Source organism: Piliocolobus tephrosceles, chromosome 3 (genome assembly GCF_002776525.5).
Source record: "Piliocolobus tephrosceles isolate RC106 chromosome 3, ASM277652v3, whole genome shotgun sequence".
NCBI classification, from domain to species: domain Eukaryota; kingdom Metazoa; phylum Chordata; class Mammalia; order Primates; family Cercopithecidae; genus Piliocolobus; species Piliocolobus tephrosceles.
The window spans coordinates 118,926,340-118,998,428 of NC_045436.1; the positions used below are offsets into that span (position 1 = coordinate 118,926,340).

The 72,089-nt window shown below is 39.1% G+C and overlaps 3 protein-coding genes and 1 non-coding gene across 10 annotated transcripts; 2 read left to right on the plus strand and 2 right to left on the minus strand.

The window, feature by feature from the left end:
• The first annotated feature begins 715 nt into the window (after positions 1-715).
• LOC111524943 lies at positions 716-817 on the plus strand. The gene has a single exon (XR_002725915.1). It is a non-coding gene; the product is annotated as a U6 spliceosomal RNA (small nuclear RNA).
• A 13,716-nt stretch (positions 818-14,533) lies between these two features.
• UTP3 (UTP3 small subunit processome component) lies at positions 14,534-16,575 on the minus strand. Its single transcript, XM_023190237.1, has one exon. The coding sequence runs from the start codon at positions 16,380-16,382 to the stop codon at positions 14,952-14,954; it is 1,431 nt and encodes a 476-aa protein (XP_023046005.1). The 5' UTR covers positions 16,383-16,575; the 3' UTR covers positions 14,534-14,951.
• Positions 16,576-17,253: 678 nt separating this feature from the next.
• JCHAIN (joining chain of multimeric IgA and IgM) lies at positions 17,254-48,583 on the plus strand. Of its 7 annotated transcripts, none has more exons than XM_023190225.1 (5): positions 17,254-17,272; positions 37,245-37,332; positions 41,532-41,655; positions 46,848-46,928; positions 47,588-48,583. In XM_023190225.1, the coding sequence occupies exons 2-5, from the start codon at positions 37,269-37,271 to the stop codon at positions 47,796-47,798; spliced, it is 480 nt and encodes a 159-aa protein (XP_023045993.1). In that variant the 5' UTR covers positions 17,254-17,272; positions 37,245-37,268; the 3' UTR covers positions 47,799-48,583. The 7 variants fall into 7 exon arrangements, with proteins under 7 accessions (XP_023045993.1, XP_023045992.1, XP_023045990.1 ...); XM_023190224.1 differs by having other exon boundaries at positions 17,266-17,284; XM_023190222.1 differs by lacking the exon at positions 17,254-17,272 and adding an exon at positions 17,869-17,887.
• Positions 48,584-54,150: 5,567 nt separating this feature from the next.
• On the minus strand, positions 54,151-63,341 carry ENAM (enamelin). The gene is made up of 2 exons (XM_023190228.1): positions 63,164-63,341; positions 54,151-58,952 (listed from the first exon to the last, which is right to left on the minus strand). The coding sequence occupies exon 2, from the start codon at positions 58,884-58,886 to the stop codon at positions 56,112-56,114; it is 2,775 nt and encodes a 924-aa protein (XP_023045996.1). The 5' UTR covers positions 58,887-58,952; positions 63,164-63,341; the 3' UTR covers positions 54,151-56,111.
• Positions 63,342-72,089: the final 8,748 nt, after the last annotated feature.

The window sequence follows — 72,089 nt, forward strand, 5'->3', positions numbered from 1 at the left end:
CTCTTCTCTGTTCAGCCCTTCCCTGTGTAGAGGAAGTTGTACTTCTTTGAAAGGAAAATTAAACATTTTTATTATTGTTGTTATTCTCTGTAAATCACTCTTGAAATTACTACTCTCAATTACCATGAGACTTGCAATACTACTTTTCGCTGAGTCTTTTCGAAGCATTTAAAAAGGAAACGTTTACAGGATAACTTCAACAGTCTTAGAAAATGTCTTAGCTTTTCGGTTTCTGGCATTTCCCTGACTTGTTGATCCCAGTCCTACTACCTACTTGAGTAAGTTATTTGTCCAGCTCTGTAAAATGATTATATTATTCATAGATACTGTGAGGGCTAAATAAGAAATTGAAATAAAGCCTTTAAAATACAACTTAACATTGGGGTAAATAATAATTGTTAAGGCCGGGCGCGGTGGCTCACGCCTGTAATCCCGGCACTTTGGGAGGCCGAGGTGGGTGGATCACGAGGTCAGCAGTTCGAGACCAGCCAGCCCGACATGGTGAAACCCGTCTCAACTTAAAATTTAAAAAATTAGCTGGGCGTGGTGGCGGGCGCCTGTAATCCCAGCTACTTGGGAGGCTGAGGCAGGAGAATCGCTTGAAACCGGAAGGAGGAGGTAGCAGTGAGCCGAGAATGTGCCACTGCACTCTGGGCAATAAGAGAAAAACTTCGTCTCAAAAATAAATAAGTAATAATAATAATTATTAGTAGTAATACTTCAGCAGCACATAAACTAAAATTGGAACGATACAGAAAAGGTTAACATTTCCCTGCACGAGGATGACCCGCAAATTTGTGAAGCGTTCCATATTAAAAAATAATTATTACTAGGGATATTTTATCATTTTGGCAAAATAGCATTTAAGTTACAATAATAAAACATACTGAGTTGGGGGGAAAAGCCTTTTCATTATATCTTTAGCATTTTTAAGGTGGTTTGGGCCTTAACTCTTGGTGCAGGTGAGAATCTCAATAGGAAGACATATTTGTCTTTTAGGAATTACTAACTGTATGATACCTTCATCAGAAAAACTGAAAGCATTTGACCTGGCAGTCCCATTAACGGTATATACCCAAAGGACTATAAATCATTCTACTATAAAGATACATACACACGTATGTTTATTGCAGCACTATTTACAATAGCAAAGACTTGGAACCAACCCAAATGCCCGTCAATGATAGACTGGATAAAGAAAATGTGTCACATATACACCTTGGAATTATGCAGCCATAAAAAAGAGTGAGTTGATGTCCTTTGCAGGTACATGGATGGCTGGAAGCCATCATTCTCAGCAAACTAACACAGGAACGGAAAAAGCAAACACCGCATGTTCTCACTCTTAAGTGGGAGTTGAACAATGAGAACACATGGACACAGGGAGGGGAACATCACACACCGGGGCCTGTTGGGAGGTGGGGTTAAGGGGAGGGGAAGCATTACAAGAAATACCTAATGTAGCTGATGGGTTAATGAGTGCAGCAAACCACCATGGAACATGTATACCTATGTAACAAACCTACACGTTCTGCACATGTATCCCAGAACTTAAAGTATAATTTAAAAAAAAGAAAAACTGAAAGATTGGATGTATTATATGGTTTTAACATTCACCCTTAACTGGATCCTTTATCTTGTTTTTACATGCAGAAATTCCAAAATAACATTATATTCTCATCAGGTTCCCTCACAGAGATGTTTTGCAATGTTTCGGTAAATAATTTGACAAGAATCTACACTTAACCACTGCAGGTAGAAGAAATGAGAGCAGAGTCCTCACAGATCATTCTTGAGAAAGGCCAATAATCAACCAAGGAAGTCACCAAGTTAAAATATGAAATATTATCTAGTCTGAATTGCCAGCTTTCTCCTTTCTTATTAGTCAAGATACGTACAGGTACAGAAACAATGACATGCTGTTAAATCATTCAGTGCATTGGATTTTTGTGCCTCTATTTTTAAAAAGAGTTCTATTTATGTTTTATGTAATTAATTAACTGGCAGTAAAATTAATACAGAAAATCAACTGAAATAAGAGTTCTTAAAATTGATAGACAAGGCTATTTATGAACTTTTTCTTTAAAGGTGGATGGTACTCCAAGTTCCTAGTTTCTTAATGCTTTTAGCTTTTGAATCAATAATATAATCACAGTTCTGCATTAGCTTTAGTGACATAAAGGGCTGATTCAGCTGCTATACACATTTTAAGGAAGCCAAGATTATAAAAACAAGCCTAAACATGTTGCTCCTTCTTGAGAATGCACAGAGTATCTTCCTATACTGTTTTAAAGTGACAACATCCAAGCACTATAATTAAGAATCAAGCTCTATTAATTTTCTTGTGAAATAAAGCAGGAGGTGCTTTTCAACTTTATCTGCATTTTATTTTTAGTTATCCATGTTTGGTTTTTCAAAAATCCCTTGGTGGGCCATGCGCGGTGGCTCACTCCTGTAAGACTGAGGCAGGAGAATCGCTTGAACCTGGGGAGGCGGAGGTTGCAGTGAGCTGAGATTGTGCCACTACGCTCCAGCTCGGGTGACAGTGCGAGACTCCATCTCAAAAAAGAAAAAAAAATCCTTTGGTGATCTTAAGGATACTTAAAAACATATTTAAAAACTTTTTAAAGATCAATGTTATGGACAAGAATATATTTTTAGTACAGTATAAGCTTCTTAAGAGCTGTGAATCAGGCCAGGTGTGGTGGCTGGCGCCTATAATCCCAGCATTTTGGGAGGCTAAGGTGGACAGATCACTTGAGGCCAGGAGTTCAAAACTAGCCTGGTCAACATGGTGAAACCCCATCTCCACTAAAAATACAACAATTAGCCGAGTGTGTTGGCACGCACCTGTAGTCCCAGCTACTCAGGAGGTTGAGGCAGGAGAATTGCTTGAACCCAGGAGGTGGAGGTTGCAGTGAGCTGAAATCGCACCACTGCACTCCAGCCTGGGCAACAGAGCGAGAAACCATTACAAAGAAAAAGGAAAAGAAAAGAAAAGAAAAGAAAAGAAGATACCACTTGAGAAGTGTTGATATTCTTTTTCAGTTTAGTATATAGATTTATTATGATTTTAAAATAATGGTTTTCTTGAGCTGTTTATTTTACATTGTATGGCACTTGGGAAATGTCATATTTGAAAACAATCAATTTAAGCCTTTGTGTTAAACTTATTTTAATAAATGTAGAAATGTATTGATACTAATTAATATAATGCCTTATTGTGAAAGCTCTGAGTCCATTGTTCTTCTGAATTACTACATTTTGATGACGGTAACTTAATTACTTATTTTTTCAAAACATTCATTATAAAAACACCTAGTTACAACACTGTAGTGTGGGAATAAAATAATGAAAATTTAAAATACACGTGTTTAAGGCTAGGTGCGGTGGCTCACACCTGTAATCCCAGCACTTTGGGAGGCTGAGGTGGATCACCTGAGGTCAGAAGTTCAAGACCAGCCTGGGTACATGGTGCAACTCCATCTCTACTAAAAATACAAAAAAATTAGCCTGTCATGGTGGCAGGTGCCTGTAATCCCAGCTACTCAGGAGGCTGAGGCAGGAGAATCACTTGAACCCAGGAGGCGGAGGTTGCAGTGAGCTGAGACTGTGCCACTGCACTCCAGCCTAGGCAACAGAGTGAGACTCCATCTCAAAAAAAAAAAAAAAAAATATATATATATATACACACACACACACACACACACATATATATACCTAGTCAATTTATATCTCCTCTCTATATTTATTATAGATACTCTTAAGAAGTAAAAACAATATATTTATCTACCTTGAGTGGGATGAAGAAAAAAATAAATAATATATTTAGGTCAATCCATGATAGTTTTCTTTGGGTGCAGACATATGGATACATTTTTCCGTTTTTCTACTTTTCTGTATTTGTAAGTAGTCTGTAATGGATGTGTTGCTTTTAAATAGAAAATAAAACACACTGAGGGGTTATTTTGATTCATAGTTTCATAATTATATATTTTTTATGAAGACCTAACAGCAAAGTTGTGTTCCTTGTATATACTGTGGAGAAATAGAGTTCAAGAGGAGCTGATCATATTTGTGTCTTTTTTGAGTGTTTATTATTATTATTTTAGAGATGGAGAGTTTCACTCTGTTGCCCAGGCGGCAGTTATACTCCTGGCTTCAAGCAATCCTCCCACCTCAGCCTCCAGAGTTAGTCAAGATATTCAAAAACAGTATTCAAGAACAATATTCAAATAGCCTAATCATTGATGGAAACTCTAGTCAAGTTCCTACTACAATTTCCTTTGCCAAAATTTGAGATTATTCTTACTATCAGATTTCTAATTAAAATAATGTCCTTGGACATAAATATGGACATAAATAGAAATATTTAGTTTGTAATAATATCATACTTATAGGTCAATTATTTCGAGTATTACGAATCAGAGAATTGAAGAAAGAAGACTTCTCCTAGTTCTGTATCACTGACAATACATTGTTTCCCAGGTCTAAAGAGACTCCAGAGACTCTTCAGCCTACAGCATAGCTGAGATTACACATGTGAGCCACCAGGCTCAGCTAGTGTTTATGGTAATAATGTTGCTGGCCTGGCGCAGTGACTCAGGCCTGTAATCCCAGAACTTTGGGAGGATTGAGGTGGGTGGATTGCTTGAGGTCAGGAGTTCAAGCCCAGCCTGGCCAACATGGTGAAATCCTGTCTCTACTAAAAATACAAAAATTAGCCAGGCGATGTGGCATGCTCATGTAGTCCCAGCTACTCGGGAGGCTGAGGCAGGAGAATTGCTTGAACCCGGGAGGCAGAGGTTGCAGTGAGCCAAGATCATGCTACTGCACTCCAGCCTGGGCAACAGAGTGAGACTCTGTCTCAAAAAAAAAAAAAAAAAAAAGGCCTGGCACAGTGGCTCATGCCTGTAATCCCAGCACTTTGGGAAGCCAAGGTGGGCAGATCGCCTGAGGTCAAGAGTTTGAGACTAGCCTGGCCAACACGGTGAAACCCCATCTCTACTAAAAATAAAAAAAAAAATTAGCCGTGCATGGTGGCACATGCCTGTAGTCCCAGATACTTGGGAGACTGAGGCAGGAGAATCACTTTAACCTAGGAGGCGAAGGTTGCAGTGAGCCAAGGTCACGCCACTGAACTCCAGCCTGGGCAACAGAGAGAGACTTCATCTGAAAATAATAATAATAATAATGTTGCTGAAGATTTCTATGAATGTATCCAGTAATTCTCATGCTCTTTCAGGTTCTTCAGGTTCTTCTTCTTCTTCTTTTTTTTTTTAGACAGAGCTTTGCTCTTGTTGACCAGGCTGGAGTGCAGTAGTACAATTTCGGCTCACCACAACCTCCGCCTCCTGGGTTCAAGCGATTCTCCTGCCTCAGCCTCCAGAGTAGCTGGGATTACAGGTGTGCACCACCATGCCTGGCTAATTTTTGTATTTTTAGTGGAGATGGGGTTTCATCATATTGGTCAGGCTGGTCTCGAACTCCTGACCTCAAATGATCCACCTGCCATGGCCTCCCAATTTTCTGGGATTACAGGTGTGAGTCACTGTGCCTGGCCTGTCCTCTGCTTTAAAGCTTCATCTTTTCTTGCCAGTATTATTGCAAAGGACTCCTCACTGGTTTTCCTGCCTCTAGTTTTAATCTATTCCAGTTGCCCTGCTCTACAGCAGTTAGAATGAGTAATTTACTTTTCTGAACATTCACCTAATTATGCTACATCATTTCTTAAAAACCTGGGTTCACTTCTTTGTGTCTGGTATACAATCTAAGTGCATTAACTACCTAGTGAGGTCTTTCACGATCTAACCCCTTCCTATCTTTCCAATATTATCCTCCTATCTTGTCTTACCCCTTGTTGCCTTTGGCTAAGCTTAACATGTCTGGCCTTATTCATATTGTGGTATCTACTCTACCTCTCCCAAACTCTAGTCAAACAAACCTGTGATATTTTCTCTGGTCTCCCCATGTAGAAAGGTACATACCATTTTTGAGGTCCCATAGCATCCTATTTAAGCAGTTAATTGCTTTAATTGTAATGAATTTATGCCTCTTCCCAAAGTTAGCATCATTTTTTCTTTTTCCAATGCTTGAAAGATTTATTTTTTGTACTATTTATTCCTTGTACTATTCCTAAGTAGTTCTCAGCCCCCCTCATTTTATTTTTTATTTTTTTGAGACACGGCCTCACTGTCCCCCAGGCTGGACTGTAGTGGCACAATCACGGCTCACTGCAGCCTTGACCTCCCAGGCTCAAGTGATCCTCCCACCTCAGCCTCACCAGTAGCTGGGACCACAGGCGCACGCAATCATACCCAGCTAATTTATGTAGTTTTAGTAGAGATAGAGTTTTGCCCTGTTGCCCAAGCTGGTCTCGAACTCCTGTGCTCAAGTGATTTGCCCACCTTGGCCTCCTAAAATTCTGAGATTACAGGCGTGAGCTACCACACCCAGCCTCATTTATTTGTAAGACTCTTCTTAAGATCACATCAAAATTATTTTTTTCTGTGACCATCGGGTATCTGAATAAAAGGAATTTAGAAAAACTGGACTGAATAAGAAGCTTAAGGAATAACTTATTTAGCTTACATTTATATTTCCCTTTTTATGTATGCTCAAGTGTGGTGTGAATAAAACTGTAAGTATGTCTAAAAGAGGTCATTTAATAAATGGGAAAAAATTTTAGGTGCTAATTAAATTCTGCCAGCTACTTAATTTGAATAATCCTCACCCCACCATGGCAAAATTGCCTATCATATATATTAAAACAAGCCATATAAAACAATGCACAACGGTAAAAGGTACAGCCCTTCTAGCATAAAGTTTTCTTTTTTTTTCAGACGGAGTCTCGCTCTGTCGCCAGGCTAGTGTGCAGTGGCACGATCTCGGCTCACTGCAACTTTCACCTCCCGGGTTCAAGTGATTTTCCTGCCTCAACCTCCTGAGTAGCTGGGATTACAGGAGTGCACCACCACACCCGGCTAATTTCTGTATTTTTAGTAGAGGCGGGGTTTCACTATGTTTGCCAGGATAGTCTTGATCTCCTGATTTCGTGATCTGCCCTCTTCGGCCTCCCAAAGTGCTGGGATTACAGGCGTGAGCCACCGCGCCCAGGCTAGCATAAAGTTTTCTAACTGAGGTCCATGGACTCCTGGCTTCAGGGAGTCTAGGAACCCACTGCCATATGCAAAATGTGATTAGGACTATGCTATGGTTCTGGGGTGGGGTGTGGGGAAGCCTACTGTTTTTAAGATTCTCAAGAAGTAGTCCCATGGTAATGCCACATCATATTTCACTCCTGTAATTAACTTCATTCGTATGCCTAATGTTATTAGCTGAGAAAAACCCAGAGCAATGTTTCCCAAAACGTATTCTGTAGACGATTTGGATCAGAATCATGTTGCATACCTGTTAAAATAGAGATGACTGGACCCAACACCAGGACAGTTGAATCAGAATCTGTGCAGGTAGGGCACGGGAATCTGTACTTGACACTTACTAACTGATCCCTGGAGATTCTGGTTTAAGAACCATTATGGTTGGCCGGGCGTGGTGACTCACGTCTGTAATCCCAGCACTTTGGGAGGCCGAGGCAGATCATGAGGTCAGGAAATCGAGATCATCCGGTGAAACCCTGTCTACTAAAAATACAAAAATCAGCTAGGCGTGGTGGCAGGCGCCTCTAGTCCCAGCCACTGAGGAGGCTGAGGCAGGAGAATCACTTGAACACAGGAGGCGGAGGTTGCAGTGAGCCGAGACTGGGCCACTGCACTCCAGCCTGGGCAACAGAGCGAGATTCCATCTCAAAAACAAAAACAAACAAACAAACAAAAGAACCATTATGGTAGAACCAAAGAAAAATTAACTCATTCAAGTGGAGTAAATTCGCTTTTTAAGACAGGGTCTCACTCTGTAGCCCAAGCTAGAGTGTAGTGGGGCCATCATGCCTCACTGCAGCCTCAACCTCCCCAGGCACAGGCGGTCCTCCCACCTCAGCCTCCCAAGAAGTTGGTACTACAGGCACGTGTGCTATCATGCCCAGCTAATTTTTTAAATGTTTTATGTTGCCCAGGTTGGCTTGAATATCTGGGTTCAAGCAGTTCTCTTATCTGAGCCTCTCAAAGTGCTGGGATTATAGGTTTGAGCTACCACACCTGGCTGTTTTTCTTTTCTTTCTTTTTTTTTTTTTGAGACGAGTTTTGCTCCTGTTGCCCAAGCTGGAGTGCAATGGCACGATCTTGGCTCACTGCAACCTCTGCCTCCCGGGTTCAAGCGATTCTCTTGCCTCAGCTTCCAGAGTAGCTAGGATTACAGGCATGTGCCACCATACCTGGCTAATTTTGTATTTTTAGTAAAGACAGGGTTTCTCCACGTTGGTCAGGCTGGTCTCAAACTCCCGATCTCAGATAAGTCACCCACCTCGGCCTCCCAAAGTGCTGGGATTACAGGCGTGAGCCACCGCACCCGGCCAGTTTTTTAAAACTGGATTAAAAAAAATAGTAACGAACATGAAGCACTTACTACCTGTCAAGTGTTCTAAACTGATGTTACATGATTACCTGTTTAAACTATTAACTATTATATATTATTCAATGTGAGGAAATTGGGGTACAGAGAGGTTAAGTAGACCAAAGACACATGGTATGTGGGTGAAACAGGGCTTTGAACTCAATCTGGCTCTGGAGGCCAAACTTTTCCCGACACTTCAATTTACTGCCTTTCTTTTCTTTTTTTGAGATGGTGTTTCCCTCTTGTTGCCCAGGCTGGCGTGCAATGGAGCAATCTCAGCTCACTGCAACCTTTGTCTCCCGGGTTTAAGCCATTCTCCTGCCTCAGCTTCTTCAGTAGCTGAGATTACAGGCATGCACCACCACATTCGGCTAATTTTGTATTTTTAGTAAAGACAGGGTTTCTCCATGTTGGTCAGGCTGGCCTCTAACTCCCGACCTCAGGTGATCCACCCACCTTGGCCTCCCAAAGTGCTGGGATTACAGGCATGAGCCACCACGCCCAGCCCTATTGGCTTTCTTAAAGCAGAACATTTTACTAGTTTCCTCCATGTCTTTTTGTTTTGCAGTTTAACAAATGTTGATTCTTGATACTTGCTGTCATTTAAAACTGCTTTGAAGCAAATGTAAAATCACTGTTTTTATTTTTTAAGAATAGCTGAAAGAATCAAAATATATCATCTAGAATACATAGCTAAAGTAACTACCAATTAAAAACTCAGCTATGAGAAACTGTATCTTAAACAAAATTTAAAAATACAGACTAATATTTGTTGATGGGGGGTATTAAGTTTCTATACTGTTTTTTTCTTTTTTATTGTTGAGACTGAGTCTTTCTCTGTTGCCCAGGCTGGAGTGCTCACTACAACCTCTGCCTCCCAGTTTCAAGTGATTCTCCTGCTTCAGCCTCCCGAGTAGCTGGGACTACAGGAGTGCACCACCATGCCTGGCTGATTTTGTTTGTTTGTTTGTTTCAGTAGAGATGGGGTTTTGCCATGTTGACCAGGCTGGTCTCGAACTCCTGACCTCAAGTGATCTGCCTGCCCCGGCCTCCTGCTGTGCTGGGATTACAGGCATGAGTCACTGCACTCTGCCTGTTTCTGTTTTTTAAACTTTCAAAGGCAAATTACAATTTTGTTTTTAAGAATAAAAAAACATAATCTGATTAGCTGAAGCAACTTTTTTTTTCAGTGTGATTTTTGTTGTTGTTGTTGTTTTGAGACAGAGTCTTGCTCTGTCACCCAGGCTGGAGTGCAGTGGTGCGATCTCAGCTCACCACCTCTGCCTCCCGGGTTCAAGTGATTCTCCTGCCTCAGTCTCCTGAGAAGCTGGGACTACAGGCATGGGCCATCACACGCGGCTAATTTTTGTATTTTTAGTTGAGATGGGGTTTCACCATGTTGGCCATGCTGGTCTCGAACTCCTGACCTTGTGATCCACCTGCCTCAGCCTCCCAAAGTGCTGGGATTACAGGCGTGAGCCACCGCACCCGGCTCAGTGTGATTTCAAATTCTAGTAAGAAACATGATTTTTTTGGGTAACATCTATAATTCAGTGTTCCTGTTCAATACCTGTTCATCATTGTGATCTCTGAGATGTAAAGCATATTAAGTTCCACTTTTCCTGAATTATTCTGGTAATGTTAACTTGTATAATTTAACATGTTAACTTAAAGTTCTTTTATTTCATAGCAACTCCATCCATTCCTCAGATATATTAAATACTTTGTGTAAGATATGTGAATAAAATTAATTATTCAAATTATGTAAGCTAGATTTTATCTTTTAGATCACAAAAAGTAATTTTCCAGTTTGCCAAAAGCTTTGACCATTAGGTAGTTCTTAGAGGTCTGAGAAGTGAATAAAATCTATTTCTACACAAAAATTAAAGTGGCATGTTGATCTTATTTGACTTCTTCATAGATAAGAATATAGGAAAGAAACTGTGGCTTAGAGAAATTGACTGGCCCAAAGCCAGTCAGCTGATTAGTGGCAGAGTAAGTGCATCACTAGCTATTTAGTGGATCACTAATTTGATGTTTTCTTCTACTTTAATTTTTAATATTTTGTATTTTTCATAGCTGCCTATAGTTTAATATACTGCCATAAAACTAACAGGTTGTTGTTGCTTTCCACTGATGCCTGCTACCAGTAATCTACTTTATTGGAACTCTTTTTTTTTTTTTTTGAGACGGAGTCTTGCTCTGCCGCCCAGGCTGGAGTGCAGTGGCCGGATCTCAGCTCACTGCAAGCTCCGCCTCCCGGGTTCACGCCATTCTCCTGTCTCAGCCTCCGGAGCAGCTGGGACTACAGGCGCCCGCCTCGTCGCCTGGCTAGTTTTTTGTATTTTCTATTAGAGACGGGGTTTCACCATATTAGCCAGGATGGTCTCGATCTCCTGACCTCGTGATCCGCCCGTCTCAGCCTCCCAAAGTGCTGGGATTACAGGCTTGAGCCACCGTGCCCGGCCTTTATTGGAACTCTTACCCATGAAGCTCTCCAGACTTCACAAAGTGAATTTTTACAAAAAAAGATGATCACATTGGTTAACAACTTATTCATGCACCAATGACAGTACCCAGCACATCTCAGTGCTCTTTAAATGTTTGTTAAATGTACACACAAATTTTGAAAGATGAGGCTGGGTGTAGTGGCTCTCGCCTGTAATCCCAGCACTTTGGGAGGCCAAGGTGGGCGGATCACCTGAGGTCAGGAGTCCAAGACCAGGCTGGCCAACATGGTGAAACCCCATCTCTACTAAAAATACAAAAATTACCTGGGTGTGGTGGTGTATACCTATAATCCCAGCTACTCTGGAGGCTGAGGTAGGAGAATCACTTGAACCTGGGAGGCGGAGGTTGCAGTGAGCCTAGATTATTCCATTGCACTCTAGCCTGGGTGACAGAGCAAGACTCTGTCACAAAAAAAAAACAGCCAGGTGCGGTGGCTCACACCTTTAATCCCAGCACTTTGGGAGGCTAGGACGGGTGGATCACTTAAGGTCGGGAGTTCAAGACCAGCCTAACCAACATGGAGAAACCCCGTTGCTAGCCTGTAATCCCAGCTACTCAGGAGGCTGAGGCAGGAGAATCGCTTGAACCTACAAAAACTAGCTGGGCATGGTGGCTTGCACCTGTAATCTCAGCTACCCGGAAGGCTGAGGCAGGACAATCACTTGAGACCAGGAGGCGGAGGTTGAGGTGAGCCAAGATTGTGCCACTGCACTCCGGCCTGGGAGACAGAGCAAAATTCCATCTCAAAAAATAAAAACAACAAATTTTTGAAAGATGTAAATATGATATCCAACAACTTATTTTCCTATTAACTCACATCAAGGTCATGTTTTATGTTTATAATATAGGATAGCACCATCTACATCCTAGCTACTCCAAAATGAATAATATTTATAAAGTATTGTGATGTCTCTAAAGGAATATATAACGTATTTTTTTCCACTTTTCTAAATGGAAGATTTTTCTTCCTTCAAAACATAATTCTTTTCTTACCAAATCCATCTGTCAATCTATTCTCTCTCCCTACCCCCATATAATCTCTGAGTATGGCAGGGATTTGATATAAAACACCAGATACTTTCTTTGAAAATTTTTAAAAATTTATTTTCTAGACTCTCACTATATTGCCCAGGCTGGCCTTGAAGTCCTGGGCTCAAGCAATCCTCTGCTTCAGCCTCCCGACAGCTGTGACTACAGGTACCTGCCATGCCCGGTTGAACACCAAAAACTTTTTTTTTTTTTTTGTGGCTAAGTCTTTTGGTCACCCAGGCTAGAGTGCAGTGGTGCAATCTCAGCTCACTGCAACTCTGCCTCCTGGGCTCAAGTGATTGTCCCGCCTCAGCCTCTCAGGTAACTGAGATTACAGGTGCATGCCACCACGCCCAGCTAGCTTTTGTATTTTAAGTAGAGACGGGGTTTCACCATGTTGGCTGGGCTGGTCTCGAACTCCTGACCTCAGGTGATCCACCTGCCTCAGCCTTCCAAAGTGCTGGGATTACAGGTGTGAGCCACCATGCCCAGCCCAAATACTTTCAACATCTAACTTCATGTCCTTTCTTTTTGCCCTGTCCTAGATTTTCTATAGCTCATGTGTTTATCCAATGCTACCCTTTCCTCCCTAAGATATTAATTTATCGTTTATAAGCCAACACTCAAAAGACACTGTGCTATGTGCTTTACATACATTAATTCACTTAATCCTCATAACTCTACAAAGTAGGTACTATCATCCCCATTTTAGATGAGAAAACTGAGTAACAGACAGATCAAGTAATTTGTCCAAATCCCAGGTATTAAGTGATGGATCTGGGTTAGAAATCCAGTACTCTGGCCAGGTGTGGTGGCTCAGGCTTGTAATCCCAGCACTTTGGGAGGCCGAGGCAGGTGGATCGCTTGAGGCCAGGAGTTCGACTGGTACTGTATTCCCAGCTACTCCGGAGGCTGAGGCAGGAGAACTGCTTGAACCTGGGAGGTTTAGGTTGCAGTGAGCTGAGATCACACCACTGCACTCAAGCCTGGGTGACAGAGTGAGACTCTGTTGCAAACAAAACAAAACAAAACAAACAACTCCCCCTACAAAAGACCCAACCCAGCAGTCTAACTACAGTCTGCTCTTAACCACTGACTTATGGCTTCTCTGAGGTAGGTATAATAATAGAGACTCACACAGATGAAGAAAATGAAACTCAGAGATCAATTAACTGAAAATTATCCTGTTAACTCCAAAACCTGTATTTTTTCTATTATATCAAAAATAAAAAGTATAGAATTGGGTTCTGAAGCCATAAAGGCTGGGTTGAAATCCTGGCTCTGCCACTTAATAGCTGTGTGACCTTGAGAAAGTTACTTCTTTTTGCCAGTTTCCTTATCTTCAAAATATGGATAACAGAATTTACCACATAAAAGTTATGAGAAATAAGCACAAAGTGCTCTGAAAAGTTACTTTAGTAAGCACTGTTATTTTTATTTCCAACCTACCTCTTTTATTTATAAGGAAACAAAATAATTTGTCCTGTGTGCTACTCTGAGGAAGCAGCTGTAAGCCAGAGGTTAAGAGAATGAATGCTCAAGTTAGTTTGGGTTCAGATTTCCAGAAGGTGTCCTTCAAAGGTCAACCTTCCAAAATTTCAGCATCCTCATCTGTAAGAGCACAGTATCACCTTGCAAAGTTATTGTGAAGATTAAATGAGGTGATGTACAACTAGCACATGGCAAGTGTTCAATAAATATTAACCATGCATCGTCTCTGCATCTCTAGCAGCTAGTACAATGTTTACTGAATATACAGTGACACAATGAGGAAATTATGGCTTTTTTGTGTGGGTTTCCTTCACTAGTCATTTTCTTCCCTGGCAACATCCTATTTTTACATTCACCACCTGGACATCTTCCCTCTACTTAAAAGAGCAGTGTGGCAGCAAAGAAAAATGGAACATTGAGCTGGGTGCGATGGCTCATGCCTGTAATCCCAGCACTTTGGGAGGCCAAGGCGGGCTGATCACTTGAGGTCAGGAGTTCAAGACCAGCCTAGCCAAAACCCTGTCTCAACTAGAGATACAAAAATTAGCTGGGCGTGGTGGTGAGCACCTGTAATCCCAGCTACTCAGGAGACTGAGGCAGGAGAATCACTTGAACCCGGGAGGTGGAGGTTGCAGTGAGCCGAGAGATCCTGCCATTGCACTCCAGCCTGGGCTACAGAGCAAGACTCAGTCTCAAAAAAGGAAAAGAAAAAAAAAAAAAGAAAAAAAAGAAAAATGGAACTTTGTTGCCACTTAGTTACTACTTACCTAGTAGTAATCCTATCAAATTTTTAGCAAATGGAGTGCAAGCACAAGCAGCAACTGCTGCAAATCACCAGTAAAGAAGGGGAAATGGGATTTTTACCTTATTTGCACATGAAGAACTATGAGAAAATATTGACAATTGATGTAATTAAGGCATATCTCTTCCTTTTTCTACTTTTAACCAAAGTTTCATTCCTATGCTTTTAAACCACACAGAACGTATGAAATCCATGTTAACATTAAGCCCATTTATTAACAAGTAGCCCAATAATTACAGTTAGGTAAATAAAATATTTCAGAACTATTTTATAGGCTGCCTTACAAATAACTGTCAAAGGTGCATTCTCTTTACGTGAAAAGTTACACATGTTCTGAGTTTAACACTGCACAATGAACTGTGAAATTTGCCTAAGCTAATACCCGTTTAACAGAATACTGAAAAACTTCATCTCTTTTCTCAAGCACCTTCATATTGCTCCCACAGTTCTTATAATCTTAATATAAATTGTCCAATAACCCAGACAAATTTCCCTGTGGACAAGAATTTTTAAAATTTAAAGTATTATATATTAATACAATCACTTTAGTTAAAAGTAAAAATTTATTGATCCAAAATTGCCAAAAACCTTATGCTAAGCAAAAACTTCATTTAAGCTTAATGCTCTTTTTAACTCCTGCACGAATGCCAGATAATTCACCACTATAACGTTGCTCTTCTTTACGAACTTCACGAACCTGGCCTCTTCTTCGAATTTTGGCTCTTCTGAACTTCTCCCTGTGTTTCACTCTGGGATTGCGGTCAATCTTCTTTCTCCTAGGATTAAGTCCCCTATTTTTAGCAATTTGATAGGTAATGGCTCTCTTTGCACTCTGATCTTCAACAGCCTGTTCTTCAGTGCTATTTTCTTCTTTCTTTCTCTTTAGCTTTTGCCTGTCTTCTATTTCTTTATAATACTTCAGTTTAGCTTCTTCATCAAAATCAGAATCATCAGAAACATCCCTAACAGCACAGGCAGCCGCAGAAGTCTTTGAAACAGACTTTGGTTTGGGTTTGGTGGATTTTGCTTTCGGAATCAGTTCTTTCTTTACAGCATCATCCTTAAGTGTCAACAGATGACGAATTTCTGAGGCCAGCTTCTGATCCACAACTGACAGCTTGTTGATCAAATTTCGGTAGGTAACAAGCCTTTCTATGACAGGATGTCCATGTGCTGGGACTCTCCTAGCTTTCAGGATCAAATAAAAACTGATGTTCGAACAATAATTCAAGTAGAGGTTGTACTTGGTCCTCAAATATTGGCTTCCTTTTCCAGGTGGAATGATCCCTTGTTCCACCAACTGTAACAATGGCTCCAGCTCATCCTTCACCTCTGTCAACTTGACTTTCAGGTCTTCTATCAGCTCCAAGAGTTCTGGTGATTCCTTTCGCACCATTTTCAGCTTCTCCTTCACTGAAACTTTAGCCAAATCCTTCACGACCCGTGTCTCAGCCTCATCTACCTGAGGCACTGGTTTTGCAAAGGCCTCAACCCAGGCGACACCAAAATCATCCTCTTGCAGCGCTTGGGCTAGGCGCCGCTGAATGATCTGTGCCTCCTCCTCCTCCTCTCTTTCCTTCTCCTCCGCCTCCTGTTGACCCTGCCGGCCTCGGGACTTGGAACCATAGTCTGTGTCATAGTAAAGTTTTTTCCTCTGACCCCACGACAAACTGGGATCCACAGAGGCCTCAGCATCACTCTGCACGGAGCTCCCACCATCATCATAGGCATTCTCCTCCTCCTCCTCCCCCGCAGTGCCCCCATCTTCGTCGTCCTCATCGTCCATATCTAGGGCTAGCACCTCCTCCTCCTCGCCATTCTCCTCGTCTCCACTCTGTACTTCATTCCAGCCCTTAGCTAAGGCGGCCCGGGATCGTGCCTCGTGGAAGTCATCTACCTGATCTTGGTAGTAGCTGGTGTCCCCTGGTGAGGGTGGCAATCCTAAATCATCTTCATTATCGTCGGTGAGCGTGGGACCTGCCTTGGCTCGCACAGCTGCCCACTTAGCTGCTCCGCGCCGCCGGGATCTCCCCACCATGGCTCACAATCTCAGGTTTTACAGTGACTCCGGACTTTCGGCCACCTCTGACTTCGGTGCAGGAATCAGACGCTCAGATAACTCGTGGCTTTAAACAGCCGCGCGCTCCCCTGCCACCAGAGTTTGCAGACTCGGGATCGGCTACCGGAATTGCTTTTACCTTCCGGCCCCCAGCATGCCCTCCGCGTGGCGTACGATTCAGAACTTCCGCTCTGTCCCTGAGGCGGGGTCACGTTGATACCAACTTCCTTTTCGCTGTGCCCTTTGACGCTAGTCGATTCCGGTGAATTAAAATATTTCCGTGTGGAAACGATAGGATAAGGAAGTTCCGTTCCACAGAACCCTTTCTGGGGCTCATGCGCTTATTCTGTAGTGCCTGGGCGTGGCTGGCGGACGGAACCTTGGCGGCACCTCCAGGCGAGGTCCAGACGGCCAATAGAGGGCGCTGCGCTTTACGCCCTGGAGAAGTCCCGGGGGCATTCCATTGAGTTTTAACTGCGTGTGTACCCGGCGTTTGCGACCGGCAGGCGTGTGCTAGTGTAGTTTTCCTGCTTCCTTGTTTTCTCTTTTCTGCTTATCAGGCTGGAATTAATCAGATGTTTTTCTCTCATACCCCCCCCACCCCGCGCCCACCACCACATTTCTGGGCACCACAGCCTCAGACAGCGCCGCTGGACTCCAGAATCCCGCGAGAGGTTTCCGGGCGAGAGCGCAGGCCGGACCTCCGGCTCGGGTTTACTCATCCCCATCGCCCTCTCCCTGCTGACAGAACTCGGGGACCCGCTCCATGGGGATCGATAAACCTAGATGACCCCGAGGCTGACGGTGGGAAGGCAGAGCTCCACTGCAGGGTCTGACTCTTCTCAAGGAGGCCTGCCCTGAATGTTAGGGTAATTCAGGGTGTAAGTTTTTAGGCATTACATATGCAAGGTTCGGGGTTAGTATTATGATACCTTTTAATGTAGGTAGTTGGAAGCTGAACTTTTGATGTGTTCCTAAAATTAATGGTGACATGGCTGGGCGCGGTGGATCACGCCCTTAATCCTAAGCACTTTGGGAGGCCGAGGTGGGTGGATCACTTGAGGTCAGGAGTGCAAAACCAGCCTAGCCAACATGGTGAAACCCAGTCTCTACTAAAAATACAAAAAAATTAGCGGGGCTTGGGGGCGGGTACCTGTAATCCCAGCTACTCGGGAGGCTGAGGCAGGAGAATCACTTGAACCTGGGAGGCGGAGGTGGCAGTGAGGCGATATCGCACCACTGCACTCTAGCCTGGGCGACAGACGGAGACTCTGTCTCAAAAAAATAAATAAAATAAAATTAATAGTGACAATTTGTTTTCTTTTTCTTTCTTTCTTTTTTTGAGATAGAGGCTCGCTCTGTTGCCAGGCTGGAGTGCAGTGGCGATCTCGGCTCACTGCCACCTCCGACCCCCTGGTTCAAGTGATTCTCCTCCCTCAGCCTCCGGAGTAGCTGGGATTACAGGCATACGCCATCACCCCCAGGTAATTTTTGTATTTTCAGTAGAGACGGGGTTTCACCATGTTGGCCAGGATGGTCTCGATCTCCTGACCTCTTGATCCGCCCGCCTCGGCCTCCCAAAGTGCCGGGATTACAGGCGTGAGCCACTGCATCCGGCCAAAGGTGACAATTTCTTTGCAGAAAGTATAGTGTCATTAGGTTAATAAAAAATAATGCAAAATTTTAGAAAAGTGATACTTTAAACATTTTCCAAGTGCCTAAAGGTGTCTGAAACATTTTGAAATTTTTACAAGATTTTAGAAAATAAAATTTAGAAAGATGTGGGCAAAAGTTATGTTCTGATGGTAAGCATGAATTCATTTCATAATGTAAATTTTAGTACATTTTGTCATTTAGCAGATATTAACTGCTTACTGTTTGTTGCAGAATGCCACATACAGTAGTGGATCCAAAGATGAATCAGCTAGTTAAGGACTTCATAATCAGGTAGAAAATAAGACACTCATACAGATTACCGGAATACAAGGCAGTGTATGATGTAAACCCAGTGCTGTAAGAGAATGGAGGGGTAAGAGATAACCTTTAGATTGATGTTTTGGGAATATTGCGTAAAGAATATGACATCTGTGCTAGGACTGTAGTTATTTCCTTGCTTTAAATTTTAAATTTTCATTATTTAAACATTAAGTTTTATTTAGACACATAAAACAAATACTAATTGTTCATTTTTATTGCAAATTATTTGAGAATTTAGTCAGGCTTCAAGACTAAAATGCATATTTTATTATGGATAAGTTAGAAAAATATTTTGGATATTTTAAATGGGAATGATCACATTAATATTATTTAGTTTATACTAAATATTAAATTTCCTATCAGAACAGAGTTGCAGTATTCAATGCATATTCAGAGAGTATTGTATTCTAACATTCTCAGATCCTTTGTTTTTAGAGACAGGTGCTTGCTACATTCCCCAGGCTGGATAAAACTCCTGGGCTTAAGTGATCTCCTGCCTCAGCCTCGTGAGTAGCTGGGACTAAAGGTGCAAGCTGCTTCACCCAGTTTTTCAGATCCTTTTGATAAAGAACAATTGATTCTCCTGCCTCAGCCTCCCACGTAGCTGAGATTACAAGCACCTGCCACCACACCTGGGTAATTTCTGTGTTTTTAGTAGAGATGGAGTTTCACCATGTTAGCCAGGCTGGTCTCAAACTCCTGACTTCAGGTGATCTGCCCACCTCAGCCTACCAAAGTGCTGGGATTACAGGTGTGGGCCATCGCGGCCAGCCAATTTGAATCTTTATTATGTCATTGCAATGTCTGACTCAGGAGTTAGCCAGCTACACTAATGAGAGCCAGCAGGTTTTTTTTTTTTTTTTTTTTTTTTAAATATTCTTTTTGCCTTACTCTAAGCCCTTTATGGGATTTTCTTACTATGGAAATTAGGGAGTCTGTGAATGACACATTAGGTGATGACATATTAGGATACTTCTTTCAGGGCATTTGTTCTGGGTGTTGGAGGTATTGTATGATCACATTAGCTTAAACTAATCTTTATTCCTGAACTACTGAAGCAATTATAATTAATAATAGCTAACACTGAGAGTGGTTATTATGTGCTAGATACCATTATAAGCTCTTGAAACCATTATAACCCTGTGAAAAGTTACTATAATAATCTGTAATTGGAGATGAGAAAATTAGGCACATATAGCTTAAGTGAGGTCATAAAGCTGGTAAGTGTTAGAACTAGATTTAAACCAGAACAGTCCGGCTTCAGAATCCATGCTGTGCTATAACTAAGTACTATACTATACTGGCTTTCAACTTTTCCTTTAATAGGTCTCCTTTTAGTCTCTGGTACATTTGATCTGGTACATCAATATCTTCCTAGAATATCATTTGTCACCCCATATCCTGGTTCAGAAATGTTCATTTCCTATCAAGATAGTAAAAACTTGTTTATTAACAGCATACATGGCTGTCCTGAAGTTTTACCCCAAAACAACCTTTCCAGCCATACCTTTCATTACTACAAAAACCTTCAATGCTAACCTAAGTACTCTACTATGCTTTATTCTCATTTGTAACTTTACTAATCTTCTGGGTGCTCAGAATTACCTGTATCAGAAATTTACAAATCATTGCAGATATCTTTTTGGTTAAGAAATTCTCATGTAAGCCCATCTGTAAGAGGACCTGTACCAGGCTATTTGAAAAGTTGTTTTTGGTAGCAGCGAGTTAGAGACAACCTGGATATCCATCACTGGAAGAGCGGATCAATAAAATGTTGTAGAAGAATAGCACGGAATTTAAGAGCATAGAGTGATCATATATTCTGGCTTGCCCTAGGATGACCCTGTTTAACCTGTTATCCCAGTGTAATTATTCATAGCACCTCCTTTCACTCTCATTATTAAGATGATAATTTTTTTTTGAGACAGAGTTTCACTCTTGTCACCCAGGCTGGAGTGCAATGGCACAATCTCAGCTCACTGCAACCTCTGCCTCCCAGATTCAAGCAATTCTCCTACCTCAGCCTCCCAAGTAGCTGGGGTTACAGGCACCTGACACCAAACCTGGTTAATTTTGGTATTTTTAGTAGAGACGGGGTTTCACCATGTTGGCCAGGCTGGTCTCGAACTCCTGACCTCAGATGATCTACCCGTCATCCTCCCAAAGTGCTGGGATTACAGGCTTGAGCCACCACGCTTGGCCAAGATGATACATTTTATAGACATTTAAACTATATAGTAATTGGAAGTAGATTATATATCCATATGGCAACATGAATGGATCTTTAAAACAATGTGTTAAGGGAAAAAAGTAAAAAATAGAATGTAATAAATAATATACTATTCACAAAAATTAAAAATGCAGGCACAATAATATAACAATACACATTTTGTAGGAATATAATCAAACAAAATAATATACATTAAACACAAAAGAATAGCTGCTTATGGAAAATGAAGAATGGGATAAGGGTTGAATATTAAAAGGAATAGAAGAGGACATTTCCACAGACCCATAATAAAGTGCCAGGAACTGAGGATTATAATGAACTGCACCTGAGATTTCATTAAAAAACAAATGAGCAAACATAAAAGGACTATATCAATTCATAACTTAAAATCCTGCAGAAGCTTCCCAATGTCTATAGCAGGGGTGTCCAATCTTTTAACTTCCCACTGTCTATAGCAGTGGCATCCCGTCTTTTAGCTTCCCAATTTCTATAGTGGGGTGTCTAATCTTTTAGGTTCCCAAATGTCTATAGCAGGAGTGTCTAATCTTTGGCTTCCCTGGGCCACACTGGAAGAATAATTGTATTGGGCCACACATAAAATATAGTAACACTAACAATAGGTCGCCAGGCACGGAAGCTCACACCTATAATCCCAGCACTTTGGGAGGCTGAGGTGGGCAGATCGCCCGAGGTCAGGAGTTCAAGAGCAGCCTGGCCAACGTGGCGAAACTCTGTCTCTACTAAAAATACAAAAATTAGCCAAGCGTGGTGGTGCACGCCTGTAATCCCAACTACTCAGGGAGCTAAGGCAGAAGAATCGCTTGAACCCGGGACGCAGAGGTTGCAGTGAGCCAAGATTGCGGCACTGCACCCCAGCCTCGGTGACAGAGCTAGACTCTATCTCAAAAAAAAAAAAAAAAAAAAAAAAAAAAAAAAAAAAAATTGCAAAAGAACTTACAATCTTTTAAGAAAGTTTACAAATTTGTGTTGGGGTGCGTTCAAAACTGTCCTGGGCTGCATATGGCCTGCAGACTGTGGGTTAGACAAGCTTGATCTACAGTATCAAATTCATATGCTTCATCGCCACAGTCCTGCATAGATCTCAAACTTCCTCTCTATCAGTTATGTGTAATTGTGCCTGATTTGTGTTGTTAGGTGGACAGTGACTTTTTCCTTTAGCGTCCATAGCCAAGTTCAGACTCAGCCTCCGAAGGTTATGGTTTCCTACATAGATACTAGATTATATAGTAATCTTTCTTGGCAAGAGTAGTAGCAGGTAGATAGTGTAACACTTTTGGGGTGTGAGAAGGCAGTGGAAATGCAGTCAGTCAGTCCAGGTATGTACATTTCTATACTCTGTCAGCACTTCAAAGCAGTAACCTTTAACAGCATTGTATCTTTTGAGCTTCCATAGTTATCAGCACAGGTCTTCACATTTAAAAGTAATTAACAAGGTGAAATATTTAATGTACAGCTTTCATGAACTTAATAGTTGAGGCTTGGCATGGTGGCTCACACCTGTAATCCCAGCACTTTGGGAGGCCAAGGTGGGCGGATTGTCTGAGGTCAGGAGTTTGAGACCAGCCTGGCTAACATGGTGAAACCCTATCTCTACTAAAAATGCAAAAATTAGTTGGGTGTGGTGGCGCATGCCTGTAGTCCCAGCTACTTGGGAGGCTGAGGCAGGAAAATTGCTTGAACCTGGGAGGCAGAGTTGCAGTGAGCTGAGATTGTGCCACTGCACTCCAGCCTGGGTGACAGAGCAAGACTCCATCACCAAAAATAAATAAATAAAGAAATAAAAGACAATAGTTGAATACATATTACTTTTTAAAAAAATTTTTATTATTATACTTCAAGTTCTAGGGTACATGTGCACAACGTGCAGGCTCATTACATGTGCCGTGCTGGCCCATTGCACCCATCAACCCGTCATTTACATTAGGTAGCTCTCCCAATGTTATGCTTCCCCCTACCCTCCACTGCACGACAGGCCCCGGTGTGTGATGTTCCCCATCCTGTGACCAAGTGTTCTCATTGTTCAGTTCCCACCTATGAGTGAGAACATGCAGTGTTTGGTTTTCTGACCTTGTGATAGTTTGCTGAGAATGATGGTTTCCAGCTTTATCCATGTCCTTGCAAAGGACATGAACTCATCCTTTTTTATGGCTGCATAGTATTCCATAGTGTATATGTGCCACATTTTCTTAATCCAGTCTGTCATTGATGGAATTTGGGTTGGTACCAAGTCTTTGCTATTGTGAATAGTGCTGAAATAAGCAGCGTATTACATTTTTTCCCAGCATCACCGACTAGGCTGGGATGACTGAAGTTATCAAAAGAAGTAGCTTTTCTTAAAAATGTGCACAAAGGTAGTAATAGTAAACATAATAATTTGATATAAGACTTAGAGTGGGAAAATGTATTCTTGGTGTTAATACCTATCAATATATTTAGGTAATTTAATATAACCTCAGAAACATGCTGAACTATTTTTGGACTCAAAAAAGAAAGAAAGATTATATTTAGTTATAAGAAAGAAAATGGATGAAGTTCAGTTGCCATCTGCTTTCATTTCATCTAGTTTCATCTGTCAGAAACCACTTACTCTGAAACAAGTATGTCATAGATTCTTTTTGCAAATAAGGTCTGTATCTATTTTAAGTCACAAAAGTCCTAAAAGTGACTTGGAAGTAAAATACAGAGCTTCTACTGAAATATGTGGTAAATATTTTAGCTTTTAAGCTTTAATTTAAAAGGACTTGGTTTGGTAGCCTTCATTACAAAATGAAGAATTCAGTGAAATTATGACACTGCTTTCCCTTCCAAACTCTAATTCAACTAAAAACCTGGCAATTACTTTCTAAAGATTATTTAATCACTTTTAATTTTTTCTTTGCATGAGAAAACTTGTAGATACAATAATTTTGATATTAAATATTGACCCAGTGATAATTATAGCTTTGGTGGTGAAGGTCTTTTGAAACACAGCCCATGTTAAAATTTTTTCTTTAGTCCTCCTCATTCTCTATAGAATCAAGTTCTTATCTCTAAGCGAATATTCAGGGCCTGCCTGTATCTGGCCCCAACTTATTTTTCCAGCTGCTTTCCCACTTTCATGAATTGTATGTTCTAGCCAAACTAGATACTCATTTTTTTTTCTCTTTTCTAGATTTTTATTCTCTTAATCTCTTAAGGGTTGTCTCATATTTCAATCCTTATATGGCCTTCAAGGCTCAGCTAAGATTGTGTCTTCTCTAGGCTGTCTTCTCTGATATACTTCCTTCTATTAACATCTAATAGTCCCTAACTCTTCCTTTCTTAGGGATTTCTAAATATTTTCTCCATTGTGTTAAGACTAGTTATGTGCTTGTCTTGGCCGGGCGTGATGGCTCATGCCTGTAATCCTAGCACTTTGGAGGCCAAGGCGGGTGGATTGTTGGAGGACAGGAGTTACAAAAATTAGCCTGGTGTGGTGATGCATGCCTGTGTCCTAGCTACTTGGGAGGCTGAAACAGGAGAATTGCTTGAACCTAAGAGGCAGAGGTTGCAGTGAGCCGAGATCATGCCACTGCTCTCCAGCCTGGGCAATAGAGCGAGACTCCATCTCAAAACAAAAAAAAGATTTAAGCAGGGGCCAAGAAATGGGAAGTTAAGTTTTGTATGTATTTGATTTGAGGTGTCTGTGAAGCCATTTAAGTGCCTAGATGTCTTCTAGACAGTTTGATATATGGATCTCTTTAGAGAAAGAAATTTTTGATATCTTTCAAATTCAGTTGAAACATGGGACCATATTTGATGTTTAACTAAAAGCAAATAAAATACGATTTTGGATTGTTCTGACTTAAGTAACTAGCACATGTGAACTAGTAGACCAAAAGTGTTACACTGTCCACCTGCTACTAGAGTTACAGGACTACCTATCTCCAGGTGTCAAATTAAAAAGGCTTGGATTGACTGGGCACAGTGACTCATGCCTGTAATCCCGGCACTTTGGGAGGCCGAGGGAGGCGCATTGTTTGAGACCAAGAATTCGAGACCAGCCTGGCCCACATGGTGAAACCCCATCTCTACTAAAAATATAAAAATTAGCTGGGTGTGGTGGCCCACACCTGTACTCCCACCTACTTGGGAGGCTGAGGCAGGAGAATCATTTGAACCCAGGAGGTCTCGGAAGTTGCAGTGAGCCAAGACTGCACCACTGCACTCTAGCCTGGGCAGCAGAGTGAGATTCTGTCTCAAACAAACAAACAAACAAAAACAACAACAACCAAAAAAAGTGAGCTCTGTTAAATTTTGATAAGGTATTAGAAATTATTTTAAATGACCTAAGAATTTAATAAGCTATTTGCGAATGTGATCTTGATCTATATATATTTTGGGTAGAGATATATTATTTATGCTATGAGCAAAAGGGAATCATTAGAGGGTTTTAAACAGGGAAGGATCGGAAGATTGACAGAAGGAAGTTAATGCAAGATAGTGATAGTCATCAAAGTAATGAGTTTTTGTGTCTAATCAGGGTCCTGGGAATATGGATATGAAAAGTAGGCAGATTAAGAGCTAAGCATTATGCTAAAGTAATTGTTTATGTGTTGTAACCATGTTCTAGCATGTTCCATGCTTTACACTTATCAATTTAATTCTCATCAATCTTGTGAAGTATGTACTACAGTCATGCCCATTTTATAGATGAAACAGAGAAAACACGATTTGATAACTTGTCAGAGTCCCATTTGCACCCAGGCTATAACTGACTCCAGAGGCCTTGCTCTTTTGTTCAGTAGGAAGAGTGAGTAGAAGTGTTTCTTTAGACACATCTTTATAGTTGCATCTGATATTTTAAAAATAACTGACTGGATATTCCTCACCACAGATTTATGCTTTCTCCTTATTAGGGAAAATGAACTTAGATGATGTGAACACTCTGAATAGAACACTCTGTTAGAACAAGAAAATTATATTTTTCTTACCTACTTTCCCAACTAAATCTTTAGAGTTCCCTTTTGGTGTTCTTTCATATCCTTTTTTTGGGTGCCATCTGATATTGCTCTTTATGAACACCTCTCTGCATCTGGAAAACATTAATATACAAAATTATACACATACGAAGAAAAGTGCCATAAAGTAATATGCCAGCTGAGTAAAATGGTATGCAAGATACAAGATGAATTTATTGGCAAAGAAGAAACAAAGTAAAGGAGTGAACAGAATGGAATGACATTTAGACCTACTTGAATTCGTTTGAAAGATTTTAGGATTTTTGATGAGGATGAGCAGGAAGGAAAGAGAAATAAATTTATGGGAAGGAAAATGATATAATAAAAAAGATTCTGAAACAGGAATTAGCAGATCATATACAGGAGAAGGAAAGCAGACATATTTGACTAGAGCAGAAGCCTCTCCCAGAAATCAGTTAGAAGTTTTCTTAAAGCAGAGAAGGACTAGACCACTGGAATGGATGAATCGAAGGGAGCGTATTCTTTTTGTTTGAGGGGTATCCTGGAAACCTTACTTATTATTGTGTCCCTAGACAGATTACCATGAAATCTAACCAGACTTTTTTCACATGAATTTTTGGAAGTAGGCCCTTTTTAAATTAGGACCTGCCCTGCAGGTGATATGGTGAAGGGAAATAGCTCTGTGTGATGGTCAAACCACTGACATGTAATATTTTAAACAGCAATTCTATGAAAAGCCACTGCAGGTGCAAGTTTATTTAAAAGCCAACCACAACACAGGTGCAATTCTCCTCATAAACATTTAACCACAGAAGACTACCCTAAAAGTCTATATGGAAAGCTGTTTGAAAAAAAGAAGTCAATTTTTTTGTTTGTATTTTTAAATTTTTAGTAAGAATTTGGAATGAAGTTTCTTCCTCATATTTTGAGATTTTTTAAAAAGTTCAGCTTTTGCCTTTTTTTTTTTTTTTTTTTTTTTGAGATGGAGTCTCACTCTGTCACCCAGGCTGGAGTGCAGTGGCATGATCTTGGCTCACTGCAACCTCTGTGTCCCAGGTTCAAGCAATTCTCCTACCTCAGCTCCTGAGTATCTGGGATTACAGGCATGCGCCATCATTCCCAGCTAATTTTTGTATTTTTAGCAGAGATGGGGTTTCACCATGTTGGCCAGGCTGGTTTTGAACTCCTGACCCCAAATGATCCGCTTGCCTTGGCCTCCCAAAGTGTGGGAATTACAGGTGTGAGCCACTGCACCCAGCTGACCGGCTTTTGCCTCCTGATACCTAAATATAAATGTTACATATACTGTACTTGGATAGAGATCAATATTTGAAGAAACTCTGCATATAAGAACAAAAATGTTTAGGGTTAAAAAATGCCAGTTAGTGTTATCAGACATTTAATGAGGTAGGAAGTCACAGAGATTAGGAAGGAGGGTACAAAGGGTATCAAAGTTGAGTAAAAATGCTCCGTTTGGCTTTTAATCATTTAATGCATATATAATATCAGAAAAAAAAAATCATTCAGTGTATATCTCTGCAAAAATAAGCTAAAGTTTGTTTTTTTTTTTTTTTGAGACAGAGTCTTGCTTTGTTGCCCAGACGAGTGCAGCGGTGTGGCCTGGGTCACTGTAGCCTCCTCCTTCTGGGTTCAAGCGATTCTCCTGCCTCAGCTTCCCAAGTAGCTGGGACTACAGATGTACTTCACCACACCTGGCTAATTTTTGTATTTTTAGTAGAGCTGGGGTTTTACTACGTTGGTCAGGCTGGTCTCAAACTTCTGACCTCAGGTGATCCATCAGCCTCAGCCTCCCGAAGTTCTGGAATTACAGGCGTGAGCCGCCTTGTTCAGCCAGCTAAAGCATTTTTGTTAGACAAAATCATTTTTTATTATTTAATTTAAGTTATGGATTTACTTATTTAAGTTATGGATTTCTAAGTCTTTTATTGTATATATTTACAGGTTACAATGTGATGTTTTGATGTATGCATACCTTGTGAAATGATTAAGTCTAATGTTTCAATTCCCCCACCCCCAAAAAATGCCAATTAGAAGAAATTTCTCCATATAGATGTGAAAAAATAGTATTAATGGCTCTTGGTATTTTGAGAGGTAAAATGGACTGGAAGTTAAGAGGCTTAGGCTCTCTACCTTTAGCTTTAGAATGACTAAGATTGATTCTGAAGTTCAAAATAGATTCTAAGCTTATACAATTGAAATGGGGGGAAAGGCTGGGAATGGTGGCTCACGCCTGTAACCCCAGCACTTTGGGAGGCCAAGGCGGGTAGATCACTTGAGGTCAGGAGTTTGAGACGAGCCTGACCAACATGGCGAAACCCCATCTCTACTGAAAAAGACGAAAATTAGCCAGGCGTAGTGGTTTACGCCTGTAGTTCCAGCTACTGAGGAGGCTGAGGCAGGAGAGTGCTTGAACCCAGGAGGCGGAGGTTGCGATGAGCCGAGATCATGTCACTGCACTCCATCTTGGGTGACAGAGCGAGACTCTATCTCAAAAGGAAAAAAGAAATGGGGGGAAAAAGTTAATCTTATAAAGTGCATGGTGTTGTTTATCTACTAGGATTCTTCCCCTCACTCTGCTGCAGCTACAAGTGCCTTCCTTCCTGCTCCTCATCCTGTGTGGGCCAAGCTCTTTCTTATTTTGTGTTTTTTACTTGCTGTTTCCTCTCTTGGAATAATGTTTGCCTGACTCTAGGTCAGGCAGAATGTCCCTTCCAAACACTGCAAATATAGTTGCAATTGCTTCTGTACTCCTTAATATTATTAAACATATTTTAAAACTTTTATTTATAATGATTCTGGATAAGTCATGTCTGCTCTTGTGAATTTGGACAGAGAGTGCCCTACAGGAGTTTTAGGAAGTTCAGAGCAACCCAGCAAAGATCTTGGTAGGAGGACCGATTGTCAGATCAAGGGCTATACCTCAGTTTTGTCATAGTAAAACAACCAGGCTGGGCGCAGTGGCTCTCACCTGTAATCCCAGCACTTTGGGAGGCTGAGGCCGGCGGATCACTTGAGGTCAGGAGTTCAAGATCAGTCTGGCCAACATGGTAAAGCCCCGTCTCTACCGAAAATACAAAAATTAGCCAGGCGTGTTGGCACATGTCTGTAGTCCCAGCTACTTGTGGGGCTGAGGCACAAGAATTGCCTGAACCTGGGGGCTGAGGTCGCAGTGAGCCGAGGTTGTGCCACTGCACTCCAGCCTGGGGGACAGAAAGAGACTCCATCTCATAAAAAACAAAAAACAAACAAAAAAAAAACCTCTTTCTCGTTGTCTTTCGTTAGTAACTTTATGCATGACTTGTGAAATTCTAGGATATTTGGGGACTTTTAGTTTTGTGGTATTAAATTAATAGCAGTTATATATTCATGATAAGTATATATACACACACACACGATAAGTTTTCCACTCTGAATGCTTTGTCTTGCTTCACTTCTCTTGCAGATGATTTTTGCTGTTAGCTTCTCTTGGCAGCAGATCTTTCCTCCAGTGCTAATAGAATCTTCCCTCAGTTTATTTCTCTGGGTTGATTCAAAAGTTACTTTTGTATTGTTCAGTGTCTCAAACATATAGAAGTTAGAGAGATGGTATATACGGAGAAGATTTAAAGGCTGTGCTTTTGATGGCCCTTTAACATATTTTAGAAGCTATGTTTTAGGGAAATAAATATCTCCATTTCCTCCCTGTATTCCTTGCAAGTGTGTCATTTAATTCTGGGTTTCTGGGGTTGTTTTATATACCTGGTTGTAAAAGTAGTCATGGAGTTCCTCTGTAATAGACTTTGTAAATTTGTCAGATATAAAATGCTTATCTCAAGTATACATTTTACAGTATTATTTTAAAATTGTTTCTTTTTGTGCCCTCTGAAATAAATAGATTCTGGAATATATCCGTGAGAGTGCTAAGGAAATGAAAGATGATACTTTTTAGGGAAATCCAGGACTGATGATGCTCTTTCAATTCACTTAACACTTACAATAACACTAAAGATTCTGTCAGATATATTTAGGGTATCACACACACACAAAAGATTTCTTTTTTCTAGCACATTTGGGAACACTGATAAGTTATTTCTAAATCTAAAAGATTTTGGGGTCACTTGGAATTTACAGATTGACATTTATAGGTTTCGTGTAGACTTCATATTTTTCCTCCTAATTTTTAGAGCTGATTAAGCAATATTGTTTATTCGTAAAATTTATTTTTCATATAAAGTTCAAGGACAAATGGGAAATGTGAATTATTACACTAAATGTAGAAATTAATCCATTAAAAGGAAAATCAAGAGATTTCAGCTGCATCTTAGATTTAAGGCCAAGAAGGCTATTAAAAAATATCATTGTCTCTTTTAAGAGTTTAAGTGGCAAAATGCCAGGCTACTATCAAGACTCCTTTTATATTAGGGAAGGCTTTCCAGGGGAGAAATGAGATGATATTAAAATAGAGAACAAAGGAGAGATTGGCCTTTTATGATAAGTATTCACGTACCTTATGGATGAAACCCAGACTTTGAGTCTGTGTGATAGTACAGATGTATGAGTTAACTTGAGATGAACTGCTGTACCCAAAATGTGCTTATTAATGGACTGGTACTGATGGAGATAGGACTTTAGATGTATGCTGCAAAAGTCTGTCCCATTAAACATTTTAGATGTATGCTGCAAAAGCACTATCCCATTAAACATTTTTCTTAATGACTTCAATAAGGATCTCATGGCATGTGTCAAGTTTGCAGATACTGTAAAGCTGAGAGAAATAACTAATGTGCTAGGTTTCTGAATCTGGATTAAAAAAGAGTCTAAGACATTGTAATGTTGGTCTGAGTTTAGCAAGATAAAACTTAGGGACCAATGCTAAATCTCATGCCCAAATCCTAACTTGTTTAAATATCAAATATGGGAAAGTCATTACTTTATAGAAACACTTATTTTTTTTTAAAATGAGATTGTATACTTTAATTGAAGCCAATAGTGTAACATAGCTGCCAAAAAAGAGATATTATCATCTTAAGTGGCATTTATTGAAAAATGTTAAGTTCGGCTATTGTTTGTACTGGCCAGATGACACTTGACTATTGAATATGTATCTAGATACTACTCTTTAAATAGGACATTGACAATATGGAGCCTATCTACAAAAGAGACTAATATTGTTAGAAGACAGAAACTCAGAGGCAGTTTTCAACTCCTTGTAAAAACGTTCTCCATTCATCCTTCATTCAATCAATATACTTGAGGCAATCCTGCGCTTGTTCTTGGAAACAGAAGTAAGCAACAAGACAGTGCCGCTCTTAAGGAGCTTTTATTCTAACGAGGAGGAGACAGTTACAACTAAGTAAACTAAAGAATTTCAAACTAATAAAAACTATGAAGAAAATAAAACAGGGCAATATGATAGTGATTGGTGATTGGTCAGGATGATTATCAGCCAGAAAAGTTCTCTCTGAGGCAATGACATTGGAGTTGAGACTTGGTAGTAAGGGGTCAGCCATGCAAGGCTATGGAAACTGTTGCAGGCAGGGGGACTAAGACAATACGAAGGCCTTGAGCAGAGTAGCTGGAGAGTGTTGAGTGGAAGGGGGAGTTGCAGAAAATCAGGAAGGCTAATGACTCTGAATTTATTCTAAGTGTAATGAGAAGCCACTGGAGGGTTTTAAATCAGATATGATCTAATTTACCTTTTGAAAAGATCATTTTTCATGGTAAGTGGACAACGAATTGTGGCAGGTAAGAAGACTAGAGAAGAGTTTGGAACAGTGAACAGTTTAATGAGTTATAACATGAAACCATATTTTTGTCCAATTATTGCCTCTCAGTTACTGTAATTTAATTTTTCTTTGCCTTTTGGACAATGTTTTGGGAAGATTCTATAATTTAAAAATATTTTTCATTATTAAAAAATCTAGTTTATTTGCTGTGATTGTAAAATTGCTACAAATATTAACCCTCATTTTTTAAAAGTCTAGTTCAGTCTAAAAGCTTGTATCTCAAACTCACTCTTAATTTCAAGTGTGCAATGCTAAACAAGATGGAATTAACAGTGGAGATTTTCCCTGCCATTTGAACCAGCTAGAAAAAAATGACAAAATTTAAGAAACACTGGTTTTCTTTTTATTATTATTATTATACTTTAAGTTCTACGGTACATGTGCACAACATGCAGGTTTGTTACATATGTATACATGTGCCTTGTTGGTGTGCTGCACCCATTAACTCGTCATTTACATTAGGTACATTTCCTAATGCTATCCCTCCCCCTTCCCCCCACCCCATGACAGGCCGTGGTCTGTGATGTTCCCCATCCTGTGTCCAAGTGTTCTCATTGTTCAGTTCCCACCTATGAGTGAGAAAATGCAGAAGAAACACTGGTTTTCAAGACATTAGGCAATGCAGGACAGTGATTTCGGAGAGACTGGAAACAAATTGGGCAGAACTCCTGACCTTGTGTTCTGCCCAATTCGGCCTCCCAAAGTGCTGGGATTATAGGCGTGAGCCACTGCACCCGGCCTGTACTTTCTTAAAACAATTTTTATCTGGCTTCTTTCCCTGAGAATAATTATTTTGAGATTCATCCATATTGTATCTATTAGTAGCTTATTCATTTTTATTATTGGGTAATGGATATGCCACAATTTGTTTATCCAATTTGTTGTTGGACATTTAGACTGCTTCCAGCTTAAGGCTATTACAAATAAAGCTAGCATATCTTCCAAGTGTACTTCCTCCTCACCCATCCTAAGTTGGAAACTGGATATTTTCATTTATACTTTATAAAGCATGATCATGTATCATTTTTGATGTTCCTACACATCCACAACCCAAGGGACCATGTCAAGTTCTCCCAGGAATGCTTTCCCCAAACTTCATTGCAGTTGGTAGCTGCATTTCTGCAACTCCACAAGGAGTTAAGACATAATGATGACAGTGATGATAATAATAAGTAACTAGTACTTATATAACAGTGTGTGCCAAGATCTAACTTCTTCACATGATGTAATAGATGTAATAAATATTAACGCTGACAACAATCCTATGAAGCATATATTGTTATTTTCCCCCTTTTACAGATAGAGGAAATTAAGAGAGATTAAGTGATGTGTTCAAGGTTTGTCCAGTGTTACCTAGCTAGAGAGTGGTGGAATTGGGGGATAAACCCAATCAGTCAGGCTCAGAGCCCTTTCTCTTAACTATTATGCTATATTGCTTCTCAATCTCCCCTTCTTTTAAGGTCCCTGATCTCTTGAGGGATTTTCTTGAAACTCTCCCTCACTTGAATCTGGGGAGAGGAAAGTGCCCCACCTTTACACTCTACTCTCCCAAGGGTGAAGTGAGGTGGGATATGTGTGTGGGAGTCTCTTATTACAAACACTGTGATTTCAACAAGGTAACAGCTGCTGCTATTCCCCTTCTTCCCTCCCTGGTCTTCTAAAGACAAGATGGGAGTGTATGGGAGTGGTGGAGTGGTGGTTGATGGAAGCAGATTGAGTTTTGTTGCCTCTTTTTAGAAAAAAATTCTTATGGGTACATAATAGTTACATATTGAAAACTACTGTTATCTTCCTTAGCCTGGCCTTCAATTCCTGGCCTCAAGTGATCCTCCTGCCTCAGCCTCCTGAGTAGCTGCGACTACAGGCATGCACCACTGTGTTTGGCTTTGTTGCCTCTTAACAAACGTTGGAGAAAGTATTTGGCTTGCTTTAGATTTGTAGTACTTAGTCATTTTTGTTTATGATCTGTGTGCCTTAGTCACCAATGCTGAGTGAAAGGAAAAGTTGCTTTTTAATTATAGAAGCTATTATGGTAGTCTAGGAAAGAGGATGGAGGCTTGGACTAGGTTGGTAGTGAAAATGGAGAGAATCAGATGAATTTGGGACACGATTTGGAGAGAAAGCGGACAGGTCATGCTGGTAAATTGGATGTAGGGGAGAGGAGAAGAAAGGAACCGAAGAAGAGGATTTTGGCTTGAGTAACTAATGGAGGTGCCATTTACTGAGATGGGGGAAAACTTGAGACAGAAAGAGATTGGTATGGGAGTGTGAGGGTGGATTGGTCATCAAGATTACCGTTTTACCTGGTTAAGTTTTAGATACCCATTTAGATAGCTACATAGAGATATAAAATACAAAGTTGGACATAGGCATTTAGAACTCAATGGGCAAGGTCAAAGTTAAAGTAATACATTTGAGAGTCCTCAGTGTGCCCTATGTTTAAAGGCATGGAATAAGTTAAAATTAATTAGGGAGAGGCTAAGAGAATAGAAAAGATGAGAATTAAGCCTTGATGCCCTCAATATTCAGAGGAAAATTTAGCAGGAGACCCAGAAGGAGTCACCAGTGAGACAGGAGGAAAACAGGGAGTAATATTCTCTGTGTTCCATGAGAATAAAGTCTTGTCACAGTTTGCATATCCCAAAATACAATGAGCTGTGTCCACAGGGAGTGAAGCATCCAACTATTTTGGATGATTTTCAAATAAATGCTGAATTTAGTTGTATAGAATATTGAAAAAAAATTTGAGAGTCATGAAGGTGAGACTAAATTACCTTTAAGATCTCTTTCATCCAGCTGAGTCTATCACTGAATATCTTACTACACAAATCTTAAATGTAAGTATAGGAAAATAAGCCTTTTTTTTTTTTTTAGAACACATGGCTAAGTTCTCAATCACTTAACACACATGTAAAGAGTTCTACTATTCACATTTTACATTTTTCTTTAGTGGCAAAAACATAACTAAAACTGGTAAAGAAATGGTTTAAAAATTAAACTGGAACTTGCATTTGTATATAGTAGGTTAATTATAAAAAGAATATGCAACAGCTTACCTATGGCACAGAATTATAAGCAAATACAAACTACAGCTAACTTTTCAGTATGACTATTTATTTAAAAATTACCTTTATTAACCTTTTATTCTTCCATAAATAGTTAATGCTGCTAGTTATTCTGCACCCCCTTACCTCCTGCTCCAGGCCAGCCTTTTTCTCCATTAGTTTGCAAACTTCAATGCACATCAGAATCAACTGGGATACTTTTTGAAAATATATATTCCAAGGCCACATCTCCAGAAATTCTGAGTGTTGCCAGGAAATCCATATTTTAACCAGTACTACAAGTGGTTCTAGTCAGATGATCCCTAGAGCACCCAAGGCAAAACACTAGACCAGATCCTATGTTGCCAGCATAGGTAATTCTCTTCTAATAACAAATGTGTCACACCTTATTTTTATTAACACAATTTATTTTAGATTTATAGTTTACATAATCAAAATATAAAAATGCAAGATTGGCTGGGTGCAGTGGCTCATGCCTGTAATCCCAATACTCTGGGAGGCCGAGGCAGACAAATTACCTGAGGTTGGGAGTTCAAAACCAGCGTGAACAACATGGAGAAACCCTGTCTCTACTAAAGATACAAAATTAGTCGGGCATGGTGGCACATGCCTATAATCCTGGCTACTCGGGAGGCTGAGACAGGAGAATCGCTTGAACCCAGGAGGCAGAGGTTGCAGTGAGCTGAGATCGCACCATTGCACTCCAGCCTAGGCAACAAGAGCGAAACTCTGTCTCAAAAAAAAAAAAAAAAAAAAAAGCAAGGATGGAAGAATGAAAATATCAAATACAGAGCTTTTCTTAGGTTAGTAATTATGAGTTAAACAATCTTTGCTGTTATAAAAAAAGAAACTTTTGGAGGAGCTTTAATTTGTTCCCAAGGATTTGTCCAACTTGCTTTGGGAAGGCAGTCTAGCCTTGAGTTTATTTTTCAAGAATTAAAAAGGTATCTAGCTCACTATTAATTCCCCCCCCTTTTTTTTTTTTGAGTAATTGAATTAGTCACTTATTTAGAAACTTCAGTTGGGGGTGAGGATCTTTTAGGGTGGTTGATAGTTTTGACATCCTGACCACAAACTAAAATAATGTACTTTCAGGTCTGTTTCTTTTTTTAATAAACTCTTCATGTGATGCCAGTATATTTTCCCTAAACTCAAGTAGTTCCTAAGTCCTACTGATAGTAGAAATTAACATAAAGATAAACTTTGACAGTATAGTAATATTGCATGTGATAGTGCCTGGCACTTTGTTCTTACAGACTTTCAATACATACTCTTTGAAGAAGTGCAATCATGTGCTAGCCTTTAATGTCTCTTTCATCCTGTCATTTCGTACTTCTAGCTTTGAAGTCAGCTTGGCTTACTTATGATTCTGAAGTACTCCTAATTACCTCTTAAAATTCTAGGAGTCACTTCAAAAATTAGAGCTGAGAACCAAAAGTAACACAGATTTGATGCTGTTGTGTAACCAGCATATTCTTGGAACCAACCTTGCCTAAGAGAGAGGAAATTCTAGCATGTTGGAGTGGGAGTGCAGGGGGTGCTCCCCAAAAGCTCAGTTAGAAAAAAATGACACTAATTAAGTGAAACAATTTTTACACAAAATACTGCAGGGATTCAGTTTTCTGTTGAGGCATCTCAAATACAAATCATTTTACGGGTTTACAATTCCGAAAGGTGTAACTAGACACAAGGTCTGTCTTAATGTTATCGAATTAAAATATGGCAACTTATTTATCTAGTATCTACCAGCTTCTTCTTTTTTTTGAGATAGAGTCTCCCTCTGTCACCCAGGCTAGAGTGCAGTGATGCCATCTCGGCTTACTGCAGCCTCTGCCTCCCAGACTCAAGCGATTCTCCTGCCCCAGCTTCCTGCATAGCTGGGATTACAGGCGCTCGCCACCATGTGCAGCTCATTTTTGTATTTTTGGTAGAGACAGGGTTTCACCATGTTGGCCAGGCTGGTCTCCAATTCCTGACCTCAAGTGATCCACCTGCCTGGGCCTCCCAGAGTGCAGGGATTACAGGTGTGAGGCACTGTGCCCAGCTGAGTATCTACCAGTTTCTAATTCCAGTTCCATGTTTCAGCTTATAAAATAACTGAAAGTAATCAAAATATATACAAAATATATATTTTGTAAGGAATATACAATGTATATATTTTGTAAGGAATATACAACGCATATATTTTGTAAGGAATATACAACGTATATATTTTGTAAGGAATATACAACATATATGTTTTGTAAGGAATATACAAAATATATATTTGTAAGGTATATACAAAATATATATTTAAATCTGGTAGCTTGGTTAATTAAGGACTAGTATAAAAAATTAACATAAGGTACACTTGGGACCTTAAAGGACTTTCATTTCTCTCCCCTTCCTTCATCTCTCCTCCTTCACTTCACTTCATTTATTATTCTAGGCATGGCAAATGTCAGATATCTGATTTGAAGACTAATATGAATATATCTAGGTAATAAAACCGAAAGTCCCTATTTCAACATTCTTAATGGAATCCTTCTTTGGGAAATTATTATTAGTCTTCTGGTTTAAACATTTATATAGTGTAAATGCAAAAAAATATGATTGCATCAAATTATGGTTTTTTTTTTTTTTTTTGGATGCTTTGCAAGAAAATACTTAAATGTGAGTCATATATTTTTCCAGCTCGGCATTCAAACTGCAGACTTCAGCCACAGTTGTGATTGTTTTTAGTTTGTTAGCTGCCTGGAGTGTTATTTTAGGAAAGCAGAAGCACCATCATTTGCACACTCCTTATAGATCACACACCTTAACCCTGACTTTTTTTGCTCCAGTTTTTCAGAAGAAGTGAAGTCAAGATGAAGAACCATTTGCTTTTCTGGGGAGTCCTGGCCATTTTTGTTAAGGCTGTTCATGTAAAAGGTATGTGATATTTAGAAAATCAAAGGAAAAATATAGGACAGATCTGTTTTTCAGTTTTAAACATTTATGCCTATGCTTTGGTTGGCCAGCAGGCCAGCTACTGTTTCTAACATGCTTTCATCTTTCTATGGTAGTTGACTTTACACAGATAAGAATCTTTTAATTATTTTTTCTCTTAGTTATTTGCCTACTACAAACTAGAGAATAAGAAATTAGCTAACTACAGATAGTCCTACTTATATGAATGTCCACATTGAATCCTAAAAATCTATAATCCTTCCCTTGAGTCTCTTAAATTAATATTCTGGAGAAGTGAAATAATAATTACTGTAAGTACAACATGGAATGCATTGGGATTTTATTCCCCCAAAGAGGCTGGTATTGGTTTTAACAGCTTTCCTGGATCTGAGCCCATAGATTTATTATGACCCTTTAACAATGTTTAATGTTATACAGGTTGCCTATAAATTGATGACTGAACTTTTGTTATTTTGTTTATTGATCTTTCAAACAACTTCAGAAAATGGAATACATTCTGAATTTAGAGGTACAGTATTAAATCATTTTCATTTAGAAGGGCACATTAAAATTTGTCTGGATTGTTCCTATCACTGAGTCTGTGGTTCTTATTGCAAGACAAATAATGACAGAAATGTGATTAGGAATAGGCATTATATATATATTTATACTAATTTAGCATCAAGAATAACTTTTCTAATGATTTAAAATATAAAATATTACTAAAGGATGTACAACATAAGTATATGTACATATCTAAAAATATATATAATGGGGCTATTTCCCTATAAACCCTACAAAGTTGAAAGTTGCAAATATCAAAAGTGTGATATTTTCAACTTTCAACTTACAATGACTTTATAGGGAGGTAGCCCCATTGTAGCTGAGGAGCATACTGAATGCATATCACTTTCACAGCATCATAAAGTAGGAAAATTCTAAGTAGAACCATGGTAAGCTGGGGACCATCTGTATATAAAATGGCTATCACTTACTGAATATGATATTCTAGGTATCATGCTAATTCCTTTACATATAATATTCCATTTAATTCTCTCAGTAACCATGTGAAGATAAATACTATTATTACTTCTGACATACAGTTGAGCCAGTTGAGTCTTACAGAGGTGAAATAACTTACCAAAGTCATACATCAAGCAAGAGAGGAAGTAGAACCCAGGCAATCTGACCCTATAGCCCACACTCCTACTATCCTATTCTGCCTTGTGTAAGGCAATCACTTTTTAGTAAACTCTTTATAGTCATATCTAGCATATGTTGTTAAATCTATTTTCTTATTTGTTTGAACTGAATTACATTTAACACATATTCATTGAACAACTACTATGTGTCAGATGCTCTTGGAATAAAGTAAAGCACAGTCCCTAATATCAGGTTTGTTAGGAAAAATACTGCCTATTGGTGAGATCAAATGTCAGACTCTAAGTCTTGGTGAATTGAAAGTATTTGTAAATTTTCTGACAGCTATGTATTTCTAATAGATGTTAGGCTGCCTAATATTTTTATATATTAACTTCCCAGGTTTCTGGTAAGGAAATAATTATATGCTATAATAGAATATAGACATTTTCTATTTAAGACTCAATAGTTAAGTCACTCCTCAACAATCTGTATTTTTGGTCAGGCATTATGTGCTTATTTGTGTTTCACTGAGAAAAAACGTTTAAGAGTCATGGATACACAAGTAGAAAAGAGGACATCATTTAGGTCATTTTACCTTTTTCAGATGTTAATGAGTTATTTCATTACCTTGAATTGACTCCATAATGTTTCTTTCCAATATTACACAGACTGTGTCAGAAGATTCATTAGGAACTTATGAATAATGGTGTAATAATGCATTATAAAGTGCTTCAAACAATTACAAGTACAATAACAATGGTCTTAAAATGTTTTTGTGGTGGCTTTTATCATTAAGACTGAAATACTGCGTTAGGTTCTCTCTGCTCTGGGAATCGTCTCAGGAACAGACTTCCAGTTAAAATTATAACTATTCTGATCATTTAAACTTTATAACTTGAATTCATGTGCTAAATCTGTGTTTTTTTAGTTGAGGCTTAATGAGAGGAATTGTTAAAGGTCACTTAGCTAAAATTATACGAATACAGCATATTTAACATCATCGTTATTATTATTATTATTATTATTTTTGAGATGGAGTCTCGCTGTCGCCCAGACTGGAGTGCAGTGGTACAATCTCAGCTCGCTGCAACCTCCACCTCTGAGGTTCAAGCGATTCTTCTGCCTCAGCCTCCCTGGTAGCTGGGACTACAGGTGTGCACCACCACGCCTGGCTAATTTTTGTGTTATTAGTAGAGACAGGGTTTTGCCATATTGACAGGCTGGTCTGGAACTCCTGAACTCATTATCCACCCACCTTGGCCTCCCAGAGTGCTGGGATTACAGGCGTGAGCCACTGCACCCGGCCAGCATCATCGTTATTATTAATTAGCACTCTTATTTAATAGCATTACTTATGTAAAACTATTATTGAATTTTTAGAATCTGGTGGTAATTTGCTGGGCACGGTGGCTCAAGCCCATAATCCCAGCACTTTGGGAGGCCGAGGCTGGTGGATCAGCTGAGGTCAGGAGTTCGAGACCAGCCTGACCAACATGGTGAAACTCGGTCTCTACTAAAAATACAAAAATTAGATGGGCATGGTGGCACATGCCTGTAATCCCAGCTACTTGGGAGGTTGAGGCAGGAGAATCGCTTGAACCCGGGAGGTGGAGGTTGCAGTGAGCTGAGATTGCGCCATTGCACTGCAGCCTGGGCAACAAGAGTGAAACTCTGTCTCAAAAATAGAAAATTAAAATAAAAGCTGTTAGTCCAAATCCAGATGATACAAAATTTCCTTTGTTTATTCCTTGCAATACTTATCAAGGTTGGGTGCAGTGGCTCTGTAATCCCAGCACTTTGGGAGGCTCGAGGCAGGTGGATCACTTGAGGTCAGGAGTTTAAGACCAGTCTGGGCAACATGGTGAAACTCCATCTGTGCTAAAAAAACCACAAAGATCTAGCCAGGCGTGATGGTGCACACCTGTAGTCCCAGCTACTTGGGAGGCCGAGGCAGGAAAATCGCTTGAACCCGGGAGGCAGAGGTTGCAGTGAGCTGAGATCATGCCACTGCACTCCAGCCTGGGTGACAGAGTGAGACACTATCTCAAACAAACAAACAAACAACTTATCAGACCTTTTTGTCTAATATTCAGATTAGACAATAAATTTTGATATTCAAAGTTAAGGCTTTAATGGTCATATGTGTATTTATTCATTTATTCATTTTTTTCTGTATACAGGCATATTCAATTGAGCTTATACCTCATAATATTTCTAAATTGCTTTTGCAAATTTATAGCATTTTATGTCATACATACTCTATCTTTTTAAATAATTCTTTTTTTTTTCCTTTTTTTTGAGATGAAGTTTCACTCTGTTGCCCAAGCTGTAGTGCAGTGGCATGATCTTGGCTCACTGCCACCTCCACCTCCTGGGTTCAAGTGATTCTCCTGCCTCAGCCTCTCGAGTAGCTGGGACTACAGGCATTCACCACTATGCCGGCTAATTTTTGTATTTTTAGTAGAGACGGGGTTTCACTATGTTGGCCAGGCTGGTCTTGAACTCCTGACCTTGTGATCTGCCCTCTTCGGCCTCCCAAAGTCCTGGGATTACAGGCATGAGCCACTGCACCCTGCTTAAAATAATTCTTATAAGAAATATAGTCTTTATTATTTTTTATTGAATTATGTACTATGATAATCTGTTATGAAAAGGCAGATAATTGTGGTAGAGAATATTTAAAAGTCATACAAAATAAGGTTATCTTGGAGGAAAACATGCCTGTTCTTAACTATAATACAATTTATACAAAAAACATTTTAAGTACAAATGAGAGATCAGGAAGGATGTGAAAATCAGAATTATTTTATCCCAGATTCCCATACACTGGTTCAAGAAAAAAGTGAAAATTCCTTTTAGAGTACTTTCGGATTTCCTTCACTGTGATGTAAGATTCTGCTTAGAGAACAAATGGATAAAGCTGAGACAAACCAACCATAAAACTATTTTTCTGCAGGCAAGAAAGATAAAATAACTCAATACAAAATATATAAATTGACATTTGTTTTCCTTTCTTTGTAATACGTTTACCTTTCAAGCTCAAGAAGGTGAAAGGATTGTTCTTGTTGACAACAAATGTAAGTGTGCCCGGATTACTTCCAGAATCATCCGTTCTTCCGAAGATCCTAATGAGGACATTGTGGAGAGAAACATCCGAATTATGTATGTGGCATTCCATATTCCTTTTATTCCTGTTCTAAGCAGAGATACTTTCTGACGCTAAGCATTGTTTGAATGTAATACCTACATCTTTACTCCACTTTTTGCTGTGTAGCACTTTACATGAGTAAAGAATTGAATCTTGTGAATGAACTTGAGGCAATTTTATTGAAATTAGAAGTAAGAATGAAAGATTACAGGCAATCTAAAATCAGTGGGCTACATCAAATTATAAACAAAGGCTGTTATCTAGTCATCAACATGCACTGTTATATGAAGTTATTTCTATTTATTTATTTTGTTTGCTTGTTTTTGAGACAGGGTCTCACTCTGTCACCAGGCTAGAGTGCAGTGGCAAGATCACTGCTTACCGCAGCCTCGAACTCCCAGGCTTAAGTGATCCTCCTCAGTAGATGTAACTACAGGCATGCACCACCACACCTGGATAATTTTTTATTTTTCTCTAGAGACAGGGTCTCACTATGTTGCCCAGGCTGTTCTCGAACTTCTGAGCTCAAGCGATCCTCCTGCCTTGGCCTCCCAGAGTGCTAGGATTACAGGCCTGAGCCACCACGCCTGGCCAAATTATTTCAATTTGAATCAGAACTTTCAGTTGCCCTTGATCAGTTCAAACTGAAACTGCAGATAACACTAAAGTTATCTGCATATATAGATAACTGAGTCTTTTACACTGTAATCAGATGTCTGCATCGAGATAAGGCAGACTGATCACATTAACTAATTTGATTCGATCTCACTTTTAGATTGGATTTCAGATATTCATTTCATTTCACACACAGTCCAGAGTTATATGCTATATAGCTCTTTTTCAATAGCAAGAATGCTGATACTATTTGAGAAATTAGATTTCTATTGGATCCAATCAGTTATAAGTTTTCCTTGTAAACCACTCCTACCTTAATAGTTTTTCCCCAATCAAATCTCCTATAGAAAGGAAACAGGCATTCCATTCCTTTCAATCAATTGGAAAAGTATAATGTGTTTAACAATTTTGTTTTAAGTTCTGTCTGGGACACTTAATAGCTGTGTGTTCTTGTATGCAAGTTACTTATCTACTTTGAACTTCAACTTTTTCATCTTTAAATGAGGAAAAAAATCACGCTCAACTCATAGGATTATTGTAAAAATAAATAGAGAATATTCCTTTTAGAGCTTATATATTTCTGGGACATATTAAAAAATATTTACTATTATTTATTCACCTAATCTATGTGCCAATTATTGTCACTATCCTGCTTAAAAGCCTTGTGGGCCGGGCGCGGTGGCTCAAGCCTGTAATCCCAGCACTTTGGGAGGCTGAGACGGGCGGATCACAAGGTCAGGAGATCAAGACCATCCTGGCTAACATGGTGAAACCCCATCTCTACTAAAACAAAAAATACAAAAAAACTAGCCGGGCGAGGTGGCGGGCGCCTGTAGTCCCAGCTACTCGGGAGGCTGAGGCAGGAGAATGGCGTAAACCCAGGAGGCGGAGCTTGCAGTCAGTGAGCCAAGATCCGACCACTGCACTCCAGCCTGGTGACAGAGCAAGACTCCGTCTCACAAAAAAAAAAAAAAAAAAGCCTTGTGATGGTTTCCCCAACGTTGATCTTAGGATATATTACAAATGCCTCGGCCTGACCTACAAAGCTTAGCATAACTCTCAAGATCATCCATTGCCACTTTTCTTTTACTTTATGTTTAAAAATTCAGCACTACTGGGGCTGGGCGTGATGACTCACTCCTGTAATCGTAGCACTTTGGGAGGCCAAGGCGGGCAGATCACCTGAGGTCAGGAGTTTGAGACCAGTCTGGCCAACATGGTAAAACCCCGTCTCTACTGAAAATACAAAAATTAGCTGGACGTAGTGGCAAGTGCCTGTAATCCCAGCTACTCGGAAGGCTGAGGCAGGAGAATTGCTTGAACCCGGGAGGAGGAGTTTGCGGTAAGCTAGGATCGCATCATTGCTGCAGTCCAGCCTGGGGAACAAGAGCAAGACTTCCTCAAAAAATAAAAAATAAAAATAAATAAATAAATAAATAAATAAATAAATAAATAAATAAATAAATAAATAAATTCAGGACTGCTGTAATGTCTCTATTTCCCCACATTCACAGTGCTTTTATACTTGTTAGTTCCTCTGTTTGAAGAACTCTGTCCCACCCTTCTTAGCCTAGTTAACTCCTTCTCAATGTACATGTCTTAGTTCAGCCATCACTTCCTCTAGCAGGTTTTCTTTGACCACTGAGATCCTGCCCACATAGCTTCGTGTTAGGGACAGAACAGCTGGAGTAGTGGGTAATTGGAAAGAATGGCATACATGACATTGGCACTTAAGCCATGTTGAAGAGTGTCTATCTTATGTGAGATTTTTAAAATGGCTCTCCATGATCTTCTAATTCATCTTTTAATTTTGTGAAATGACTCTTTTTATACTATATTGTTTACTGAAATCAGATAATTTAGATACTTCATGACACTTTGCCTGATGTGTTGATCTTCCCTGTTCTGATTTCTGAAAGTATATTACCATTGCTGTGCCATTATGGTATTATTATTATTATTATTATTATTATTATTATTATTATTTTGAGATGGAGTCTCCCTCTGTCACCCAGGCTGGAATGCAGTGCTGCGATCTTGGCTCACTGCAACCTCCGCCTCCTGGGTTCAAGCAATTCGCCTGCCTCAGTCTCCCCGAGTAGCTGGGACTAAAGGCACGTGCCACCATGCCCAGCTAATTTTTTTTTTTTTGTATTTTTAGTAGAGACAAAGTTTCACTATATTGGTCAGGCTAGTCTTAAACTCTTGACTTTAGGTGATCTGCCCACCTTGGCCTCCCAAAGCACAGACATGAGCCACCATACCCGGCTTTTTTGTTTTTTCTTTTTTTTTTGAGACAGAGTCTCACCCTGTTGCCCAGGCTGGAGTATAGTAGCATGATCTTGGCTCACTGCGACATCTGCCTTCCGGGTTCAAGCAATTCTCCTGCCTCAGCCTCCCGAGTAGCTGGGACTACATGTGTGTGCCACATCTCCTGGCTAATTTTTGTATTTTTAGTACAGACAGGATTTCACCATGTTGGCCAGGCTGGGCTTGAACTCCTGACTTCAAGCAATCTACCTGCCTCAGCCTCCCGAAGTGCTGGGATTACAGGCATGAGCCATCATGCCGAGCCTGCCATTAATGGTATTATTCCCAACTCCATTACTTACTAAAATGATGTGACTTTGGGCAAGTTACTTAACTAAGTCTTTTTCTTAAACTTTAAAAAAAGGGATATGTATGTATGTGTGAATATATACACATATACTTTATAGGATTGTGAGGATTAAATACAATAATTCATAAAAGAACAGTGTTTGGCTTATAGTAGCCTCTCAAAAATGTTTATTACCTTGTCTTTCTCATTATTTAAAGCTTTTTCTGATACTAGAATCTTTACAGTCTTATTAAGAATAGATTCATTCATTCATTCAACGAATGTTTATTTAGTAACTGCCAAATATTAAGGGTTGGCAGTGGGGATAAAACAGTTTATTTAAAATACAGTCCATTTCTTAAGAGAATTTATAGTCTAACAGGAAACCTTAAACAATTAAAAAGGCAATTACAATTCTGTATTGTAAGTGCTATGATAGGAATGGGCATGGGTTGTTATAGGAGCACTGAGGAGGGGTACCCAGTCCAATCCTCAGGGAGAGGAGAAGGGTGGCAGTGGGAGGCAGGAAAGGGTGTTTGGAATAAGTGGTGGGATGGATGATGGCTGTTAGCTCAGTAGGAGTTTGCTGGCTAAATGTGTGTGGGGAGTGAGAGAATTAATAGGTGGGGCAGGTCATTCCAGGAAAAGGAAACAGGATTGCTGTGAGGATTATATGAGATCATCACGTAATATGCTTAGCATAGTACCAGGCACACTGTAACCAGTATTATATGTTAGAACTGTTATTGTTAAGATGGGAGATGAGGAAAGCATGGTACGTTTGTGGAAATGCAAGTGATTGTTTACAGCTGGCATGCATTGTGGAGCGTGACATTGTGAGAGATGAAGCTGGGAGTTAGGGGCATATTAGGATGTGCCTTCTATGCTATTGTGAGGATACCCTGTTATCTGTGGAGAGACACTAGAGGTTTTAAGCAGAGAAGGAAATTAAGCTTGTATTTTAGAAAGGACGTTTGGCCATAATGTGACCAGTGCTTTGAAGGGGTCAAGACAAAAGGAAGACATTGTTATAATCTAGGAAAGGATAGTGGTGTCCTGAATTAAGGCAGTAATAATGAGAAGAGAGGCAAGTAGATGGATTTCACACATGAAAATAATTAGAATCAACTGGACTGTGAGATTGAGTACATATGTGACGGGGGAGGATTCAGGTATGATAACCAGGTTTCTGGCTTGGATGGTATTGCTAAATACTGAGTTAGGAAACACAAGTTTTTTGTTGTTCCTTTTGATAGGGAGGGGTGCATATGAGAAGGAATGATGACTTAGATGAAAAAAATTTTAAAGTTAATGAAATCACCTGAACTCGTTGACAATCATTATCTAATTTTTCATAGGACATCACAATGAAAAAGTTCCAGCTTTGCTACTTAATTTTTGTGTGAACTTGGGTGGACCACTAGCCTCTCCTATTTATGACTTCCTCTCCTCTAAAATCTGGATAATAATATCTGTCTGTCCATTTCACAAATATTGAACATATTCCATATACCACATACCTAGCTAGGCACTGGGAATACATAAATGTTTTTACCTCAAGGAACTTACATAGCTCAGGGAAGCAACCACTCTGTAGACAAGCAACTATGATATGGTATTCAATATAATAAATATATATGAGCACTAATGAGACTGCAGAGGAAGAAGTTTGTTGAAGGGTGAGGATAACATCAATATAATTATTACAGAGGTAAAACCTGAGTTGAGTTTTAAAGGAAAAGCAAAAATTTGCCAAGTCAGCAAAGATAGTTGACAGCGGAGTTGCTGTGAGGTTTATTTTGAATGAGACATATTTAAAACATAGCAAGTTACTATAAAAATCTGAGTAATGGTATTACTCTAGAGTGCTTATAGAGTACTAAATACAATGAGAAGTACTGTTCTGATGAAATAGTGGCAGTATACCTATTACCAGAAATAACAGTATCTGTATTTCATTGTTTTAACTTTGTTTTCTTTATTTTCTCTTAGTGTTCCTGTGAACAACAGGGAGAATATCTCTGATCCCACCTCACCGATGAGAACCAAATTTGTGTACCATTTGTCTGACCTGTAAGATATATTTTTTCCATAGTAACATAGATGTGGAAGTTAATAGCTTTTAATTTTAACCTTGTAAGAATGTTTTTCAAAATATGTTGGAGTATAAACATTTACAAATATAATCTGAATACATTAATTCCTATGTTAATTATTAGGTATCATAAATTCATAAAACTTTGTCACAGATAAAATTTAGCTATACATTTTTTCTAAAGAAAAAATTATTGGCATTCATAGAAAGGCCAATTTCTCTTAATAGTTCAATAAGTGGATTTGATCTTATGAACAGGCAGGTGTTTCTTTGGAAATGACAGACTCCAACATCAAATTTTTAAAAAAATTCTCCCTTTCTTGTCACTATAAATAACTTGTTTAAACAGGTATACAGTTGGGAATAAGCCTAGCACAGTAGAAATTGCTGTATGGTATAGATAAAATAATCGTATTATCACATCATTAATCATATTGCTTATTTTCAACTAATATATATTAAAGATTGGAAAATCCCATAAGCTCTTCTGTATTGTAGAGCTTCTTATGTCTGAAAGGAGTCATCCTTTGCTGTCACGTCCGAGCTGCAAGAACTAATTGATTTTGGATTGAAATGTGTAGTCGCATTTTGAGACAGCATTTGAGGGGATTGTCTAATGCATATGTTTGCTTTTCAGCTGTAAAAAATGTGATCCTACAGAAGTGGAGCTGGATAATCAGATAGTTACTGCTACCCAGAGCAATATCTGTGATGAAGACAGTGCTACAGAGACCTGCTACACTTATGACAGAAACAAGTGCTACACAGCTGTGGTCCCACTCACGTATCGTGGTGAGACCAAAATGGTGGAAACAGCCTTAACCCCAGATTCCTGCTATCCTGACTAATTTAAGTCATTGCTGACTGCATAGCTCTTTTTCTTGAGAGGCTCTCCATTTTGATTCAGAAAGTTAGCATATTGATTACCAATGAATTTGAAACCAGGGTTTTTTTTTTTGGATGATGTAAAACCAACTCCCTGCCACCAAAATAATTAAAATAGTCACATTGTTATCTTTATTAGGGAATCACTTCTTAATTGTATGTTCACACTCTAAGTATCAAAATCTGCCAATTATCATGCTCACCTGAAAGAGGTATGCTTCCTTAGGAATACAGTTTCTAGCATTAAACAAATAAACAAGGGGAGAAAATAAAACTCAAGGAGTAAAAATCAGGAGGTGTAATAAAATGTTCCTCACATTTCCCCCCTTCTTTTTTTTTTTTTTTTTTTTGCCTTTGCCTTGGAGAGTCAGAGCTTCCGCATTTTCTTTACTATTCTCTTTTAAAAATGTTTCACTGTGTAGAGGATATACATGTATAAACATAGGTCAAATATATGTCTTCATTAGGAAAATAATAATCGGAAAACATGTTCTAGAACTATTTACAAAAATAATTTAAGGTGAAATCTCTAATATTTATGAAACTAGCTAAATGCATAATTAAAAATATATTTGGACATAACAGACTTGGAAGCAGATGATACAGACTTCCTTTTTTCATAATCAGGTTGGTGTAAGAAATTCCCAATTGAAACCATCCATTTTGTACTGAACCTTATGAAATATATGTATTTCTTGGTACGTATTCTCTAGCACAGTCTGAGCAATTAAATAGATTCATAAGCATATACCTGTGTGAAATAATTTGTTGGACAAATTTTGCTCATGTTAATTTTCTTTATGTAAGTTAACTTGCTACTGATGAACGGTGTGTAAGTGTGATGTAATGATGCATTAATTACAGAACTCATACATGCATATATTTGAGATGGCTTTGCCATTTTATACCCATAATTAAATAAAAGGGCAAAAATCCCTCCTGATAAATACCATGTTTATCATGGTACATAAAACTTCTTTATGGCAGAAAGCCAAGGCCAATTGACATATATATTTAAGGGTACTATGGAAAGTAAATGCTAACTCTGAATTAAAACAGTGGGAGAATGATTAGTAAGAGTTGGTTTCTTGAAAAGGAATTGTTCTGTTTCCTTCTTTTAAAAAAATGGTAATAGTCATTTTTAGTGACTTCCACTGATTATTCAGTGTTTCTTTAGGGATATGCATGGGACACTCTGGTGCTTCAGTAGAAACCCGTTTTGGTGTATTAAAAATACATCCATTCTTGACTGATCTTTAATCTAGAGTGTGGTTTTAGCCAAGTCTTTGAATTTCATTTAGTCAGTAAACATTTATTAAATATTAACCAAATGCACAGGATTGGTCTGTGGTGGTGAAGTTATGGTAAGCGCCCTCAAGAAAGTCACTATCACTGCTCACTCCCCAGAACCATGCTTAGGTGTCATCTTCTCTGTGAGACCCACCCTGACTACTTTTTAAATATTTCAAACCTGATTTCTTTATCTTAGTCTACTTCCCCCCGTGTACTTATCTCCCTCTAGCAGACTATGTAATTTACTTATGTGTCATGTTTATGGTCTGTCTCCCCTCACTAGAATGTGATCTCCACAAAGGCATGCACTTTTGCCCATTGATGTGTCCTCACCGTCTAGAACAGTGTCTGGCACATGGAGGTACTCAATAGATATTTGTTGAATGAATGAACATGAGTGTAGCTTAGGTGAAGAGATAAGACATACACATAAAGAATTATTATTTGGCAGAGCCTGCTGAAGGCAAAGAAATAGCTTCCAAAGAGCTATGATAATTCATGGGAGACTGCTTCTGAAGAGACTCCTTACTTTCTCCTCATCTTTGCCTTAGTTTCTCGGTGTACCCAGTAGAAAAAGTTTTGTAGATCCACATTGCAGATCCTTGTAGGAGAGACCCCTATTCCAGCATTATTACCTCATTAAATGCTAGCTGGAAGAAGACTGCAATTTGTAGTCCCACAAGTCTTCCTTCTTTCAGAAGTTCAGTTAAACTCTGATAATACCATATTAGTAACAATTCAGTACTTACTATGTGCTAGGTACCAATGTAAGTGCTTTATAAATATTAACTCATTCAATAGAAATCCAGAGTAGCTGGTGATTCTTAAATGAGAGTTCTTGAGGAAACATTAAAGCCTTTTGTTAAGTTGTATTCAAACATTTGCTGGTGTTAGTGGAACATTTAGAGGGACACACTAAGGAATCAATGTAAGATGTGGTGGCCATGAAAGGAGCCTCTCAGTTCTCTGCAAGGAATGTAATTGACCTATAGTTCTGAGATCCACTGTGTTTGCACAAGGGACACTAAGACAGGTCAGTTCCTGGGAGACACAGGACTCTTCTGATGGGGCACTGACTTGGGGGCTCATTATCTTTGCTGAAAATTTCTTAGCACTGCACCTCCAGACATTATCTGTCCAATCATCCTTCCTATCCTCTTTGCTCCACATGGGTAAGACCTGCATCAGGATCCGATGACTCAGCCTTCTTCAGCTCCCTTCCCATTTTCCCTCACAGATGTTTTCCTAATAAATCTCTTGCACCCACTAATCTCATCTTGCAATTCCGCAGGGTCCAAATTAACACAATACTAATTATGACCTATCTGATTTAGTGATGATAATGATGATAGCATTCTTCAAGTGCCAAATGACTTATCTATGTCATCTCATTTTATCCTTACAATAACTTTTTGGGTATTTCATATTATAAATGAGAAAACCAACTAAGTGGATAATTAGCCATTTGAGTGGTTCATTTATCTAGTAAATGGCAATGAAAAGTCTGAATCACTCTGCGATAGTGTTAACAAATATCAGTTGAGGTTCTTAGAGAATCATGTTCACTGTAACATTTTCTTAAACCTCATGAGATATTTTGAGGTTAATGTGACCAGTTCATTGACCTGCCATAAGTCTATCATAATTTTTGTACTTTTTGCCCCGCTTTTTTAATTTGAATTAAATGGATGACATTTTAAAAAGACAGGCATAAATAGGTACAATTGGTAAGAAATGTTTTTGTTCTGCATAGTTCTTGACAAGTTAGCCATTTGCTCAGGTAAGCACACTCAGCACCAGCCAGATTAAAATTATATTAATTAGCAATAAGAGTAAAGTTCTTTAATGGGATTTCCAGGTCTTGGCTTTGGAGTAGCAGTATAGTCTAGTGAATAAATCCATGGTCTATATTGAAATACATACTCTAAGTAACATTGGGCAAGTTAATCCAAAGATTGCTTCCTCATTTGAAAAATGGGAGCAAAAATAACTACATAGATTTTTGTAAAAATAAGGATGTATGCTGTGTATATCACTTATTACCACTGTGGTAGCAATTAGCAACAATTCCATAAATTACAGTTATTATGTGTTAATTTTCTTTGGCTCTTCTCCCTGCCTAAGCAACAAATAAGAAAAGAATGTAAATACATGTGAATATGTATTGGATCAGTGATTTTCTGTTTTTTTTTTTTTTCAGACGGAGTTTTGCTCTTGTTGCCCAGGCGGAAGTGCAATGGCATGATCTTGGCTCGCCGCAACCTCTGCCTCCTGGGTTCAAATGATTCTCCTGCCTCAGCCTCTCGAGTAGCTGGGATTACAGGCATGCGCCACAACGCCTGGCTAATTTTTTGTATTTTTAGTAGAAGACGGGGTTTCTCCATGTTGGTCAGGCTGGTCTCAAACTCCGGACCTCGAGTGATCTGCCCTCACCTCGGCCTCCCAAAGTGCTGGGATTACCGGTGTGAGCCACTGCGCCCGGCAGGATCAGTGATTTTCAAACTTTAGAGTATATGAGAATTACCTGGAGGACTCATGAAAGTAGATTGCTGAGCCCCACCTCAGAAATACTGATCAAGTAGCTCAGAGATGCAGCTGGAGACATTGCAGGTCTCACAAATTCCTCAGGTGCTACTGAGGCTGGGTATTGCAGGAGAGCCACTACTTTATAGTCATAAACCTCCACTTCCATCTAGTGGTTGAGTTACAAAATACAATTAATATACATTTTTAACACGCATTGTTTTGTTGAATTCTCCTAACACTCCGTGAAGTAAGTACTGTCTTCACTTTACAAATGGTAAAACTGAGCTGTGAGGGTGATGAAGTAACCTGCCTAATGTTTTTCAGGTATCTGGAGAACTGATGATTAGCTCCAAGGCTGTCAGACTCCAAAGTCAAAGCTCTCAGTCAGTATGTTATCCTGTCTAAATATCCTTCAAACCGTCTTTCCTCGGTAATTCCACTTCTGAGGAAATAACCAGAAACACGGACAGAGATCGAGATATCTATTATTATATGATTTATAATAGTGAAAACTCATAGGAAACTTTAAGTCCATCATCAAGGGATTGGTAATATAGGTATACTTCAAAATATTTTACAGACAACTGAAGTGAAATATCATATGTTTTAAAATTTATGGAAATTGATATACAATGTGAAGAGGAAAATGTAGGATTTTGCATAAAGGAATGACTTTAAGAAAATTCCCGGCCGGGTGCGGTTGTTCAAGCCTGTAATCCCAGCACTTTGGGAGGCTGAGGCGGGCGGATCATAAGGTCAGGAGATCGAGACCATCCTGGCTAACACAGTGAAACCCCGTCTCTACTAAAAATACAAAAAATTAGCCAGGCGTGGTGGTGGGTGCCTGTAGTCCCAGCTACTTGGGAGGCTGAGGCAGAAGAATGGCCAGAACCCGGGAGGCGGAGCTTGCAGTGAGCCAAGATCTTGCCACTGCACTCCAGCCTGGGGGACAGAGCCAGACTCCCTCTCAAAAAAGAAAAAAAAAAAAAGAAAATTCCCTACACATACATAGGAAAAGACTTGAGGGAAATAGGCCAAAATGTTATTTTTTTGTTTCCTTATACATTTTAGTATAGAATGTTCCAAATATTCTACAAAGACTGTATATTTTATAATTAGAAAAGTGTTAATCATTATTAAACTTTTAATATTAATTAATAAATTAATACTAATTTTGGTGAAATTCTAAATTTTTATTCATTTGCATAAGATAAAGAGAGTGGTATTTACTTAGAATCTACTCTGTACTCAGCACAGTGCTATGAGGGCCACATAAGAAGAATAAGAACTGGGTCTCACTTTTTCAATTTTCCTATTTCTTCTATAGGCAAAACTAACACAGGAAAAAATTAGCACACAGTATAAGACACATTTGTGATTAAATATTAAAGATCGGCTGGGTGTGGTGGCTTACACGTGTAATCCCAGCACATGCGGAGGCTGAGCTGTGTGGATCACTCGAGGCCAGGAATTCAAGAACAACCTGGCCCACATGACAAAACCCCTGCTCTACTAAAAATACAAAAATTAGTTGGGTGTAGTGTCCCTTGTCTGTAATCCCAGCTACTCAGGAGGTTGAGGCATGAGAATCACTTGAACCCAGGAGGCAGAAGTTGCAGTGAGCTAAGATTGCATCACTGCACTCCAGCCTGGGCAACAGAGCACGACTGTCTCAAGTAAATAAATAAATAAATAAATAAATAAATAAATAAATAAATAAATAAATAAAACATTAGAGATCATGTACTGTGAGCCTTCAGGGAAGCTGGGTTGTAAGGAACTCACATCTGGTATCCAGGCTTGCAAATGCATACCTGTGCTGATGACATCAAGAGTTTTCTGGCCGGGCACAGTGGCTCATGCCTATAATCCCAGAACTTTGGGAGGCCAAGGTGGATGGATCACTTGAGGTCAGGGGTTTGAGACTAGCCTGATCAACATGGTGAAACCCTGTCTCTATTAAAAATACAAAACTTAACCACGCATGGTGGCACACATTTGTAATCTCAGCTACTCAGGAGGCTGAGGCACGAGAATTGTTTCAACTCGGGAGGCAGAGTTTGCAGTGAGCTGAGATCGTGCCACTGCACTCCAGCCTGGGCAACAGAGCAAGACTCCATCTCAAAAAAAAAAAAAGAAAAAAGAAAAAAAAAAGAAAACAGTTATTTTCTGGAGAGACATTTTCCCTTCTTTTTACTATGTGTTTTCAAATTCAAAATATGTGTTCTTTTGGTCACACTATACTTTTTTAGGAAAAAAAAATTTACCTATGCTCAAGACAGCTTGGAAGTGTCATACTATACTTTTTACATTTTACATTGCAGCGATCTCAGATGGCAGTTTAAGCAGCAGTGTCTCATAAATTCAGATATGTCAACATATCTGCCAAAACAATTATGTGAACCCATACATTTTGGTGAAATATGAAGTGAGTATCTTGTAATGAAAGTACTCATATTGAGATTTCAAAAAAATCATTTGGAAAAATAAACTGGTGAAACAATAACATTTTTATTTTGAAAGGATAATTCTTAAAAGACAGTTTTATACAGAATAAGTTAATGAATTTTTCAATGTGTGATTAAAATATAAAACTGGCCAGAGGGAGGGGAATGTAAGCACTGGGGGATGGCCTGGATAATGTACCTCTAAGGTCTCTTCTTAAGCTGAAATTCTAGGATGGAAATGTTGCTGAATATATAAAGCTACATTCAGCATCCCAGACGGTTGCCTTTCAGGAAAAGCAGACTATGGTGTTTTCATGGGAGTGTTGAAAGTCATGACAAAATCAATTGATATATATTTATTGGGTACCTTCTGTGTTCAAGACACTGTGCTAGGTGCTTTAGAAGCTTCAAGGGCAAGATTCCTTTTCTCAGGAAGTTTTCAACATTGTATTTCCCCAAATGTTTGAGATCTTCTTATGAAATCTGCCCCTGAACATTTATCCTAAGAAATCTCTTAAAGTTATAAGGTATGTTTTTAGGCAATTCTGAGAATGTTTCCTGCTCTAGGCAAGGGATATCCAGATAATAGGCCAACATGTTATTAATAAGAATAATAATCACTGATGTATTTTAAGCAAGGTATATAGAAATATCCAGTTTTCAAAATAATTTACACAATTTATTCAAGATACCAAGAAAGAGTGTCTGTAAATAATTCTGCATGGACTTGAAGAAGGTTTAGTAGTAGCACATACTGGTAGAATCGCTTATGTTGAACTAGTAAAACAAAACAAAACAAAACAAAAAAACCACAACTAAACCTTGAGTTTTTATTTAAGACAGTGTTTCCCAAAATGTCTTCTACAGATCCTGTGGATTATAACTTGGCAGTGTGTGACAAGTCCTAGTCTTTTTTCCTGGATGTGCAGTCTCAGAGCAGCAGTTTCTTCAGTTCCTCATTCTCCACCTTCCTAAGCCTTTTCCCTAGGCTGCTAGTCCTGGGTATCCTATCTTCCCTTCTCCTTAAATAAGTCTCTCTAACTGAACTGTGTCTACTTGGTAGAGACCCTAAGATAACTAAAAACAAAGTAGCTATCAGTGTCTACCATTTCCAAAATAAATTCTATAATGATGGTTAAGCTGGGTCAATAAAAAATTAGGGTACGATTTAGAGAGTGGATACAAAAAGGAAGAGAGTGACATGCAGTCTTAAGATGAAAATGGTGTAGCAGGGAAAAGATAAACTGAAGGGAAGAAAGGAGTCAGAGAGGAGAGGGATTAGTTGACAAATGGTACATTGGGAGACAAAACAGGTGGGAAGAGAGGAAGACATAATGGAGGAGGTAGACATAAAGAAAAGACTAGTAATGGTTAAAATAGTGAGCTTAATATGTAAGAAGTGCTACATAGAAAAAGATGAGGAATAGAAAGCTAAATACAGAAAGTTTGAGGGAGAGAGAAAAGAAGGAAGAAAGCTAAGAAAAGGAAATGATAAAGGTAAAGAGAGTGGCAGTGGAAGAAAAAAATGCTTGAAGAGAATATTGAGTAGGAAAAAAACCTGACAAGATCAACACAAGAAAAAAATGTACAGTGCATTAGGACTATACTGATTTGTGGATCTCCATGTGTAGAATGGAAAGTTAATCTGCCTTTCAGTCTTGAAAAACCAATTTTGCAAGAATGGAACTTTGAGAGCAAAAGGAGAAGTCATCAAGCAAAAGGAAACTAACTCAGACAAGTGACTTCCAAGTTTCGAGGCAGGGATGGTCATGACCTTCTTGCTTTTTTAAGGTCTGCACTAATTTGTGAAAGTGCTAGATCTGGTGATCCCCAGAGGCCCAATCTCAGCTCCACCTGGGTTGCTACTCCTATTGCTGAGAGGGGAGAAAACTTAAGGATCACCAAGACAGTCAGATACTTAATTAAGTCTTGGGGAAAAATTTTGGGAACCACTGGTATAGAATGTCAGTGATTTCTCTTCCCCCCAAGAATGCTTGATTGAGACAACCCCTAGGCCTGAAGTAGTAAGCAGTCTTGTACCTGGTCCTCTGCATTGGTCCCTCTTTGAAGGAATTCAAATGGACTGTGTTCACCTGCATCAAGCGGGTCTGCATTTGTACTCTTAAAGTGTTCCCCAGTAGCTAACTCAACCGATGTGTTAGGATTTTCAGTAGGCATAATTGAATCCCCATCAAATGGGCTTTGCCTTCCATTGCTAGATGGAGTTCCAGTGCTGGAAGAGTGATGCTTTGCTAATTTGGAACCAAAGCATGGCAAATGCAGGATGTTAGATGGTCTTTGTTGCTGTCTCTCACTCTCATTTTCTTGGACTTGACTTTGGATGCCTTCTGGATTGGAGCCTTCATCAGGTGTACCAATAACAAGCTGCTCAGGAGTAAGGTCAACAGGTCTTTCATTGAGCTGGTTGTCTTCAAAAATTTGTTCCAGAATGTTGTTCCCATCTCCTCCAAGATCATTTTTGAGACAAGGTGTATTCTTTGCTTGAAGGGAACCGACTTCAGGAAATGGCATAATTTCCTTTTGGCCCAGTTGATTATTTATAGAACATGGTGTGTTCCTCCTCAGAGTGGACACATCATCTCTAAAAGGATTTTCACTTTCCCTCTTCTCTGAGCTGTTTCTTTGGCCTGGTAGGGTGCTTGTTGGGGAGATGATATGTCTTGTGTGCTTGCTATGACTACCCTCTGTATACACAGGACTGGTGTCTTGGTTCTCCTCAGGTGCAAGACCATAGGATGGAGTGTAGTCCTGTAGAGCTAGTGGATTGTCCTTGGGCCCTGTGGAGCTACCAGTACAGCAAGAGCCTCTCTGGCTTAGGTGAAATAAATGTTCCTCTTTTGGACCTGATGGGTAACTTTGTGGGATGAAGTCAGGGAAAGATGAATGTTCTCTCTCTGGAGAATTCATCCTAGTCATTTGCATGCCATAGTTCAAATTCTCACCTTCATGCCACATTGGATTTTTCTGAAGCCCCGCTGGGGTGTTACTGGAATAGGGCTGGTTACCTTTCTGGTCTGGTGGCCTAGCTGGGGCTTTTTGTAAATGTGTTGCCCGATCCCAGATATTTCTGTCAAAATATGGCCTTCTTTCTTTCTGACCTTGGGCTTGTATCCTGTGGTCCCAGGAATTCCATGAAGGAAATAGATTGCTTTCTTCTGGTCCAACGGCATTATTAACATAGTAACCCCTGCTCTCTGTAGGTGGTGACATAGTAGGAGCTGTATTATATGATGGAAAATTCTCATCCGGGCTCCATGGGTAGAATTCACTATAATAAAAATCCTCCCTTGGTTTTGATGGATTGTCTAAAGAATAGGGAAGATATTCCTTTGGCTGATTTGAGGTATGTTGTTCACCTTCATAGTGCCTAACTGTTGGGCCCCCTTTGAAGCTCAACTCTTCACCCCATCTATTTTGTCCAGGAAAGACTTCATCTCCAGTTGGATCAATTGGGTCCTCTTCATTATAAGGGACTGTCTCCTTGTGGTCTGGGGTATTTATGGGGTAGAGTGGACTTTCTTTTTGCCTCATAGTATTGGGAGAATCATCTCTCTCATCCCATGTATTCCTTCTAAGGTATGGTGAGTTTTCCCTGGGATCATAGGGGTTATATTCAGGGTAGAAAACACTTCCTCTAGAACCATGGGAAGGATGGGGTAAATGTTCTTCTTGCCTCCCAGGATGTTCCTTAAAAGGTGGAGAGATTTCTTGGTGGTCCCAAGTATTTCTTCCAGCAGGAAAATGTTCTTTTGCAGGAGAAGGGATTTCCTCAGGGTATACAGCAGGCTGATACGCGCTGTGCTTTAATTGTGGCTGATTAGTTTCTGATTCATATGGGATCCTTCTTGGTGTTAAAGCCATCCCTTTGGGCAAAATCTGGCTTTGAGTTTGTCCATCAGAATTTGGTACTTTTCTGGAATCTTCTCTTGGGTAATAGGAGTTTTCATGTTGATCAACAGAATTAAAATTTGGGACTGGTGTATAACCCTCAGAGTGAGGCAGTTTATAATTTGATTTATTAACTTCATACTGTTGAGAGTTTCTCCCGGGGCTGGTTGGATTCTTTGTAGGAACTATTATTTGTTCTTTTGGACCCAGGTGCTTCTCCCTTGGATTTTGGATTTTTTCATTGCGAACAACAGGGCCTTGTTTGGGACCAACTGGGGCAACATTAGTTCCCACAGGGTGTTTATTTGGCCCCTGAGGCTTTCTTCTGAGATTTGCTGGATTTCCTGCATAATTGGGATAATAGCCTCTTAAAGTAGAAGGGTAAGCTTTGTGATAAACTGGATTTCCTGGACGAACTACTTGTTTACCTTCCCAAGCGAAGGAGTTCCACCAAGGACCTCTTTGAACTTGTCGATTTCTGTAAAAAGGCCCATTCTGTCTGTGCCCCATGGCAGTACCAGTGGGATACCACTGTCTTCCTGAAGGAAAATTTCTTATATTAGGATTTGGATGATTTTCACGAATATTTGGCTGACTTGGTCTCCATGGGATTTGACTTCCTGGCCCTCCCTGGCCTGAAGCGTTGACAGCAGGGTGTGGGACAATCCCATTTTGAGCTGGAGGGTTGTTCCCAGTGTTCGGTCCTGGGATACTGTTTCCTGTGGGGCTGGTGTCATTTCCGCCCTGACTCCCTTTAGGATTTGGTTGGGTAGAATTCGTCTCAGTAACTGTTGAATTAGCTGTGGGTTCTGTGCCTGGACTTTCTGCTTTAGGAGGATCTTCTTCTTTGGGTTTTTCAAAATCTTGTTCAAACATTTCTTCTGAATAATAAGGAGGGCGACCCCCAAAGCCATGATATCCAAAATATCCAAAGTAAGGATTCTGTAGGAAAGAAAATGGAAATCAGTATTACCCTTTGTTTCCCACCATGGTGTTGCTTGGAAATTTTTAGTATAACAGGGAAATCTTATCGAACACATGTTTCTTTTAACATCATTAGCTTTACTTTCTTTCTTGAAATTTGATTCCTCCTTGGTTTCCATGACCATACTTTTTCTGGTTCTCTCTTCTGGTATTTTTTTCTGACCACTGCTCAGCTTTCTCTTTTTAGGCCTTATACATCTGAGGGTTTTTGTTTTGTTTTTAATGATTTCATCCTCCATCCTCCTAATTTTTCTGTTTTCTTTTTACATATCTCTTTTAAGATTTCTATTGCTCCTGTAATGCCAGCACTTTGGAAGGCCGAGGCAGGCGGATCACGAGGTCAAGAGATCAAGACCATCCTGGCCAACATGGTGAAATCCCATCTCTACTAAAAGTACAAAAATTAGCTGGGTGTGGTGGTGTGCGCGCCTGAGGTCCCAGTTACTCAGGAGGGTGAGGCAGGATAATCGCCTGAACCCAGGAGGTGGAGGTTGCAATGAGCCCAGATAGTGCCACTGCCTTCCAGCCTGGTGACAGAGCAAGACTCTGTCTCAAAAACAAAAACAAAAACAAAAAAAAGAAGAATTCTATTGCATCAGCCCATGCTTTCAATAGGCATACATGCTAACAACTCCCAAAGGCATAATTCTAACCCACAACACTCCCACCCAAGGTTGAGGCAGCAAAACATCTCCACTAAAGATTTCACGAGTACCTCCAACTGAATGCACCCAGAACTGGGCTCATCTCCTGCGAAATCTCCTCCTCCAATGTTCTATATCTGAGCAACATTCACCACTATATGTACAATTTCTCAAGTTTCTGCTCTCTCCTAGTACTCCAGACTATTAATAACCAGGTCCTATAAAATCTAAGCTTTCATCCTTGTTCCCACTTCCTTAATCCACAGTACCCCTGAACTGTTAGAATACTTTTCTTACTGGCTACTCTGGATGCAGTCTTACTTTCCTTTAATCTTGCTTCTACATTGCCATCAGAGTAGTAGAGGCTGAGAGTGGGTATATGGAAATTTGACCCCTTTCCTCTTTAAATTTGTATTTAAAGTTCTCCTTTACAAAATAAACTCTAAATCCCTTAACATAACATACAAAGCAGTACAACATGCTGCTAAAGAGTGGGGCTCTAGGCAGACGTGCATTAAAATCCCCATTCCACCAGTATCAGTAGTATGACTCTGGGTTAACCTTGGTTTATTCGTTTGTAATATGGAGATGATAATAAAATAACGTCTACCTCATAGGTTGTCATGAGGGTCAAATGAGACAAAATGAGTACAGCTCAGTGCCTGGTACTTAGTGCCTAATAAGTGTTATATATTATATAGTAATAAAATTTTTTAATAATAATCTGGGCTATAACTATTACATTCAGCCTCATTTCCTCTCCCTTGCACTTTATGCAGCTGCAAATCACAACTACTCTGAATTCTCTGGGTTCTCTATTCTTTTTATGTTTCAGTGCCTTTGCACACAGCTTATTCATACTGAAACTTCTTCCACCGACACATTTATTCCCCTGGCAAACTTGACTCATCCTTCAGAGCTCAGTTTGACTTCTACCTTCTGTGTCTTGACTTCCATGGGCAGAATTAGGTCCTATTCCTAGGAGTCCACAGCAGTACAGATTTCTGTCATCACAATCATCCCACTGAATTTCAGTTGCCTATTTTCCTGGGATTCTTCCATTTAATTCTCTCATGTGAAGATTTGGAATGAAAACATTATGTTTCTCATCCTTGTTTTCCAGTACTGAGGAGTGGGGAATGTTCTTAATAAATTTTCATTTAATGAATGATTTAATCATCACGAATTCTGTCAGTCAGTATGTTTGTTAGACATTTGTGTGGCATTTAGATCATTTGATTTTTTCTTTTAAAACAAATGAAATATAAAGAAAAAGTATTTTAATCCCCATTTGTTGATGGAGATGAGACAGACAGGTGAGGAAGTAACAAGATCATGCAGGAAATCAGGTAGTGCCCTCAAGAGGTAGACTACAGACATCTTAGTTTTTGAGACAGGGTTTCTCTTTGTTGCCCAGGCTGGAGTGCAGTGGCAAGATCAGGGCTCACTGCAGCCTTGACTTCCCAGGCTAAAGTGATCCTCCCACTTGAGCCTCCTGAGTAGCTGGGACCACAGGTGCATGCCACCATGTTCGCCTAATATTTATTTTAGTCTCCCTATGTTGCCCAGGCTGGTCTTGAAATCCTGGGCTTAAGCGATCCTCCTGTCTCAACCTCCCAAAGTGTGGGATCACAGGTGTGAGCCATTGTGCCTATCTAAATTCAGATTTCTTTCCTTTCTTGTTTTTTGAGACTGAGTCTCGCTCTGTCGCCCAGGCTAGAGTGCAACGCTGAGATCTCAGCTCACTGCAACCTCCCTCTCCTGGGTTCAAGCGATTCTTCTGCCTCAGGCTCCACAGTAGCTGGGATTACAGGCCAGCACCACCACACCCGGCTAATTTTTGTATTCTTAGTAGAGATGGGATTTCACCATGTTGGCCAGGCTGGTCTCAAACTCCTTACCTTAAGTGATCCACCCGCCTCAGCCTCCCAAAGTGCTGGGATTACAGGTGTGGGCCACCTGTGCCTGGCCTGAATATAGGCTTCTTAAAGCCTATGATAACTGCCTGGATCTTTCTGCTTCCTTTCTTATCTTATGCATATGAAAATTTGAAGTACCAGTTTCTAGGTTGCACACAATTATCTGAATCATTTTTATTTGGGGTTATTTCATGATACATTTGAGAGTGCCTTATACCATTACTGACACAGTCATCTTCAATGTTATTTTATGAACAAGTGCCTTATACCATTACTGACACAGTCATCTTCAATGTTATTTTATGAACAAGTGCCTTATACCATTACTAACACAGTCATCTTCAATGTTATTTTAAGAACAATCTCTGCCAGGTGCGATGGCTCATGCCTGTAATCCCAGCACTTTGGGAGGTTGAGGTGGCTGGATCACTTGAGGCCAGGAGTTCGATACCAGTCTGGTCAACATGATGAAATCCCATCTTTACAAAAATACAAAAATTAGCCAAGTGTGATGGCACACACCTGTAATCTCAGCTACTCGGGAGGCTGAGGTATGAGAATTGAATTGCTTGAACCCAGAAGGTGGAGGTTGCAGTGAACCGAGATCGTGCCACTGCACTCCAGCCTGGGTGACAGAGCGAGACTCTGTCTTACAAAAAAAAAAAAAAAAAAAAAGAAAAGAAAGAAGGAAAAGAAAGTGGCAGTCATTGCAGGGACTGAGCAGAGAAGCGACAAGATTAGACTATTGTTTTCACAGGGTCACTCTGGCTGCTATGCTAACAATAGATTGTGAGAGATGAAAAGACTTACTTACAAAATGTATATATACATAATCTTAAAGCTGAAAGGGACCTCTTAGAGCAAGTAATGCCACCCTCTCTTTTGTTTGAGACAGTCTCGCTCTGTCACCCAGGCTGGAGTGCAGTGGTGCTATGGCTCACTGCAACCTCCACCCCCCAGCCTCAAGTGATGTCCCACCTGTCTCAAAAAAAAAAAAAAAAGAACAATCTGTCCCCCACCCCCCAGTAAAGCCATTAAGTTACCACAGTTCACTGAGGACATATCACATATTCAGGGAAAAAACAGTAAGTTCCAGAGGGGTGGGGTGCTATGTCACAATCACTAAAATGACTTTTTAGATGACATAGTGCTGGAATATTAAGAGTATATCACTCTGTGATATACATTTGGTTCTTCTCCTAGTGTGGTATAGTAAAAAGGCCATTGAACAGAGTAACAGAAGACTTGGGTGCTGGGTTCAGTTTATCCATAACTGAAAAGTGAAATTGAGTAGTAATTGATCTTTTCTTAGCTTCAATTTATCTGTATTAATATAATCAGGAAGTTAGATATCACTTAATTTCGTCTTGAGGATAACATTCTAAGAAACTCTTACTTTTTTTCTCTTTTTATCACGGTCTGGAGTCCAGCATCAATCATTGGACCACTAGCTTGATTTGTTTCACTTTTTATTTTCTAAAAATCACGGAAGCTTGAGCTACAGGTTCGTGTGTTGGATTTTAACTTTTTTATTAGATGTGGATAAAAAAGCAGTCGCGAATAGATTGTAATTTCTAGTGGAGAATATAGTTTTACTTGTACTTACCCCGCCTTCTTCATTGCTGGCTGGTGGGCGTCCATAACCTGGTGGCGGAAACCTCTGAGAAGTGAAAAACACAGTGAACACAGGAGAAAACCACTTTCGATGCTGCCATTTGTAAGACTCAGGGTGTCTAAAAATAACTCAAGTCAGTGATCGAGCTCCGTTAGTACTGTGAGCTTTTAGCTTTTGAATTATTAACTCTCACAGTCCAGCTGCTAAGAATTATGATCTAACAGTGAACACTGGTAAATACAAAGACTTCAGCTGGATCCCAGATTATCCTACTTAAAATACGCTGTATGTATGGCTGCATCTCCTGGCAATCCTCCTTACCACCTCTAACACTCAAAACATACCCTCCACAACCCCCAACAAACACACACCATGCACACACATACAGAGAGAGAGCGAGAGAGAAATTTGAGTGCTGTTAGAATCCAATCATCCGTATTAGAACATCTAATAATAGAGATTAAGTAACAATGTTATTTTTAGAATGTGGCTTCATGTTTAGGGAGACAAACTGCAAACTGACAATCCTTGGATTATTACTATGATATTTTTATTTGACTAAAGTTAATTCTCCTAATCAAACTTGGAGGCCGAGTTTCTGCCTCTCAAGTTTTATGTAGATGAGATTAATAGTTACTTCAGCATTAGAATCATGGTTATCTGTTTTTAAAATCTTTACCTTATACTGCCTTAATTTCCTTAGTTCAGCATAGGTAGTAAAAGAAAGTCACTCTTTCAAGGGGGAAAAATGTAAGGAACTCTTACTCTTTAAAATGAATTGTTCCTCATTGATAAAAAGCCTTCCTAGTTATAGAGTTATAGACAAGGAAAACCTATGTCATAGCTGAATGGTCAACAAATATTTCCTGTTGTTTTGTTTGTTTAGCAGCAACTGGTCGTTAATATTTCTTTAGTTCGAAAAGTTTATTTTGCCATTCATATTTTTAATGCCTATGATGCAATTTCAGTATTATCTTTTATTTTAATGATTTTAAACGTTTAAGATTCTTTGAGGCTTCTTGTAAATAATATTTTGCAAGACTTTTTTTTTTTTTTTGAGACAGAGTCTTGCTCTGTCACCTAGGCTGGAGTGCAATGGCACGATCTCAGCTCACTGAAACCTCTGCTTCCTGGGTTCAAGTGAGCCTCCTCCCTCAGCCTCCAACTATCTGGGATTACAGGTACCTGCCATCACACCCAGTTAATTTTTGTATTTTTAGTAGAGATGGGGTTTCACCTTGTTGGTCAGGCTGGTCTTGAACTCCTGACTTCAGGTGATCCACCTGCCTGGGCTTCCCAAAGTGCTGGGATTACAAGCATGCACCACCATGCCTGGCAAATTTTTGTATTTTTAGTAGAGACGGGGTTTCACCATGTTGGCCAGGCTGGTTCTGAACTCCTGACCTCAAGTGATCACCCACCTTGGCCTCCCAGAGTGCTGGGATTATAGGCGTGAGCCACCGTGACCAGCCCCGAGATTCTTTATAATGATATATCTGTGGCTAGAAACAGTAAGATAGGATGAAAATGTCTTAGTCTAATTATAGCTCACCCTATGGTTTTCAAACTCCATTTTGTCCTGTGTCCCAATTTCCCCATTACATTAAATGAAGATAATTAAAAAAAAAAATTTCTTAAGGATGTGGGGAAATAGTAATGAAGTAGCACAACCTTTTAATATTAATTTATTAGCTAAGTTATTTGTATCTGCTTGGTGATTTATGTTGTATTTATGTCACCAATTTGTCTGAGTATGAAATTCAAAAAATTCTCTGTTCTTTTTCTGCATGATTACTGATGCACTGGTTTTGTTTCATACCATCTACTGTTTGGTATATGGTATTCCATTAGAATGTATGAATGTATATTAATTTAAACTATAGCATACTAATATTATTTTTCTCTTATAGTGTAAAGAAAAAAACAATTTATCACCTGTGGAATTTGCCATGGTGGTGGTTGATAGAGGAATAGCCCATTTCCAAATGGTGGGAACACCTAGAGGGAAAGAAAGAATCAGAGTGATGTGGTATTGAGAAGAATACATAAAAAAAATGAAGCAAACCAACTAAATACAATTGAAACTTGGGAGTCTACATTTCACTTTGCATTAAACTATGTGTTTTTTATAGGGCAAAGATGACAATGATAACAACAATTAGTATTATTGGACACACGTTCCAGGCTCTGTGCTGAGCATTTTATATTGTTAAACTCATTTCATTCTCATATAACCATAGAAGATATAAACTATTACTATTCCCATTTGACTTAAGAACATGAAGTTCAGAGAAGTTTGGTCACTTGCCCAAAATCTCATAGCTTGTAAATGATTGAAGCCAGGATTCCAATCCAGGAGTGTCTTTTCATTCAATTTTGTATTCCCTACGTCTGTAATAGTGTCTGATAATAAGTGTTAACAGACCAAAAGCCAGTGTTTTCTTTTTAGTTTTTGAGACAGAGTCTTTCTGTGCTGCCCAGGCTGGAGTGCAGTGGCATGATCTTGCCTCACTGCAACCTCCGCCTCCCGGGTTCAAGCAATTCTCCTGCCTTAGCCTCCTGAATAGCTGGGATTACAGGCGTGTGCCACCAAGCCCAGCTGCTTTTTTTGTATTTTTAGTAGAGACAGGGTTTCACCATGTTGGCCAGGCTGGCCTCGAACTCCTGACCTCAGGTGATCCGCCTACCTTGGCCTCCCAAAGTGTTGGGATTACAGGTGTGAGCCACCGTGCCTGGCCTAAAAGCCAGTATTTTTGAAGCTCCCCCAACACTGGATGAGATCTTGAGAAACCATTTGCACATCTTCTTACCTTATGTCATACTTGTACTGGAAGCAATGTTAATTTAAGAGCAATATTTTAGAGCATCAAAGCATAGATCTGGATGAAACTTGGAAACCATTTAGTTTACTCACGGGGAAACTGAAACCTAGAAAGGTGAAGTAACTTGTTCAATATCATATGACTAATAAGGACCAGGTATAGGACTTGAACTTTTGATTCTCGACTATTAGATTAGTGCTCATGTTATTACACCATGTTGTCTCTGTAATTTAAAAGGAGCTTTTAAAAGGCAACAGTATTTGGGTAATTTGAACCAAACAAGATTGGAGTTGACTTGCCATGCAGTTTTGGATGCATGTCAAAACAAAAGATGGTACTGCAACATAGCACCTGTACTGAAGTGTGTATATGGGGGTGGCATGGCCCTCCAAATCTCTCCGAGGCCATTTACAGATATGGAATTTTTCTGTGCAAGTCTCACCTGAGGTGGCTGAGCTTCCTCTTCGGGCTGGGCTGGAGTATGCGATGGCTGCTTCAAAGGCCTCTTTTGTGGTGGCTTTTTTGACTGAGTCTGGTTGGGTTTCTGGGTTTCTTGGGTCTGATCAGTCTTGTTATGACGTTTTTGTGCTGAAGGTTTCTGTGGGTGCCATGGTGGTGGCTGAGGCCACATGGGCATGTGGTACTGTGGAAATTGCTGAGGCAGACCGTTTCCAAAGAAGGGCCCCAGGTGTGCCAACTGAAAGGGTAGCAAATAATAGTGAAATCGTAATAGAGTTGAGTTTCAGGCTCTCTCTATCCTCTAATGTCATCGTCCAAAACTCAGTCAAAGAGCTTAAAAGTCCTATGGAACTTGACTTAACTATGGAAGCTTCAAGATCTTTAGTTAGATTTTCCTTACACACAGTCTTACAGAATTAACTTCAGTCTTCTAGAAAGCCAAACAACCAAAACAAACAAAAAGGCAGAACAAGGTGAGAAATCTCAGCTTAAGAATTTGACTGATGATTTTCTAACTCTGAAACTCTAACTCAGGTCAGAAGTATACAAGTTAGGTTACAGAAAATTTAATGTTGTTTTCAGAACTCATGTGATTTGTTATAAGGCTGGATGAAGAGAAAAAACAAAAATAAGATAAAGCAAGTGAGACTGTAAAGCAAAAAATAAAAAAACGAGAAAAATAGGAAAAGAGAGGATAAAAATTCAGTCTGTGTAAACACATTTATATGGTGTCTATGTTTCTTGGTTACAGGTGGAGCCTCATTAAATCCATTTTTGTTATCAAAATAGCCACAATTACAAGGTTGGGCAGGGAAGCAAAAGTAGTTATAATCTAAAAATGTTAATTTATAAATTTATGATAATTTATAAAAATGCTAATTTCTAAATTTATGATAACTTATGAATGGTCAGTCTTGCGACATCAGTTCTCATCCAAATATTTCCTCCCTGGTTTAACACCTGTCTTTATCCCCGTTCTTCATTAATTAGTTTCTTTCTATCTCTTGGATGATGTACCCATGCCTTGTGGATTGATGAAATTCAAAATTGCAAACAACTAAGTTGGTAAAAATTTCAAATCACAGGCAAAGTCACTAAAACTAAAAACAAGGGTATGAAAAAGTTGAGCCAATCAAAAGCTGAGGAAGAGGAAATTTACAATGATTATTTTAATCAAAGAGTTTTAAAAGAGAATGACTTGAATAAAAAGGATTACAAAAAAATGGATGTAGTCCTTGATTTTCCCCTCCAAATGGCCCTCATGATCATTTCACGGAAATCAAAAGTGATGTGTAGTGTTATTGTGCTAACATAGAATTTTATCATAAAAATTGTGCCAAAGAACCACCTGATACTTGATTTATTAGTTTGTTCTGATAATTAGCATACAGTGACAAGAATAACCTATATTTATTTAAAGAACATTAAACTTGCTTTGTAACTGTAGTGTTATCTTTCAAGATAATCCAAGTAAAATTTACCCCCCACCAGTACTTACTCTGTTATTTTTACTGTCATTATTTGTGACATCTTATGTGATATTTTCACAGAACCATTTTTTCTTGACTATACATTTGAGACTCAGTCTCAGATAAATAACATTTCTAATTAATAATTATTTGGATTTACATGAAATAACAATAGTAATGAATAAGAAGAAAATTTGGTGTGAGAGGATGGGGCAATAATTTTTCCATCTTGAAACTTTTGTAATGATTACATTATACTTAAAACATGTGGATTGGTGTCTCTATTGGCTAAGGCAAACTTTATAATGGAGTTATCTAGATAAACAAGAAATCATCAGAAATAACATAAAGAAAAACTTACATGTGGGAGGGTCATAAAGCTGAATTGATTATACCGCATCATCTGTAACCAAAGGAATCCATTAATATGATACAAAGTGAAACTTTTATTAAATCAATGCACAAATCATAAAAAAATAAGTAAAATTTCTTTTTCAACCTGAGAACTTCCCAGTGTAAAAATTTCCGATTTTAATGCACAACAGTCTTATTATCTTTTACTACTTATGCTTGAATTTTAAGTGAGTGTACAATTAAATTTTAAGAAGCTTCTCAGGCACTTTAACTTTTAAGTCAGAATTTTATTTTGAGAAGAATCAATAAAGAATCACAGAAAATAAAAATCTGGTCTACTCTAAAGTTTTTTGAATGTTCTGTTCTATTCTTTGAGAGTTCAGGATTTGAGAACATGAGAATTATGTGACAAGATGATTCATCTTTCTGATATGTATTGAATTTGATTAATGATCTGGGCTATGAGTCATGTAAAGGATATTTATATTTTTAAGCATCTACCTTCTAATAACCCTTGGTACTATTGGTCACTTTTGCTAGCTAAAAAACTTAGCAAATAAGGTAACATCAACCAGATTTTAACACAGATCCACATTTACCTTGAAAAGGAACACTGAAGTACATAGGTAGGCTGATGGCTGGGAAAATTACTACTTTGCCTCGATTTGAGAGTTTAAGACTTTCAACTCTCCCTCTTTTTACCTCTTTCATAAGAAATATTATATATCAGACAATTTTCCAATATTCTCCTTTTTAATAAACTTGTGAGATAGGACTCTGGATAACTTCTCCCCTCAGACTGAACATACATACCTCCTCACTTTTACTGCTAAATCCAGGCATTCGGGGCATGTGCATCTGGAAGTAAGAGAATGTCAGTGACAAAGGCAGAACATCAGCTGAAATAAGCTCAACAATTGTTCCTAAGCTATGCAATGATAGAACACAAAGAGAAGAGCTAACATTTAAAAAAATACTCACTGGCATAGCAACAGAATTACCAAGAAGCCCTAGAAAGACCAGGAGAATCTTCATTTTTCCTTTTGGCACCTAGAATAAAAAACTGATTTTTATTTTTGGTCTGTGAAATAAGTACGCTTAGGGCACTCTGCACTTACCTAGCTACTAGCCTACTTGTCTGTCAAGGAGAGTATGGAAATAGATAAGGTCCCTGCTGCCATTTTTATTTTACGTCAAGAAACTATTAGGTAGTTATCACCTGGTACTTTTCAAGCTGCCAAAAGAGTCAGATTAAAAGGAAATATTAAAGTGTGTGTGTGAGAGAGAGAGAGACAGAGAGACAGGGAAACAGAGAGAGAGAGAGAGAGAGAGAGAAAGCGAGAGATTTCATGGCACCAGAATGTGAAAATTAGAAATTAGGAGGTTATCCCCAAAATAGGAATATTGATGGGGTTGAGTTTCTAGTTACTAGTTGATTTGTAAAGGAATAGTGTCGTCCAACTACATTCATTGTACCGAATAATCTCAGTTTCAAGGAGGGCGCACTACAAAATCAAAACTTTGTGCTACTTTCTAACACATTGTAGATAATATAGAGACTAAGTAAACTTAGTCAGTAAATATTCAGAATTATTTTTTTTCCTGGTTTCCTCTATTGTTCCTATTGTTATTATTATTATCATCATCATCACTTCCTTTAAAAATCACTTATGTGACCAGGTACAGTGGCTCACACCTTAATCTCAGTACTTTGGGAGGCTGAGGGGGGTGGATGACCTGAGGTCAGGAGCCCGAGACCAGCCCAGGCATCATGGTGAAACCTTGTCTCTACTAAAAATACAAAAATTAGCCAGGCGTGGTGTCTCACACCTGCAATACCAGCTACACGGGAGGCTGAGGCAGGAGAATCACTTGAACCCAGGAGGCGGAGGTTGCAGTGAGCCGAGATCGTGTCATTGCACTCCAGCCTGAGCAACAGAGTAAGACTCTGTCTCAAAAAAAAAAAAAAAAAAAAAAAAAAAAAATCACTTATGTTCTAAGGTGGTTAGGAAAATAGGAAGAAATAGGAAATAGGCAGAATAGTTAATTTATCTCTTTATTAGATACCTTGATTAAACATATAGACTTATGTATGAAGTTTGGAGATTGTTTTTAACGGGGTTCATTCACTTATCCCACTCTAGTTAATTATGAAAGACTTGTAAAATTAAGTCTTGTATTTACATCTTTGAACAAGGTTTATTCTGAAACACTTACTTGAGTAATTTCTTAAGAAAACTTTCTATTTGCATATACAATAGAGGAAAATAAAAGATTTTCATCAGAATGATTCATTTTCATTGCATATCAGATATAGCCCATTTCCTAGCATAGTAACCAACATGTAGACACCCAGTTGTTGTTCATTCCTTTCGTTCTTTCTTCCTTTTCTGGACATAAAATGCATCTAGCATAACTGGAGCCGATGCTTACCCTTCTGGTTACTTCCTATAGGAGCAACATAAATGATGCTTTAGCATTTTTATAATGGACATTTTCCTAAATTGTGGGTGTAATGAGTTTTCTTTCATATATTAGAAAAAATGGTAGAATGTAATTAAACAAAGGAAGCAGTAGTATGTAAATACCTTTCCACTGTTTAAAGATTTTCAGAGTTACAACATCATAGAGGATGAAAAACAACAGCTGAAACTAGTGTGTTTAGTATAGGCTACAACAATATGTGGAAACTAATAAAGAGAATACTGGTGAAAGTTTTCTTTGCTAAATGTTTCTAAGATTATGGCCCAAGATTTAAGGGTGCTTTTGGATGGTTAATTTCTGCCTTGCTTAATCATTCATCTCATCTCTCTAGTAGCTGTCACAGTGATTCTTGATAATATATATAGCCTTTATATTTGCAAATAGAAAACTCATTTTCTCTTTTGTAAAATTAATGTATTATGTTGGATGACTGAGATCCCTTACATCTCTAAAAGTTCATGATTAAAATCTATAATTAGTTATTTTTTGAGTTGAAAGTAACACTCATAATGATTGCCACAAAGTACAATGACTTTGTAAGTTCTTCTTCCTTTCCATCTGTGAAAGCAGATGCTCTTTAATTCTTCTGATATATTTCAGTAGTGTTTGGCCCTCTCAAGTGTATTTTTGACAGTATCTAGTTTGAGAACCTGTATGTATTGGCAAAAATAAATGAAAGTACTCACCAAGTTGTCTAGTTTAGGAAAAGAGGTTCCATGCCTGCACCGAAGCACCAACATTTTTTTTCAGCAAATTTTTTATAAGCCTTTAAGAAAAATACAGCTTTAGCATGAGAAGAAACTAAATTATAGAAATGGAACAAATAAATGAAATGAATAGCAAAGCTTCAGTTCTAAGGCAGCACATGTCATGTTAATTATTTTATCCAGTCATACCTGTATTAGGGGGCCACAAAATCAAGTTTAATCTTCTGTTCCTTTAAAAGCAGGATGAAAGCTAAATCAGAGAGGAAACGACACTGTATTTTGAGATACTTCTAGGGCAATGTTGACAAAACTAGACTTCACTATGGGGAAATGTACAAAGTCACAGTATTAAAGGAGGTCTAAGAAGGCTGGAAAAAACTTATAAGAAAAATAAATGCACCAAATAAATCGAGGAGTTTAAAATTTTATCAGAAAATTAGTCTGCATACAATGACTACACAACCAACAACAATGAATAAATAAGGAGAATTAACCAACATCTATGAATTAAATTCATTATTTGACACTATATGTAATTTATGTTGATAATCTCTAATACTTACCCAAATGCCAATTAGAAGCTGTAATATATAAAAAATAATTTTTACTTGAACTTTGTTAG

Excerpts from the sequence above, each read along its gene's own strand:
- ENAM (XM_023190228.1), bottom strand. The coding sequence starts at position 58,886 with ATGTTTGAACAAGATTTTGAAAAACCCAAAGAAGAAGATCCTCCTAAA.
- UTP3 (XM_023190237.1), bottom strand. The coding sequence starts at position 16,382 with ATGGTGGGGAGATCCCGGCGGCGCGGAGCAGCTAAGTGGGCAGCTGTG.
- JCHAIN (XM_023190225.1), top strand. The coding sequence starts at position 37,269 with ATGAAGAACCATTTGCTTTTCTGGGGAGTCCTGGCCATTTTTGTTAAG. Across the intron at positions 41,656-46,847 it reads GAGAGAAACATCCGAATTAT|TGTTCCTGTGAACAACAGGG; the intron begins GTATGTGGCATT and ends ATTTTCTCTTAG. Across the intron at positions 46,929-47,587 it reads GTGTACCATTTGTCTGACCT|CTGTAAAAAATGTGATCCTA; the intron begins GTAAGATATATT and ends TTTGCTTTTCAG.